This window comes from Terrapene carolina, unplaced genomic scaffold (genome assembly GCF_002925995.2).
Source record: "Terrapene carolina triunguis isolate 2854851 unplaced genomic scaffold, T_m_triunguis-2.0 Scaffold62, whole genome shotgun sequence".
In the NCBI taxonomy this organism is placed as follows: Eukaryota; Metazoa; Chordata; order Testudines; family Emydidae; genus Terrapene; species Terrapene triunguis.
Window position 1 is genome coordinate 25,743,799 of NW_020664413.1, and position 72,089 is coordinate 25,815,887.

A 72,089-nucleotide genomic window follows, 5' to 3' on the forward strand; every position below is an offset into this window, starting at 1 on the left:
GTTCTTATATTTTTATGTAACAGTTACATAAGGAGATACTGGCAGATCTACAAAGAAAGGATCATGTCAATCCATCTCCAGGAACACACACAATAGTGCTTAAAATAATCAGTGATTGTACCAAGCAAGGATTAACGTTTCTTTAGAGGAAAATAAGATCTGGTCTGAAGTATGATTTTGAAATTCTCCTTTCTTCTTTACTAGGATATTAGCACTACAGTTTTCTTATAAAATATTAGTCTTACCCACAGTCTGGATCTCAGATTCTATTCTCCATGTGAAATGCATGCAGATCAAACACTGGGGAGCCAATTTGTGAATAAGAGATGCACAGGTCAGATGGGAGAGGAGAATTTTGCCCTAATTTTCACTGCTGGTCACAGTTTCTCAAAATTTTATCTTGTGCATGAATATACATGTCAATATTGTGGCTTTCAAAACCACATGCACAGGTTGTAACACAGTTACAGAAGTGCACAGCCCCAGCGTCAGATCCCAAACATATTCTGGCTGCAGTGGCAGGAGACCTTCAGGCTCATATGGGGAATGGACTATCGGCAGGTAATTACTACAGCCTTTAAATTAAGTGGGTATGGACAAGGCTGGGACTGGGGCTAGGGCTATGCCATATCATGTTCCCTTTAGGGTGCCTCGTGCTGTTGGAAGCTATAACATGCCTCCAACCTTGACCTCAGGAATCAATAAGCACCAGGTTGTGGTTATCTCCTGCATGGGTGTGCAGAAGAAGGATTCCTGTGCTGTTTCTCCCCTTCACTCCACCCCAAGAAGCCAAAATGTGACCAGCAGCAGAGACCAACCTGAACTGTGTCAAACTTGTTGATTTCATTTTGCAAGGTTCCAGCAAGCCTGTCCTTTGGTATCAGCACTTGTGGATCCATGCCCCAAACTTTCACTGTGAATTCAACACAAACCAGAACCTTAAAATGGAAATCGGCCTCAGTCAGGTTTCCTCTGGTTCCATAATCATGAGTTCTGCATGGCATCATGAGAAATCACAAACCAACCAGATTAATTCAAAACCCAGCCCAGGTTCAGAGTGTTCAGCAATTCTCAGGATCAGACGCAGTGTATGTAAAAACACTCTGCAGTAGACAAGTTTTAAATTACTTTGGATAGCTTTGCAAACATTCCACATTGCTCTACTAGATCAATAGAGGGATAAATACAACTGTGCACTGAAGTCATTCCCCACCGTAAATTACTAGGGAGAAATATGCTTTTGCCTTCAGCTGAGTTTACCCTAATTAGTCGTGTTTTTGCAGTCATTTGAGGCATCTCTTCTGCCTTCCAAGTGAACATGTAACTCACATTGACATTACTGAGAGTTATTTATGTCCATCAAAGAGGGCATGAGGAAATAAACCAATCTTTGTAAGTCAACTTTAGACCTTATGCTCCCAACCCTTTTACAGAAGGCTAGTTTTTTCCTTCACAAACTTCAAATGGACTAGAAATGAAGATGTTGAGTTTGAATTAGAGAATTATCATCAATATATAGTTCAACTGTGGAGGAAGGGAAGTGCTACTTGTCTTCTCTATAACATCCAGTTTTTCCATGTTTCCTACATATTCATGTATGGTTCCTTCAAAAAGATCTCACTAGGCAGCACAGTGCCACTTGTCCATTCGCTTTCTTAGCTGCTTTGCTTCTGCTAGATGCAAGACTAGTTCCAGTAGCAACAAGGTGGCTGAAAAGATGATAAGGTGGCTGAAAAAGTGTGTGTATGTGGGGGAGACACATTTAAGAAGCACGCCTTGAAGGAATCATCTGGGAGAAACATGAGAATTTGCAGGAACATGAGATAAATATTTAAGATAAGGCTTAATGCTAGTTGGCCATGACCGCAGTTGTCTGACTGAGACTTCCTATCAGCTACTCAATATCCAATTCACTTGTCTCTAACCTGCTTAGTCCTAGGGGTGACAGCCAACCAATTGGTATTAAAGGACACAGCTTTATTAACAATAACCATTAAATGCAACATCCTCCAACAATAATAATTTAACAGTACATGACTGAACTTAGTTGGATTTCTCTCTACAGTTAGCCAAGATTTGTAGCTAGCATGTTATCAGCACAAAGCTTATTTTCAGGGCACCTGGCTGAATGCCTTTACAACCTACATAGCCCAACCAAACCTTGCAATGCACAATTGGATGAAAATGCAGATCCTTCTGGAATTGTCTGCAGGCAATTGACAGAGAAATTGCCTTCCTTAAAAACTACTATATACAAGTCTTGTCTATATTTCCACTCATTCCAAACCCATTTTTAGACATTTATAGAACTCTGCTCTTTAAATTATATTGATTGTAAACGGTACACTAAACTAGTTGCCAACTTAAAAAGCCAGCATGGGGGAAACACTGTAACATGCTCGGTACTTCTCAGATATTTTAATGTAATTCTGGAAATAGGATATTATTTCTAGGTGCAGTAGTCTTAAGATTTTGAGACTACTAGCTAGTTATTAAGATGTCAATAAAGTGTAGAAATAGCTCCCAATGACAGAGTGCTCTATGAGAGGCCATCGGCAACAATAGTTACCCAGAGTTACTATTCTGTAATATCTGAGTAGCAGCATTAGTCAACCATGAATGATCTCTGATGGCTCTAACTGCTAAACTCTTTGGTGGCTCTGGATACTTAGCAATACACCCACTCCACATTGCTAAAATTAGTAAGATCAGGTTTCATTATAATAGGGAATGTAGCATTCACAAGAGAACTACATCTCCCAGCATGCGTCATAAATTTTATTTCTGTTAGCTCTGATACTCTAGCTAAACACTAAGGCTTGGTCTACACTTACCCCCCAAGTCGAAGTAAGGTACGCAAATTCAGCTACGTGAATAACGTAGCTGAATTCGACATACCTTACTTCGAACTTACCGCGGTTCAGACGCGGTCCACACGCGGCAGGCAGGCTCCCCGTCGACTCCGCGGTACTCCTCTCGTTGAGCTGGAGTACCGCAGTCGACGGCGAGCACTTCCTGGTTTGATTTATCGCGTCCAGACCAGACGCGATAAATCGAACCAGGAAGTTCGATCCCCAGCCGCCAAACTAGCGCGGTAGTGTAGACCTGGCCTAAGAGCCAATCCATACCTGTTGTAAATCAGTATAGCCTAAGGGCTAACTTCTCTGCTAAGCTTCTGACATTCACACCAAAGAGACATTGATTTAAATGGGAGTTTTGCCTGAATGGTTTAATCTAAAGTATCTGGCAAACCAACATAAGTAAGAGGTAGAGCAGACACGGTTAGACTTAATTTATTTTCTTCACTCTTTTCTTGCTGCACACTGTATTTCACAAAACTGCAAATGTAATCCCTTAACTTGGGTCTCAAGTACAAGTAAATTACTCTGCTTCCTCTTGCTTCCATGACAATACAGATCAGGCTGCCCTCTAATTGCCCCCATGTCCTTCCTTTCTCACACACACAAAGATGAGACTGCAAATCTTCCAGTCTCACACTGTACAAAGTAAGTTACTGATCTTTCAGTGTCTCTTCTTTTATCTGTCAAAGATATCTCCAGTCAGTTCATGTATTATATATATGAAAAGCATGCGAGGCCTTTGCAGGGGGAATTGCAACTATGCTCACTGGATTGCTTTCATTTGACTGAATCCAGCAATCTTTCAGTTCATTTCCTTGAAAATTATTACTTGGGAGGCTAAACTGCAGATTACTTCATGGTCTTTATTTAAAACACCGTTATGATAGTGGATGGGCAGAGACAGCTGCAGAATTTCCCTGCCTCTGGAAAAGATAGCATCAGCACTCTGTCCCTTCAATAAGCCAACCTCCATCATGCTTGGCTGTCTGCTGTTTTATACATAGCAGCAACAAAATGCACGTTCGGTTACTGGTGTAGCATGCAGAAAGGAAGCACCGTCGCCACGTAGCAAATGGTTACTTTCAATTAAGAAGAAAGCTCATCTTAGAAACTGGGAATCTTTTCATTAGTGATGAGTGATAAACCTCATTGTTTCCTACTACTCTTCAGTCCACAATCAGCATATTTAAATGTTTAGTAAGAAATGATCTGATTTAACAATTGATTATTTTGGAATTTTAATGGAAAATTAAACTTAACCTAATGATGTGACGCTGACATGAGTTTCACGGAGTTAAACAACAGTGTTATATTATATCATGTTTTGTTTTAGTAATTTGACTCCAGGTCAGCCGACACAATGAGTGAAAGTCTGATCGCAGACCAGTGCAAATCTGGAGTAACTCCAATGACATCAATCAGTTATTCCAGTTACATCAGTTCTGAAATCAGAATTTGGCCAAAGTTTATGGAATCAGTTAACTTCATGTAAATATATGTAGGGAGCATCAGTAGAGTGCTTTTAGATGCTGGGATCGAATATATTATGGGACAGATCATAGAGCCTAGCTATACTCTGAGGAGGCCCTCAGGGCATGGATTTCATCCCTCAGCCAGCTCCGAGATAATATTTCCTCCCTACCTCCTTTCTTTGGGCCCCCGAGCAAGTCCACAGTGGGATCAGGATCTGTGCCAGGAATAGTGGGCAGGTCAATGTTGGATGGGGACATGCTGGGCAGGGATATTCATATAATGAATCCCCTGTAAAAGTCACACAGTACAAATACTACAGTAATACTTATCTACGGATCAAACACGCTGTATCAAAGCTCTCAAAGCACATGACAAAGGAAGGCAAGAATTACTATCCCCATGTTACAGCTGGGAAGCTGAGGCACAGAGAGATGAAGTTATTTGTCCACAGATAATCAGTGGCAGTACCAGAACACGGGTTTCCTGACTCCAGGCCAAAAGCGAATGTCTTGACTGTTCATAAAGGGACAATTGTCAACTGAAAAAATCATATACAGCTAAGGTTCTTTTTTTACCTGTGCTACTAACACCACCTTAGACTAGTAGTTTTCAACTTTTTTTAATGTGCATACTCCTAAAGAATTTCAAATGGAGGTGTGGATCCCTTTGGAAATCTTAGACACAATCCCACCATTCAGTGCTTGTTTCACGAGCCCCAAAATGACAGTCTACCCTATGCACCTGTTCTGTGAATGCCAAAAGCAATCTAAAGTTGCTCCTATCCAAATCATGCAGAATGTTGGGCGCCTGCGAGTCTTCTTCAGTTAGGAACTTCACAATTAACTGTACTGCTATCCACGAGGTCTTCATGACAGTTAACAGAGCATAGGAGAGCAGTGTGGGATCCATTCCTTCTCACAAAGATGCCAGGGTGCACAGCAAAGAAGGCCATTGAAAAAATGCTGCGAAAGAAAGCCGGAAACCCATGGAGTGCTGTGACAGAAAGCAATGCATCACGGCACATCTAGCCAGGACCCAAGATGCACCGCAATTCGCTCCGTCATCCCACAACACCTAGCAACAGAAGCACTGTAGGATAGGTACCCACAGTGCATTGTTCACAGTGAATGATGGTGCCCCCACTGTGGACGTGATCTGCCAACAGAGGGAGCAAGTGTGAACACAATATCGTGATTTTTAACACGTCAACTTTTCGGTATCGACATCACTTTTGTCAACACAAATTTGTAGCGTAGACATGGCCTGAGTGAGCAATAACCATTAAACTGCTGCAACTCAAGTGATTTAAAAACATCAGACAGTGAAGCACAGGCTGTATAAGAAAGATGTGCTGATCCAGTGCTTTTTCATATTGCTTACGGAATGTTTAGTGGAATTTTAAACAAGAACATTTTTAATATCTGATGGGATCACTGGAAACCAGAGAGGTAACTGTGCTAATAAAAGACCGTTACATTATAGTTGTTGAGAGTTGTGTGGTATGCTTACAAATTAGTGCCACAACAGTGGTTATTTTTGCTGGGGCTTAAGGGGTGAGGGGGGAAGGAGTGCTACAACTCTTCAAAACTTACTTACTTACCCCTTCTGTACATGGAGTGTACATTTGGGAGACACATTAAACTCAATCTTCTGAAAGCAGACAGATCATTACAAATACTGTCTCCCTTTTGCAATATAGAACAATCAATTTAACTTCTGTTTCTAGTTGTATCTCATATCAAATCATATGAGAACAGGCCTTCTGAAATCAATTCCTTCTGTTGCTTGGGCCTTTGGCATGCTGACATTCTGACTGTTCTTCCTAATTCCTATGCTTCATTCTATACCCCTGGATCCTGCTTATTGATGCAAAGTCCTGACATCTTACTCCCACTTACACCAGCTTTAAATAAATAAATAAATAAAGGGAAAAGATGATGCGCTTCAAGTGGGGTTTTTTGTACTTTTATAGTGACTGAGGAAAGTCTGAGAAGCTCCGATTGACCTTTTCTATGTAGACACCCAAAGTACACAATGAGAATTCCTACAATTTACCTGAATAATGTCCACGGGATCCTAAGGTACATACAAACTATATGTAAATCCCTTTTCCCCACCGTGGAAACTGCAGCAGTGTTATGTAAACTTAGGACAGAAAGTGAAAACTGCACTATAGTCACTTAATGATGGGGAAATTTAGGGAGGCAGAATTTTATTACCTGTATTGGAATTTAGCCAGGACACTGGCGTTAAGGACACTATTCATGTTAAAAATGCCCAAAATAACCCTTAATGTCTACAATGGGTTAGGACTTTGATTTAATGAAAGACAACTCTAACAGGAAGTATCCCCTAGCACCAGCATTAGGCATTTTTTTCAGAGCTGACTCAGAAGGTAACGTATCAGAGGGGGAGCCGTGTTAGTCTGGATCTGTAAAAAGCAACAGAGAGTCCTGTGGCACCTTTAAGACTAACAGATGTATTGGAGCATAAGCTTTCGTGGGTGAATGCCCACATCCGACGAAGTGGGCATTCACCCACGAAAGCTTATGCTCCTATACATCTGTTAGTCAGAAGGTAAAGTTTCACTTATTTAATTTGCAATGTCCTTAATTCACCTTATTTTATAGCTCATGGCAACATAGTGCATAGATCCTGGATTCTTGTGGTCTGTGGGGGACTTGTACCTCCTAGAATGTTGTTGTCAGAAATCCTGCATTGTTATAGCATTTGGCTATCTGTAGCCCTTTAAGTGTATGCTCTCTTTTTATAGAACCATAGAAATGTAGAACTGGAAGAAGCTTCTAAAAGGTCAAGTTCAGCTCCCTGTGCTAAGGCAGGACCAAGTAAACCTAGCACATCTCTGAAGGGTTTTTATCCAACCGGTTCTTAAAATACCTCCAGCGATGGGGATTCCAAAACCTCCCTTTGGAAGCCTATTTCAGAGCCTAACTACCTTTACAGTTGGAAAGGTTTTCCTAATATCTAACCTATATTTCCCTTGCTACAGATTAAGCCCATTACTTCTTGTCCTACCTTCCATGGACATGGAGAACAATTGATCACTGTCCTCTTATGACAACCCAAGACTATTATTGGGTCCCACATCAATGGTCTTTTCTCAAGACTAAACATGTCCAGTTTTTTAACCTTTAAAATACATCCCAGAGCCACTGCACCACATTGTAGAGTCAGTCAATTTGATCCACTATATCCCCAAAATTCTTTTTGGCAGCACTACTGCTTAGCCAATTATTCTGTTGGTTAGAATCAGGTCTAAAATGGCTGTCCCCCAGGTACTTCCTCAACTGAAACAAAAAGTTGTCCACAGTACATTCCAAGAATATACTGGAAATTTTGTGTTTTGACATATTTTTCCAAAAGATATCTGGGTGGATAAAGTCCCCCACTACTATCAGGTCTTGCGGTTTGGAGATTTCTGTTAATTGTTCTAGAAATGCCTCACCCACTTCCTCTTCCTCATTTGGTAGTTTACAGAAGATCTCTACCATGATCTTACTCCTATTTTTCCTCCTATTATCTTTACCCAGAGACTTTCAACTGGTCTGCCTCTCACCTTCTTCTGGACCTCAGAGTAAGTCTATATATTATTGATGTATGATGTAACACCTCCTCCCTTTTTTCTTGCCTGTCCTTCCTGAACAAGCTGTACCCACTATACCAATATTCTAGTCATGAGATTTATCTCACCAAGTCTCTGTGATACCAATTAAGTCTTAATTTAGCTTGTGTTCTAATATTTCCAGTTCTTCCTGTTTATTCCTCATACTCCTTCCATTTGTGTACAGACATCTAAGATGTTGAGCAGAGTCCTCCAATGATTTCCCTCCAATGATTTCCCTCTGTTGTAATTTTCCATGTCCTCCCCAAAAATCTATCCCTCTGTTAAAGTCACCTTTTTATGATTATCTGTGGCATTTTGTCACCTGCCTCCTTTGAACCCAGTTTAAAGTCCTCCTCAATAGGCAAGCTGGTGTGCAAAGATGCTCTTCCCATTCTTGGTCAGGTGGACCCCTTCTCTTCCCAGCAGTCCTCCTTCCCAGAACAGCATCCCACAGTTGACAAAGCCCTCCTGTTGACACCATCTGCACAGCCATGCATTCATATCTCCTCCTGGGCCCTTACCTCAATTGGGAGGTAGACAAGGACTTCTTCACCCTTGTTCCCAGAGCCCTGCAGTCACTGCTGATCTGCTCATGGTCACACCTGGCAGTATCATTACTGTCCACATAGACGAGCAGCATGGGGGACAGATAAGCCTCAGCAACCTTTCCTTTTACAGAGTTAAAAAAAAAATATAGAGAGAGAGAGAGATGGGGACAGGCAGCGTATTATAGTACGAATCCTAACATGTCAAGGAAAAGAAGTGACTTTTTAGAGAACACAATTTTCAAAATAATGAACTAGCATTAGCTGCAAACGTCATATCGTTCTCAAGCTACTGAGAGCCACTTTCTTGGACAGAACTTTGAATTGAGGACTGGTGCATGGATTAGTTATTTGGGTTGCAAATATATTGCCAGAATGGTTTCCCCAGAAAGGGGAGAGTGAGTGCTCTCTTCAAGCCCTGCTGTCACATATTACAGCAAGGAACATTATCTATTTAGACCAGCCTTTGTCTAGGTATGTCTTAGTATTTACCTGACATAGAACTGGAGTTTTCCCACACAGTAGTACCAGGCTCTATGAGACAACCACAGTATGTCCAGAGTAGTAAGATACAAAATGAGAATAAAGCCTGCATTACTAAGGGCTTGTCTTCTTGAATAAATAAACCAGAACAGCTGTGGAGAAATAGCTCCCCACGTGGACACTCTTAGTTTAGAATAAAAGTGCCTCTTTCAGTTTAGCTTAATTCACTTCCAAAATTCACACTCTGCTTTAATCTGAACTAACATTCAAGTGTAGACAAGCTCTTGCATGACAATATATGCTTGATACTATGCAGCACTAACTACACTTGATATAGTGACAGCTACATACTAGGACTTCAGTTGGTAAATACCATAGGGTGGCATAGAATGCTAACTATTATGCAAAGACCCAGTCCTTACAAACACTTCAAATCTGCTGGGATCAGGATCTGAAGCATAGCTCCCCACTGCCCAAGTGGCTATGCAGAACTAGCTACTAGGAAGGGCTAAGAACTGGAACTCTGTCCCCTACATAGCAATATAAGAGTCTAGCCACTAGGCCATCAGCCAGTCCCCATAGCTCTTCCATCCAGGTGAGTGTATGTGATGGAAATGAAATGAAACCGTTGGCACCTTACAGCTTACAATATCCAGAGCCCCTGGGGCTAGTCTCACATTCATGATTGGGATGCTATAGAAAATTTCTAACTTACATTGGAATTAATGGTAGCTCCTTATGTAAACCTTCCCACACACTGATAGGAAAAGTAGGCCTCTAACTCAGGACATAATTAATTCTTACATTTTATCCTGTACATTAAGAAGAATATCTGGTAACACTGGAATACTGGGTTGGCTACCAAATACGAGATAAAACTTAAAAAAAAAAAAAACACAGATACATCTTTAACCTGTCAGTTTTCAATATTTTTAAACACACAAATGATTTATTTCCTGAATTACAGTCACTTTTAATCTACTAACGATTCAGTTGCCACAATATTAAATTCCAGGAGACACAATCTAGAAAACACCACAGAAACTTCCTATAATACCATTCTAGACTTTGTCAAAAACAAACATACTGAATCATAGAAATTAGAGATGAAAAAGTCCTATGAGATTATCTAGCCTAATGCAGGATACTTCCCCAAAATTCATTCTCTAGTGCATTGCGCAGTTCAGTTTTAAAGGACACAATAATGAGTTTGCCTCATCTCCTATGGGACTGGACTGGAATTCAGAAGTCCTCAGTTCAATTTCTGGCCCTGCCATAGACCTCCTGTGTGACCTTGGGCTAGTCCCGTAACCCCTCTGTGCCTCAGTTATACCATCCGTAAAAAGAAACTCGCTCTTTAAAAAGTACTTTGAAATCTATGAATGACAAATGTTAAACTATTCATTAAAAATTAAATATTGTTGTTAGTCCCCTCAGACTGAATATCTGTGTTTCCTATTGGTTTTCTTCAAAGGTAACAGCATGCTTCCCCCAGGGCCGGCTCCAGGCACCAGCCCACCAAGCATGTGCTTGGGGCGGCGCCTGGAGGGGGGCGGCGAGGCGGGGCGCTCCGGCCCGAGAGCGGAGCCACAGCGGGCTCGCCGCCCTCCCCCAGCGCACTGGCCGGTCAGGGAGAGTGGGGCCCCGGCCGGGCTCGCCACTCTCCCCCCGGCGCTCCGGCCGGTCGGGGATTGCGGGCCTCGGCCGGGCTCGGCGCCCTCCCCTGCCACAATGCGGGGGGGGTGGCCGGTGGCTTTTTTGCCTAGGGCGGCAAAAAAGCCAGAGCCGGCCCTGGTTTCCCCCCACCCCCACCCCCGCCCCCGCCCAGGTGAAAAGCCTTTCAGCTCTTTCTTGCCAATACAGTTCCTCTGGTCTCTCTCTGTTCTTTTGTACTATATCTGTCCTCACTGGTATTTGCAACACCTTCTGATTTGATAACAACTGTGAATTTGATTAATGGTCTAGTATATCCCCTGTTCCTTTATTGAATAAGACCTAGCACTGATCTCTTGTTTTTCAATCCATGTGAGGAGGCTTAAAATCCATTCAAATTAGCCTGGATAGAAGTAAGATTTTGAGAGAGATATCTTGTGTTCTCCTAAAGTATCACTTAAGTTTTTCTTTTGCATTATGCTGCCAATTATACAATCAAAATAAATTATTTATGGTGCAAGAGTCATTCAGAACATAAGACAACAGATGCAGCAATCTATCACAAAAGGTTTCCATGTTCAACAACAAGAAGGCAGCTGCTATATTATCCATTACACAGCATACATGTTTTATTGCATGAGCTCATCTCACATTTAACAGAGAATGTAACCCCCCGAGTCCAGTCCTGAAGCTAACAGCTTGTATAAATACCTGGAATAAAAAATTTCATATTACAACATAGTAAAACCAGAAATTATTCTCGTTCCATTTGCTGTCATCTTTCTATCTAGCATTTAGCAGTAGTCTGAGTAGTCAGAGGTAACTAGAAAGCAAATCCCCTGAACAAGATTTCTAACATAGTAGTGCAAGGCAGTAGCCACTGTGTAGCAAAGACTGGATGCTGTTAACCCTTAGGATACTAGCTCAACCCTGGGAACTAGCCAGTTCCTAAGGGTTTTGCAGAACCACAAGGAAGATTGAAAGAGAGTGGTTTCTGGCAGCTGAGTACTGACTGACCTGGGCTTCTCTCTGCTAGGAATGCCCCCATTTCCCTGGCCTCTCCCAATGCAGTTCAGTTCCTCCTACTGCTAGGAGGAACCATGCCCTCATAGGTGGAACTAGTAGCAGGGAAGCAGCATGTATGCAAAAAACACACCAGGTGCGGAGTACAGTTGGAGATATTCTGTGCAAGGAGGCAGTTGGCCAGGAGGCATGCTGGGGGGAAAGGAAGGGGGGGGGGTCACAAGAGAGTACTTTGTGGCAGGCTAGGGAAGTTGGAAGTAAACCCAAGAGAATGGCAGTGGAGCTCCTGCTAGTGTGTAACGTGGAAGTGAAGGCAGAGAGAGACTTGGCTTAGGTCAAATGCTTTATTGAGATTCCCATCTTTTAAAGGTTCTGAGTCCTCATGATGAGTGACTGAATCACACTTTTGGTAGAACATCTGTAGCGTGCATTTTAACTGAGGAACAGGTGATGATGGACCAGGCTACCTTAGGCTTTCCCTCTGACGTACTATGGCACTTGCAACTAGCTGAGGTGCTTGAGCTGTTGGGCCTTTGGTGTAAATGGAGGGGGCTGGCAGCAGGGAGAAGGCACCTCAGTCTCAGTGCATTGATCTTTGGCTCTGACAAAGTCTGGATTGCTGCCCTGCTGTGAAGCAGGGCCTCTCATTTCTCATGCTCCCGCCAAGCTGGGCTGGTTGAGGTAGCAGAGGGCTTAAAAAGACAGACTGTATTTAGGTCAGTTTGCAAATACAGTAGTTATTGCAACGACACTAACCCATTCAGAATTTAACTCCTGCCTGAAGATCCTCCTCCAAACAAACACCTACAGGGAACAGCCATCAGGGATGGATTAAGGCAGGGGTAGGCAACCTATGGCACGCGTGCCGAAAGCGGCATGCGAGCTGATTTTCAGTGGCACTCATACTGCCCGGGTCCTGGCCACCGGTCCGCGGGGGCTCTGCATTTTAATTTAATTTTAAATGAAGCTTCTTAAACATTTTGAAACCTTATTTATTTTACATACAACAATAGTTTAGTTATATATTATAGAGACCTTCTAAAAAGGTTAAAATATATTACTGGCACGCGAAACCTTAAATTAGAGGGAATAAATGAAGACTCGGCACACCACTTCTGAAAAGTTGCCAACCCCTGGATTAAGGCATTCCAGAGACCCTAGACAATCCATGCCATGCCTTGCCTCTGCTCCCCCAAGGCTCCAGCTACCAATCCCACCCGGAGAGGCAGGGCCAGCAGGATGGAGGCCCTCTTCTCCCTTCTGGGAGTGGCAGCAGGTCCCCCTCCTAGGGTTTACTTTAGCATCTGGGGACATACCTGCTTGAGTTGGTGGGCTGGGCCCACTGATTCCTCTCTTCCTGCCACATGCAGCAGGGCTCTCAGGCACAGCAGACTGTGCAGTGACCAACAGCACCACTAAGATGCATGGGGCAATTCCCTGCAGCAATAACTTTGAAAGGTGTGTTTTTGCCAACTCACTCATCACTGCACAGGTTACAATTGGGTCAGGTTTGCAAGCTTTTCCTCACAGCCATGAGGGCTGCAGACATTCATTAAAAAAAAAAAAAAATAATGAAACTGAGAAGACACTGATGTATCCATGTGATTCCAGGAACTGGGACCTTAGTTATGGGTCTATGCCGCCTACACCTTAATCCAACTCTGTATGGCACTTCTAATAACAAGGGTGAAGGGCTTTTAGAGCTATTATATTATTTAATAAAAGCAGGTGGGAGGGAGGAAATTATTTACTGAGACATAGCCATTCACCTTCCTGACCCCACTAATGGTATTTCATACCCCTTTGTGCTACCCTTTTTGTTTATCGGTCTGTTCTAGATTGCAAGTTGTTTGTGACAGGGGACTAAGGGCTTTCCCACATGGAACAGCAATGCTCACTAGAAGGGTTTAATTTTTAACACACACCAAACAGTACTACATTAACGTGCACTAGAGAACTTTTACTTCATGCCAGCCGTGACTACACAGGCCGTTAGCATGCAAACCGGTGGTGCACTTTAGAAATCATACCCTTCTAGTGTGCATTGCTGCTCCATGTAGAAAAGTCTTTATATTTGCACAGCATCAACCACCAGAAACACATAATAATGCATAATATATAGCACAACAACCCCCCCCCCTGCATTTTTGGCCAGACTCAGCCCTGATGTAACTGCAATGGGAGTGACATCTATAGACCTACGCCCAGTAAGGTTGAATTTGATACAATTTGATATACCACAGACAGTGAATTCACTATTTTGCCTATTTAGTGTGTCGCTGATTTTTTCCCCCTTTGAAGTTACCAAGGAAACAATAGCATTTGGCTGAACAAGGCTTAGTAACGTAAGTGCAGAAAAAAAATTTATATATGCCACGCTTTGCTTTATTTCTCAATCTGTATGATGCTGCTCCTCCTGCCCATGCAGATGGTACAACTAAAATATGCATTTTTCTTTTGAACTGATCCCCTTTTTCCATTCTCTGCTGGGTAACAGAAAAAGATGAAACAGTGGAAGCTGCTCAGAGACTATGGATACAAGGCAACAGAATGAAAATCCTAACAATGTGCAAAGTTCAGTTCTGGTGATATGTCCAGTGGAAGTGTTTGGGGGTGAAAATAATTATTTCACTATGGCCCAACCAGCAGCAGACCAATCATAGTTAATCTACATGACAGGATCAGGATCCATACCACATATGGACTGTGGAGCAGGGCTTTATATGAGCTCCCTCCGACATAGCATGCAGATGGTTTTGAGAGACAAAAGCAGTGGTTCTTTTGGTCACTCCAACAGGGGGATGTGATGGCTGCAAGATGAACTACTGGAGCCTTCAGAGGCAGTAGTAGCCATGGAGCAGCACTGCTGCCACTCGATAGCTTTGGGGAGGATTGTGTCCCTACTGTCAAGCCCATTTAGTCAGCCTTGGACCAAAGCAGAGGATTTTGCTGTAAGATGCACCCCCAAAGTAACATTTTTGTAACAGCTTATCATAAGAAATCAAGATACTGAAGACACAGTTGCTTTAGATGAAGTGATTCCAATTTAAACTCCACCTTGTTGTTGCTCTCTAATTGCAATCTTTTTTCCTAACACCAAAACATCACAGGAGAGCAGATTCAGAAGGACAACTCAGACACTTAGGAGAATTTTAGCATTTTAAAAACAAACAAAACAAAAAAACCCAAACAAACAAGACCGGCATCATACGATAATGCAACAGGGTTTCTAACTACTGACACATGTATCAACATGGCTTGTCGTGGAACAAGATCCTGCCCCCGTTAACATCAGTGGCCCAGTAATTCCCATCGACTTCAGTGGCACCAGGATTTCACTCCAGGTCCTTTTAACTGGTACCAGAGGTTTATCCTCCCAACAATGATAAACTCTGCTAGTCCCCAGTTCACCAGAGCTGCCTCTTCAACTGTTCACACTTTAACTCACACTGGAGTGTAGCTACTCTGAGTGTGTGCTGGGGTTTAGAGCAGGACAAGATGTAGGCCTAGGCAAGGTCTAAGTCTGCTGAACTGGGACAGTTACCTAAGAAAGTTGGGCTCCATTGTTCTAAGGAGAGCCTGGGGAATGGTATTTACCTTTCACTTTAAAGGAGTTCAAGATATATGCATGAAAAACCCTATTTTAAGTTTGAAGTATTAAAAAAAAAAAGAGGGGGGGGGAAATAAGTGCTACCCCTCCCCGCACAGAAATTAACAAGGATGTCAGCCTGCTTAGGAAAGCCTTCATGATAGTCTAGAAGCATCATAATCTATTAACACAGCATACAAATGGAGCACATCCCCATACACCTTTCTCTCCTACTACACACACACACACACACACACACACGTGTGATGTTGGCAGTGTGGTATTAAGGTTTTATAGGCATGAATTGAGACTGTCACATTCCTGAAGGGTGGAAAGCTACATGAGTTATGCAGGCAAAGCTAATAACACTTTATACTACATTGCATACTTTGATTTTTATTTTATTTTAAAACATTTTAAAGGGACATTTGTACTTTTCCCCTATCCCTCCTCCTGTAAAGCTAGGCACTCTTAGTTTCATTGAATCCAGATATAAGTGGAACAATTGGAATCTTATGAAATGTCTAAAAAAAGCTTATATGTAAAATTAATGTTGCAATTTCAAAGTCTGATCTCTCATGGTTTGCCAAAGCTCGTCTATTTCCTGTTACAGGGGCTGGGACAGGTGATGAGAAGCGAAACCCCAGTTTTCCAATGGTATAAATAACCATTTTTATTCCAGATGCATTAAAGTCAGCAGGGACTGATGAAAATTTACAGTGGGGTACTTAAGGAACTAGCTAACGCAATCTTGAAACCATTTGTGATGATATTTGAGAACTCATGGAGGAAGGGTCAGGTCCCAGAAGACTGGGCAAACAGTCTGGTCATTCCTCAGCATGGCGGGGGGGGGGGGGGAATGGATTAGATAATCTCTCCAGCTCCTTCCCATGAATCTGTCATGTTATACCTATACAATAGCAAACAAATTCATAACAGCACTCACCTTCTGGTGTTCCTAGTCCTCTACTGTTATGCACTATTACAAAATGATTTTCTAACTCAAAACCATAGAGACCACAAAATCTATAAGATATGTCTCCCTACTTGATACAAGGATGGCTCATCCCTGGTGAGACTAAGAGGTGCAAGTCATTAATTATCCCATAGATAAGGCCCTACTTGAATTGTGGGATGATTTGTCACATAATTGTAGCTGAATTGCTGACAAGACATGGAAAATCATGGAAAAGTAATAATGGATCTTTATTAATGGCAGTAATTTGGAAAAGCCACAGAAGACCTATGTAAGAAAATTTTGCTGAAACAATATAAACACTCAAGTATTACGTTGTGCCTGGTAAATTTTTGATAACCAGACATTTTGCTGCACCTATATTACTGTCATTAATGCGTGGGGCTGACAGCCCGAGCCCCAGCTGCTATCAGCTCTGATAAATGGGGTTCTACTGTACTAATGAGAAAAAGATTGTGTTGCAAATCCCCAAATCGTGAGCTGTACAAAGTAAGCTAATTAAAATAAAAATTGCAGTGGAAGCCTAATATTGAGGAATCTACAATTTCTGCAATATCGCAAATTAAGTAGGGCCTTACCCATAGAGAAGTAATTTTGGGTGACATCCTGGCCTCATTAAACTCCATGAGGAAACTCCCATTGACTTCAATGGGGCCAGAATTTCAGGATTTGAGTTTATTACTCTTCCCAAGTGGATTTCTGTCCACTGATTGTTTTAACCGTCCCCACCTTTTATACAAAAGAGTAGATATTAGAACCTATGTCCTCTGGTCCTGGTCTGAATATTGCTCATCGTGTCCTCAGACCAATGCAATTTTAATGGGGGAACAGGGACAGGAGACACACCTGGGGACATTTTTGTGAAATCATTCTGGAGAAAACTAAAGGCAGCTGTCTGAAGCTACTCAGGGCTTTGGAATGCTGTCAATAGCTCTCACGTGCGATGGATTAGTGGGCAGGGTGCAGGTGAGACAGTAAAAGGAGCAATATAAATGCAAGTTATCATGTGGATTTCCATCATCAACATACACCATACTCTCCTTATGGGAAGATGAAAGAAGATATGTGGATCTGCACAGCAATCATGAGTAATACCTGAAATCAGTGTGCCCCACTATGACACTATTGTGACAGCACTTACACTTCTTTTAAAAGTTGTTCTTTTTGCTACAGTAGTAGCTATCTTGCAGATTCATAGTTTAAGGCCAGAAGGAATCAGCAGATCTAGTCTGACCTCCTGTATAGCACAGGCCATTAAATTACACCCAATATCTTTATATTGAACTCAATAACTTGAGTTAAGACTAAAGCATTTCAGTCCTCAGGAGACTAAACTGTTCTCTGCCTGTGGCACACAACAGAAGAGACTGAGATGCCACCCATGCCTGATGCCTCTGCAGTGGCAGGGAACTGATTAGGTGAGACATGCCCAGATGATAACAGGTGACCCACACCTTATACTGCAGAAGGTGCCAATCCGATTTGAGGAAAATTCCGTTATGACCCCCAGTCTGGTGAGCCATATGACTCCTGAGCATGGAAGCAAGACATACCAGCCAAACATCTTGAAAGAGGATTCTCTGTACTACCCCAGAGCACTGGTCCACCCCATTTAGTGACCCATCTCCAGCTGTGGCCAATCTCTGAAGCATCAGAAGAAGGTGACAAACAGAATACACCTAGCCAATTGTGCACCAAGGAAAACAGCTCCTACAGGTGACTGGCTGAAGCCCTGAAGCTTTTGATTTGATTACAGACATTATCTTAATGCAGAGCTGCAAGTGCTATGAACATGTTGAGGGCAATGCAGGCAATCCTGTTCTCCACATATCCTACGAACGAAGGGAATGAAGAGAGGGATTCACAAATTCCAAGGCCGGAAAGGAGCACCACAACCATTCAGCCAGACCCTTCCTCCCGCCCCAGGCTGTAGAATTTCTTCCAGAAGCTGGAGTCTCATAATTACATGAAAAATCCTGCGCTAGGGTATTTGTAAAATCACTTATTTTCTGTTACATGGAGGAAAAATCCCCTTTGAAAGTAACACATCATATTTGGAGTGCTATAATGTATGAAACAGTATTCCCAACACCAGTCCTCCTTACAAAATGGTAATAGTAAGTTGCAGGTCATTTTAACATGGTTTAATTTTTTTCATTAACCACATAACATTGAAAAGCCACCACATCATGTAGGATAACATAAAGTCATAGCTATTGGTGCGGTTATAAATAAACCCTTATGGCTCATTTTTCCAGTTATGTTACACAAAACAATAGGATTGAGAAATGTTAAAAGTTTTTATATTGAACATTTTCATTAATGCATAATGAAATGCTGAAATTCTATTCCAAATAATGTCTAAATGGAACTTGTATCCACACAAAATTGTCTTCAGTCCACTACCTCACCTATCAAAACTTCTATTCTGAGCTTACATGACAGAAGAAAGCTAGGGCAGTATATTTAAAAGGGAACTGTGAAGAAAAAACAAGCAGGTTGTGCTTTTTTCTTATGTGTAAAAGATGGGCCTGGCAAATTTGCATTAATTCCTCCTTCTACCTCTCCCCCTGCTGGTTATTTTACATTAGTAATACAGCTATTGTCTACTCTGAAAGACGATGGATGATTTGAGACAGTAGATTTAACTTCCTTTTTCAGTTTTAGTTAGACTGTTCAAAACTCTCTTTTAGCTAACATAATTGTGGAAAAATGCTGTGTGTTAAGGAGGCAGTATACCATCTCATTTCAATTATGGGCTAAGAAAGTTACCAATCTACATTTCTGAATCATCCAATGATTCCTCCAACAAAAATGGAGACAATAAGAATTGATATTCCTAAAATGCATAAAAAAAAACCATTAAGAACTTTTCAGACCTCCTTTATACATCATGAAGTAGCAGAAGAGGGCTCATATCCATTTTTTCCCCTTTACGGTTCACCTTTAAAAAAGTAGTTCACATCATTTGTTTAAGTGGTGTTTGGTAACTACAACACTTTATCAGCAGACAGTAGGTTCTTCTCATGGGATGTTTACAGAGCTATTTGCATTATGATTCACCATCCACAATTGGATTTTGTTTAACCCTGCCAAAAAGTTTAAAAATAGTCCTCATAAACAGCTTAAATTTACATATCAGAACATTAATAGTTATGGAGATATACCTATCTCATAGAACTGGAAGGGACCCCAAAAGGTCATCAAGTCCAGCCCCCTGCCTTCACTAGCCAGACCAAGTACTGATTTTTTGCCCCAGATCCCTAGAGCTATCCACACCATCTTCATATTTCACATATATTAGAAGGTCTTCAACTTGAGAGTTTCCTTCTGTATCGATTTGGTACTTCTAAAGTGAGCCCTAAGTTTATTATAAATGAAAACTTACAAAACATTTTCACACAGCCAATCTCCGGAGGTTGGGTTGTTGTTGTTTTTTAAAACCACATTGGCCACTTGCACTAGCAGCATACCTTTAGTCTTATGCTCAGATTCCATGGCAAGAGGTACAGTATAAGCACCTGAATGGAAAGGATAGGAGTGCACACACAAGCTCTTCCCCAGACCCTACTAGTAGGTGCTTACTGGTAACAGCAGCAGCAGCAAATTTGAAGCTGAAGAGGCAGCGGAGTACCAGGGAGGAGACATTAGCACAAGCATGTTTGTTGCTACTAAGATCCTTATAAACATCAATATGATGCACAAAAACCTGTATTTTTTTTTAAAGGAATTTAAAAAGGCAGGATTTACTTTGGGAGAACTGGGACATTTAGATTAGTCAGTTTCAGAAAGTTCAAATTGAGTTTCTTTTAATTAACTCATGGTACACCTGTGAGGTGGTATCATACTTTTACAGATGTGGACACTAAGGCCAGGTCTACCCTAGGAAATTAGGTTGCTATAACTACATCACTCAGGAGAGTGAATCCACACCCCTGAGAAATACAGTTAAACCAACCTAACTCCTAATGTAGACAATGCTAGGTTGACAGGAGAATTCTCCCGATGACCTACCTACCGCCTCTCTGTGAGGTAGTGTCTTCACTGAAGTGCTACAGTGGTGCAGCTGCAGCAATGCCACTGTTGCAGTTTACGTGTAGACATACCATTAGGCAGAGATCTCACAAAAGACTAATGAGCAGCTTGCTTTTAAGCAAGGGGAGCCCAGCTGCCCTTTCTCTGATAAAACATAAGGGAGACCACCTGCCTCCTCTCCCAGGCTTGGTGGAGCAGCATTTGCCAAAACTCCCTTTCACCTTTGGAACTGGAGGGGGAACTCTCACTGCATCTACTTTGAACACGGTAACTGCTTGGAGCTCAGGAGTTCCTCCGTTTGCTTTTGAGAACAGCAAGATTTAGCAAAATAACTCCTGCACAGATGGATATGATTTGATTATGCATCCACATCTCCTCTCTTTTCATCAGATTACATATAGTTATGCCCAAGAGTTTGCATCAAAATTCATAAGGAAGCCCATCCCTATGGAAAGATTTTAATAAAAATGAAAGTATCAAGTTGTAACTAGTTGCAGCTTTGATATTTTAGATAATTAAAAAAACATTTGTTCAAAAAATTCACTTCCTGGCTCTGTCCTCTTATCGAACACCTTTACTGCACTGTTATAAAATGCCTTCATTTTTTTAAAACCAAAAATGATTTATGGATTTTATCATCTATGCTGTAGTTCAGCATTTCTCAACCTTTGCAGGTTGGTGACCCCTTATTCAAAGTCAAAATTTTCATGATCCCAGCTTATGTTTACTATAAGAGTTAGTGTCTCAGTGATAAAAATTATAAGCCTATAATGTATTTGTTTCAGAAGTTGATAGAGAATCCTTGACCTTGATGGGTAAAGGGTGTGGGGGGAATTGGGGAGTGATATTTTCTTTGCTTTAGATAATAAAATGTTTAGTGCCTGGTGGCCTCCTTGATTGCCTTTCATAACACACACATGTCCCAGGTGTTGCAATCCATTGGCTAAGAAACACTACTTTAGCTAATAACTTAGGAATTGCTATACCATATCAAATTTCAGACTACTAGTTTCAGTTTCCTATCTCAAACAGTAGCAAGTACTTTATGCATCTGAGCAAGGTACCTCAATCCCATATTAGACAACTATAGCATAATCTGCCCCTGCAGGAATTTTCTTCCTGGCCCTATCAATTAGTGGTTTGTTTATGCACTGAAGCATGAGGGCTCTTTAAAAGTTCTCTCTATTGTAGCTATTGATGTTATCCATATATTTAATCCTAGCTGAAGTCTAAGCTGTTTGCCTCAATGATATTATGTGGCTATAACTCCAAAGGGTTAATACACTGCACAAGAGTGGATTCCTTTTGATCAATTTTAAAGCTGCTACCTTCAGGCAGTTGCTGTACCTTTCACATAGTTTACTTTTTTATACCATTTGTTATCTTCTATCATGTCCCTTCTTATTTACCTACTCTCTAAATTAAACAGCCCTAATTTTACAACTCTTCTCTCTCAGTGTAGAAGTCTTTCCAGGCCACTAATCATTTTTATCAACCATCTTGTATTTTTACTTTTTCTTTTTAAAATGGGGGTTGCCAAATTCAGAGGCAGAGTTGAGGGAATAGTATTGATTTAAGAGATGGTAAATATATTTCCACTCTACTTTCCCATTCTTTCTGCATCTTAACATTTTATTTGGGGTTTGGTTGTTTTTTTGGACCATTGCTATGAACAGTGGATTTTGATGAGTATCTACAGTAATACACAGGTGTTTTTCCTGAGGGTTGTTGGGTTCTAACTTAACTAATGTGTATGACTAGTTCAGATTGTTACTTGTAATGTTCATTACCTTGTGCTTGTCAACACTGAATTTCATCAGCATTGAGGGCTTATAACAAGTAACTCTTCTAAAACAGCAGAGTCATGTAAATACAATATAAACCAGTGGGAAAGTAAATTTTATGGGTAAAATCCCCACCCTGGACTCTTTATGCCAGGTTAAAGAGTTCTAAAAGCCTTATATGGCACAGGAATCCCCCAGCACAGGAGGCAGCTGTGTCTGTCCTCCAAGGACTCTCTCACAAGCCCTGGGCTAGGGGCCACACCACAAGTGAGGCTGAAAGGGTGTGTGTCGAGGACAGGGCCACAGCACTGTGAAGATATTGCAGAATACTGAGGTGCCTAATACAGCCAAAGGAGGCTGTAACAACTCAGGGCCTGTCCACATGGTGGGGTAACGTGCTCTACAGGGGTGTGATTTCTAAAGCACACCAACACACTGCACATTAATTGGTCTGTGTAGACAATGCTGATAAAGCACATTAGGGAACTTTTTGTGCTTAGCAGGGTACCGTTTCAAGCACCACCACATTAAAGTGCACAACACATTAGTGTAGTTCAGAAATCACACCCCCATAGCATGCATTTAGCCCACTGTACAAGAGGCCTTAAGCAGGCCTCCAGGGATCAAAGGTGGCCTAAAGCCATCTTAACCACCCCCATGCCTGCAAGTTGTGTGCTGTGCCTCTTAAAAGCACAGCCCTGTAGAACCTGGGAAGTTCACAGTAATGGAGCATATTTTCATATAACTTAGATGAAATACTTACAATATATACTGTTTAATTTTGAGTTTTCCCATGTATTTAAACAGACTGATAAGGAAATTAACTTTAAAAAAAAAACATCACAACCAAATGAGGTGGAGAAAAAACTACATTATGAAATCTGTGGCCAAAAGCAGATAAGCATATACGCCAACAATGGAACAAATGGGTTCTTCTATTCAGAGAAAACAGAAAATAATTGTCACATTCATAGAATATCAGGGTTGGAAGGGCCCTCAGAAGGTTATCTAGTCCAACCCCCTGCTCAGAGCCCGGGGGAGCAGGGTCTGGAGATCTGGGGGCTGCCCAGCAAACCATGAAGCCGCTGGGGCAACTTGGCTCTTCAGCTACAGAGCTGAGGTGTCTGGGGGGAGCAGCAGCAGCCACTGCCACAGGGGAATCTGCCTGCAGCTCGCAGCCTGCCAGAGCCAAGGTAAGCAGGGGACTGGGGGAGGAAGTATTTTCCCAGACATGTTCGGCTTTTTGGCAATTCCCCCTGGATGGGGATTTGAGCACCAAAAAGCCGGCCGTGTCTGGGGAAAACTGGACATATGGTAACCCTACTCAAACCACTGAGCTATCCCTCTAGTCCAGAACCTATTCAGTGAGCAGCTGAAGTCTGCTCCAATAGACTCCTCGCTGCCTCCCAGGATTTCTCCCTACCTTGGCCTTTCTTCAGACACTTTCTTACAGCCCCTCCCTGGGCTTACTTGACATCTGCTTCTCTCAGGGCCTTCCTGATACTCTCTAGTGACCAGAGGGATGGCAGAGTTCTTCCTTTCTCTCTCTCTACAGTCCCCTCTTCATCTGGGCTTCTTTCCCCAACTGGGCTTTATCTAGAGTTGAGCCTAGCTAACCCACCAGCTGCAACCAAGTACCTTAATTGAGCTCTCCTGCACCAGCTTACCTTTTAGTGCCAGTGTGAGGTTTAATCTTGTCACACTCTCACATCAAATCACATTCTAACAGTGAGGGGACTACTTCAGTGCCTTATTTAACTTACCCTTTAAAAGAAGTTTAACTCACATGTTCAAGTAAACTTTATTTTACTACAAAGAACACTGAAGTTTTGCATTTTGCCAGCCTCGTACAAAAACTTTCAAATATACAATAGAGAGACAAAAAGAACGAGGAGTACTTGTGGCACCTTAGAGACTAACAAATTTATTTGAGCACAAGGTTTAGTCTCTAAGGTGCCACAAGTACTACTCATTCTTTTTGCTGATACAGACTAACACGGCTACCATTCTGAAACCAGTAAAGAGACAGTACTTGTAAGCCAGCAGCCCTATTCCTCTAGGCATAAGTACTTCTTTTAATCAGGGGATATGGGGCTCTGTGTATTTGCAAAAATAAAACAGACTGTACTTAATGAGTCTGCAAGTCTGAAGTTTATGTAAATAGCTACTATCTCAGAGAAAGTCTGGCTCAATGCAGTACCAAAACAGCCCTTTGGATTAATAAAAGCTAACTGCCATCCTAAACAAAACCAAAACAAACAGCTAGGAGGAGTGCCTATTTTAGAGGATGGGACCCTTCACTGAACTCACAAAAAAAAGAGATCAGTTTTGATCTAATTGTTAAAACGTTTATTTTGAGATCATGTGCTACCCGTAGCTGTCTGCCCCTTGGATAAAGGTAGGAAGACACTCCTTCCACTTAACTCATGAGTTGTACCTTGTTCTTCAGGTGTTTGCATTGAAATCAATAGTTCTACCAGATGCTAGAGAGAGGCAGAATCAAAGCAATAGGAAGTTATCTCAATATGAGAGGCAGCACTTACTGCAGAAGTTCTACTCTTCCCAAAACTGTCATGAAGGGGGTAAGCAGGTGAAGAGAATGACATGTATGTATGCCACACCTCTGAGATCCAAACAGATCCTGTAGGAAGGGGGATGCATTCTTAAGGAAAGTTGCATGCTGCTCTTCAGTCAAAAATTCTCTATCCCCTTCCAAATGCCCCAATATGCACAACTGCCATTGCTTCCTCATAGACATGTTGGAAGGGGAGAAAAACTTCACTCCTACGAGAGATTAGGGAGCAATAGATCAGAGTGAAAGGAAAGATTCTAAGCCTCAGCCCCGTTTGACTACAATTCCAACAGCAGCTCAAGACCTTGTGCTTTACCTAAACCGAGGCTAGCTGATGGTCTCCAAGTGGCCTGACTTATCCCAGAAACCCTGTAGTGCTTCTGGGAGCTTGAAATTTTTTCTTCTGCAGTAAATACTACCTAATTAATAACACAATAAAAACCACTAGCCATATTTAAAGGCAACCCATCTGCTGGTACATTCTGAATTCAATAGTGTTATACATACTGGATTTGAATTGCTGTAACAAAGCTGTACAAAGATGATAGTGGGGGGGAAAATCATAACTGAATAGTTATATGCAGTACATTTGAACTGTACAAATGAATATTAAAAATGTGTGATATACATGAAATGGGTACAGGAGGTAGGATATAAGCATTAAAGTGACAATTTATTGACATGTTTACCAAAGTAGCAAAATAGTTATGGGTTAATGTCTATTTCATATGCATACATAGTATACCTATGCAAAACCTGCTATGAATGAAACAAAATTCAAAGTTAAAGAAGCTTTAAGACTTTAGAAATGACAAAAAACACTTAAGACTTAGTAGACACTCAAAAATATACCACAAAAGAAAAAATAATTAGGTTTTTTGTAAAGGTTTGTCATGATCAGTTAAACAAAACCTGGAATCTTTTAAAGTCTCCAAAAATCCCTTCAGATTTCCTCTTGTATAAGTTCTACAGTACTTTGTACAACTTGATGCAAAAAAGTGACCCTCACAGTCGGTCAGCTAAACTTTGATATAACATACTGTTATATTGTATCCACTTTCAACATCAGCAACTTTTACTATTATGTGATTCACACATCAATTAATAGTTGATCATATGCATGATACAGTATTTATGAAACCTTCAGAAAACCAAAAGCAATTCACAGCCTGTAAAGAGACTAACATTTTTAGTTCTTTCCATACATTATACCGAACTGAATATTTTCCAAAGCACCAGAAACTCCACACTAAAAGAGTATGATGGTTACCAAGTCAGTTTTCTTATTTGTAAAATGACAACACATACAATGATCCACTTGCATTTCATTTTTTTTATTTTGTTGAAGTATTGTTGAAAATGAGCTCCAAACCAGTCCATCACTTTTTAAAAGTCAGCATCTCTCCCATTGACTGACCATAATTTAACAGCACAAAGCTAACCACTGAAGTGTAGTTGTAACCATTTTGATCCCAGGATATTCGACACACAAGCTGGACCAACTTCTGTAGCTGTACATATCTTTCAAATCACCATTAACAGTTTGGTTAGAAAGTGTTCATGTAGTACTACTTTGCCAATGCATTTCCTACGGATCTAAAATTCTTATTACTGTACCATCTAAAAACAAAACATCTTTATTTGAAAAGAACAACATTAAAATAATTTGTATTGGAAATTGAAAATTAAGGTTTTCATCACCTCCTACACTACAGATATGGAAATTTCCAATGTTGCTGCTTCAAGCTGAGAAGACAAACATCAAATCCATATTAAAATGCCAAACTCCTTTGTTTGAGTATCAGATATATATTTAGGGCAATTTTCACCCGGAATGTAGAGTACCAGTGCAGACCCACTGTACCATTTAGGAGTTCCTAATGGAGGCACTTTGCCATCGGTACATTTACCTGTATGAGGGTCAATATTTAGGGTGAAAAAGCAACGTTTCACATTTATATATTTATTGCAAGCTTGTTTTCAGTAGAATCAGAAGTATGCCAGGGATATGGTCTCTGTTACATTATTTAATGTTCTAATAGACTATCAGATGACAAAACTGATAGAGGCCAAAGTCGGAGGCTTGAAAGTTAAAGATTCATGACAGATGCATAGGGAGGAAGGTTGGGTGGAGCATCTCTCTGTCTGTCTCTCTCGCTCTCCTCCTTCCCCAATCTGCTCTCCCCTCTTATACTCTGTATGTGCTTTGAGCAGCTCCAGGTTCTTAAAGCCCAAATACTGGTTCAGAGCCAGAGCTTCTCTACTGAAGTATAAGCAAGAAACAGACTTCTACGTATAGCATATAGGGTACATAGAGTCTACCCACCTTAAACCCTGCTACCGCCCTCCACCAGATGGCACAAAAGGCCAGGAAGAAGGCAAGGGGGCCCAATTACTTGCATTTATGCAGATCCCCTGGCCCCACGCAACTAGCTAGAAGTTGCCATTCACCCAACGGACCCCTTTCTGGATTTCATGTCCCCTAGCCTCGCCACACTCCACCTGCATAGAGAACTGGTAACTCCAGCTTTGTGCAGGTGGAGTGAATTTTGCCCTTAGTACCTAATTGTACTAAAAAGAAGAAATTAGGCTAAATGGAAGAAATAAATGTGGCTTCGTTTTTGGTAAAGTGTAGAGAAAGCAACAAGCTAACCCCACTTGGCTCCATTTTGGAGTTAGGGGAACAATAATGCAAGTAGGTATTCCAGAAACAGCTGAGCCAGGGTGGAGTGCAGAACACAGAATGTCTTATGGACAAAACTAGTATAATTACTCTGAGAGCCAGACATGGCATACATGAGGCATAGCAGAGTCTGCCCACCGTCCAACTGGCTGTCTTGATCATTTCAACTATCTAGGAAGCATTTGATACAAAAAGGAAAACAAAATTTTAGCTAAAGGAGACTGAATTAACCACAATTTTTAAAAATTACCACAAAGCAAAAAAGGTTCATTAGTTTAAGTATATATGTATTCCCCAAACTTCCAATTTGTAACAAGGCATGTACATATTATTTCTGTCAATTTAGACAGAATTTTGAAGACAATTTAGGTAGTAGACAACCAAAGGCATGTTTAAACACTTTTAAAAGGCATTTTTAAAAAAACATACTAGAGTTTAAAATGGCTCAGATAGTTATTAGTCCATCATACACAACAGCATCTTAAAATTTATTGACCATAAACAGTTCAAGCAGTGGTTCTCCCACTTTTTCCTTCTGTGAACGCCTTTGTAGGAGAATAGTCTGCTCCTTCACCTTCTCTTCCAACCGCTCTACTTCATCAGTGTTTTGTTCGGGAAGTGTTTCAACAAGAGTAGCATGAACCACTGGCTTAGAAAAATCATTTACAGTCTATTGAGTGAAACAGCCTTTTCAAGTTAATTCAGTACAAATTATATCTTCAAATTTAAAATCATAAAGGACACTCAAAAAACATGTGTACCTGCACAAAAAGTTGTCTTATAATGCACAACAAAACCCAAGAGTCATTTAGATGGCACTATTAAACTTTCTTCAAATAAAAAAATAGCATTTGCATGCATATAAGAACATTCTATACACTAGATATATTAATAACAATAATCAACTGGTAAACCCCAATAAGGCAAGGACACAATTCTTTTCTAATGACTTTTTTCTTGCAACTTTTTTTGCTTCTTTACAACCATTTTTTTCAGATCTGTACATTAAATGCATTTTCTCACCTCAATAATTATATACAATATTATGATTTGCAATATTGTATACCTCGTTACAATATGCAGAGACTATCTTCAGTCTCTTTCATTATATCCTGTCTTTATGCAGTACTATACCATACTTAACTTATAACATTGAAGGATGGACTATTTAAAGGCTTGGTATTACATTCATTTGAATGGAATCTCTGAAAAACTGCTTTCCACACATACAATTGGTTTGACAGAAGCAAAGTTATTGCCATTTTTTTAAAAGTAGCCAATTAAAAAAAATTCCACTTAAATGTTTTTATATTTAACACTTGCAGGGCATGAGTCTTCTCTTACCATAATTTCCTTCCTTTCTGGGTTTAAGTCATATACTTAAATGTTATCGGAACTCAGTTTCCTATACTCTGGAGCTGATGTGTTAAGAGAGTAAGTTACCCTCCCTCCCACAAAATAAGCTTTACATCTACACAACAACTGATAATTGTGGGAAACTGAAATGTTTGGAATGTATGGGTATAGAAGGTTCTGAATATTGTTAACATTTTTGTTACAATTAGCCATCAAGTATAGGTTAAACCGGGAAGGAGGAAGGGACAACATCACTTGTGTTCACACAGCTAGATGTGTGTATATAACATGGTATACACCAGTGGTCCCCAACACAGCGCCCGCGGGCGCCATGGCGCCCGCCGGGGCATTTATGTGCACCTGCCTAGTGCCCAGCAGGGGAGAGAAGCTGCGGCCCAGCACTGCCGGGGTCAGAGAACTACAGGGCTGCAGGCTGCGGGCACCGGTGTTCTCTGTCCCTGGCAGGCATGAGGCTGTGGCTTCTCTGGGGGTGTAGGCTGCGGGCGCTGGTGTTCTCTGTCCTTGCAGCTTCTCTCAGGCTTCTCTCTGCACTGCCCAGAACTGCCGCCAAAAACAAGACAAAACAAAACTGCTCTGCCTCTGCAGAATGGACCGAATGTTTACGATATTTATTTTGTAAAAACTCCTTAATTTCTCTTACAGGTAGATAAAAAAAGAGCAAATTGACATGGTAAGGTGAAAGAGTAATTGCCGAATAATTTAATTAATACCTTTTACATGTAAAATTACCTTTTTTATCTTATGGATTCATACATTATGTAATATTAAATATGATGTTTTTCATATTATTTAATGTACAAATACAAAATAAGCCTTGAAAAATTGTTGGCGCCCGCCATAGTCTTCTGAAAACATGAATGTGCTACTGGCCACAAAAAGGTTGGGGACCACTGGTATACACAAAACTAACTAGAAGAGGTAGTACATGGAAGAAGGAAAAATACAATTAGGAATATTTTTTCAGCATAATGCATATGAATTTAGCTACCATGTCTCCCTGCAGCACAATGAAAATTATGAGGCTAGATGTCTGCATGTATTGCTGATCTATTCTCCAAAATTCTACATGCTAAGTCTCCTAGTAACTTTTTTTTTTTTTAAATAATTAATCTACATGCAGTTATTTATTTTTCAAGATACTAGTGGCAATTAGACCATATCACAAATTATTCATCAAGTGTACCTTTCAGTTTTCCATGGATGGATATTCACAACTCAAACACAAACCTTTGAATATTAAGGTCATTTTGAGGTATACATGAACTTTAAAAATAAGAAAACGGGGGGTGGGGGGAAAAAATCATTCCCAAGCTGTATACCAAAGACCATACACTGCCCTCAGTTGGCATTGATCTCAGTGGGAGTTATGTATAGGACTCTACGTTTCAACTAGGAGTTAAGCTTATAGAAAAGAAATTTGTATAAAAGCCAAGAACAATAGGGAGAAGATGGAACTGCAGACCATTACTAAGAGCAGCACAAATGAAGTTCTGTCACTTACTATTTAATGTAATTGTTCAGAATTGGAGTGGCTTTAGAAAGTTAATGAAATTAGGCAAAGAGAATTTCTTCTATGTACAGAATTAAGCCTTAACATATCTAAATTAAGTTTATAATTAACATATCTCCATGCATAACAAGGAGCTACATATTAAGATGGAGAGCAAAGAGGGGTCTGCAGTGGGATAAAACCCAACAAGCATGAACTGCATACAGATGCTTACACATTCTGTGTAAAAGTTCACGTTACAATAATTTGGAAGAAATGCTCAAATTCTCTTAACACCCCTTCAGGCAGACAGAATCTTATTACATACTTTTCTGCTAAGGCCATCATTGTAATATCTGGGTGCAAAATTTCTATTTTGTATAGTGCCTTAAATCTGAGCACTTGATACACTTTAATGAAGCCTCACAACCCCCGCAGTGAGGCAGATATGGCAACTATCCCATCCCCATCTTAGATACGGGAATGGAGACAAAAGAAAGATTAATGAATCACTCAAGGTCACCAGGATTAAAACCCAAATCTCCTATCCCTGGTTCTGTACTCTAAACTACTAGACAATACTACCTGCTTACATCTTCAAGATTATCTCATTTTCCCCTGAAAAAAAATTCCACATTCTAAAAGGTGCAATGAATATCATAAGCAAGAGATATTAATCAGCTGATTATAACTTTTACTTAAGAATAAACACAAGATTCATATCAGTTTCATACATATCCCCTCTTGATTACCAGTTTAGAAATCAACAATTCTCCAAACATACAATGCTGGTAAAGTTACATGCAGGTAACAGGTTCTGACTAGAGGAGAAAGGCAACCTCGCTTTCTCTTTTCTGTTTAAATGGGATCAACATTAGTTTTAAAAGTAAGTTTAAACCTAAACCACACATATGCAACATTAAAGGTAGCAGGAAGAAGTGGGTGGATTACCTAGTTTACCCTTAGTTAAGGCTCCACTACTGTTCAAAGCCCAAAGTTGTATATGGTTGGTTAGATTATAAACACTTTGGGCCTGGAACAATTTATTGAGTGTGAATGCTGTTCCCTGTGCATGCAATAAGATATCGACCCCTGATGGGGACCTCTTGCCACTACTTCAACACAAATAATAAAATCACATGGATATCTGGCTACCGCATTAAGATAGAAATGGAAATGGATGGTTTCCCTGTCACCTGGAAGAGGGAAGATAGTTCACATGCATTAGAAGGTCTCCAAACCCTGTTTGTGACATAAAAGTCATGCTTTTAGAAAAATATTTATAGATTCCCTTCAGCCATGCTATTTATTAGGCAAACATTTTAAGCCATAAAAACTTGAAGAGGGTAAGAACAGCAAATTCCAACAAAATATTTTAAAAAATTGTACATGAATATGGTTTTGTATTTCATATTCTGTTAATAAGAGTAATTTTTATCTTATAAAAAAACTTTACAATTTAAAAGGAACAGCGATTCAGACAAAAGAATATAGCACTTCAAGCATGAAAAAAATCTAGAAAAAGAGTAGTCGCGGTACTTGAAGATGAACATTATGAATGTAGTTAAGTTCAGCATTTTATTTTTTGTTAGAGTAGGAAAACTAAAATTATTCATTTCCGTGTTCTAAGGATGCAAATTTTGTTTCTTGAAAATACCTGCAGATAAAACTAAAAAACAGTCTTTGCATTGTTATTTTTTCCTTAAAACATTTACACATTATGCAATACACCAGTTAGTTAATAACACTGATCTCTGTGCATGCTTTTTATGTAAATAAATGCATGTATGAATTTAAAAAATGGACATAGCCGAACCTCCATCAGCCAATTAGCAAAAGAGATTTCATGACTATATCAGAAAGTTATACTTCATACTTGGGACAACTCAGCTGTTAAATACACACTTTTCAAGTGGTCTTCATTATTGTCCCCCATGAATACTATGTCAACATTTTAATCAATATAATGCAGTACACAAATAAACTAAACTAAATTAAATGGAAACTGGATGTGTTTCACAATCTCATCTAAAGATGAGTTCATAACTGCCTTAAAAATTAAACCGGGTTTAAAATGGTCTTGTCCTTAAACTTTTTTTTGTCTAGTTTTACAATATTACTTAAATATACACATGTACAGAATAAGACAGAAAATCTTTGATTATGATTATGCACACATTTCATGATACCAATAACATTTCACACCACCCAAGTGTCATTCTCATGAAGATCCAAAATCCTTTACACCAGTGGTTCTCAACTATTTCTATATTAGGACCCCCACACTCCTCCCATTTACCAATATAGGAAGGACAGGATAGTCATGATTCCCATAATTCTTCGCATATTCCCTATGAATCATGACCATTCAGTTGGGGCCTCAGCATTATGATACTGAAGCATCATTTACATACATCATTTAATTCTGAGTTTTCACATGGACTTCTATAGGAGCAGAATCAAGCATCAGTTACAGTGGAATAGTGTATCCTTTCCAGGGCCAGCTCCAGCGTTTTTGCCACCCCAAGCAGCCAAAAAAAAAAAAAAAAAAAAAAAACCAAAAACGAGCCGTGATCGGCGACACTTCGGCGGCAGGTCCTTCCCTCCGAGAAGGACTGAGGGACCCGCTGCTGAATTGCCGCTGAAGAGCCGGACGTGCCGCCCCTCTCCGTTGGCCACCCCAAGCACCTGCTTGCGACGTTGGTGCCAGGAGCCGGCCCTGATCCTTTCCTCTCCCCCATGTCAGTCTCTTATACACAGATACAAATAGTTACTTCAGCAATTTTGGATTATCACCAGTCAGTATCCTCTTTCTCTGAAAAGATATTAATACAAAATAGACTGTTCTGTAAGATTTCTGGTGAGAACATTATGGCACACTTTTTTGGTCATTTCTTTGCATAAGGAAAACTAAGACACATTTCCCCTTTATTAACGGTGAAGATTTACCCCCTAGATAGGAATCTATCATAAATACTCAACATGATGGCATAAAGCAGAGCACAACACGGGCATTTTTTGGAATGGTCTTATCCAACAAAATGAGAATGCTAACTTTTTGGATTCTTTACCTTTTAGCAAAGAATTGCAGTTAGTTGCCAATACTGAACAAAGTATAAAATCCACATTCAGACACACTATCCCTTTTTGTGATCATTCTTAATTGCAGAGTATATATATGACAAGCATAAAAACCAATAGTCTTAAGAGATTTCACTTTATAAAGAAATGGTGCACCAATTATTTGGTGAAGGTTAGAGCAGTACAGAGAACAAAGGAAAAGCAGTTGTGACATGTCAACAATCTCAACATTAGTACTATTCTCAGTACACTGAGATGCAGTGTTATTCACTTTTTCTTGGAACAGATTTCAGTTAACCTACACTTGAGGTATAAATATACACAAATATGTACAGTACACAGAGGAAAATATTTTTGTATCTGTAGCACATTTGAACAAGTTTTTAAAATACTGGAAAGTCAATACCTATGCCACTGATTTGCTTGCTAATTTACTGGAATAATGAGGCCAACACCTTCAACTAGGAGGGTTATATTGGAATATAAAATGTAAAGTTAAAAATTCCTTCCTCTCACTTCATACTCACCACACATAGTCCTGAGTGGCTTTATCTTGAGAAGAATGTCAACCACAGTTTTTAAACCTATCTTCAGAGTAAACTAATGGGAAAATAAACTAGAGCCTTCATCTTCATCCGTTTTCAAAGAGGTGGTCTTAATATATGTGTGTAGAAAATAAAGTTGAAATCAGTTTATTATAAATACATCTAACCCATTAATTTTGCAGGTTACCATAGGTACAGGTAACCAAGGTATCCATAGGTACAGCACTTTTGTATGCAATGTCGGTGCAAAGAGGTCATTAAAAATCATCTGATTTTAAGTCTTGACATCATCCATTCAAGTCCTTGGCACAATCTGTAAATAAAAATTAAAATATGTATTTTTGCATAAAAAAACCCTATAAATATTCTGTCATGGTAACTTTAGTCAGAACTCAGAGAGCATGTGCTTGTGAAAGTCCTGCAACCTTATTTCAATCTACACAACAGTAAAAGTAAGATTGTAAACTTCTAACAACCCCTTAACAATGTGTCTAGGCTTCGAAGGATTAGATTTTTAAATTGGTAAATGTTGGCAAACGATTTCACCACACATACACAAACCAATGAAAAAGATTATCAATAATAAACATTTATGGATATTCTGCGTTTCATTGTAACCTGCCACATAACTGCCACTGCTGTGTGCTTTAACAAAGACTAGTGAGGTGAGTTACAACTTTTAAGATGCTAAACAACCCATACACGTAACGAACAGTATCGCTTCACAGTACACGACAGTTATTTCCCAGTGGTACTACATCTTTGGGGCAGGTCTTTGTTTTTCCTTGAATGTTCTATATGGTGCTGAATTTAATACAGGGCCCAAGAAGAATTCATGTTTAAAAGGATATCATTTTCAATGTGCCTTGAGAGTCAGGTCTCAGAATGCATAGGTGTGCTAGGGGATGTACGTCAAATAACAGCCTATGTATACCACGATACAGGTACCAAAATTATTCAGAAAGTATTCCCAAGAAGAATTCTTACCCCTCGCCAGTTAGAGCACAGCATGCTTGGATATGCCACTGGTGATCTTTAACTGAAGTTAGTTTCAGAAACTGGGATATTTCAGCTATCGTCATGCACTCTTTAACATCTTGTTTGTTAGCAAAAATAAGCAAACCTGCTTTCTTTAAATCCTACAGAGGAAGAGACAGAAAAATGTTTAGAGGTTTAATTATTTTTCTATTAGGATTTCAAGATTTTTCAGAGTCAAATTAGGTTTCTGATTTGGAAGTGTCTTTATGATATTGAAAACATTTGTGCATGCATCTTTCACTTAAGTGCCAACACACATTCTGCTTTTAGAATTTTGAAAGGCTTCAAAATCCAGAATGAAAACATATTGCCTGTGTTTCTAAGTATAACTGAAACTTACAAAATATGAGAGCAACTGCTAGTCTAACAGTTTCTGATTGGCAATGGAAACATTTGTCATTTTGTTTAGAGAGTTTTTTCCATCTTTAAAATCTATTATGGATCCACAGTGGATCAACAGTTCATTCAAGGGCTCGTGGACAAGGTGCATTAATCTGCACTAGCATTTCACACACAGAGATTATGTCTACACAGCATTTTGGAGTGAGCCTCCCACCCAGGGTCAGACTCAGACTAGCAAGGTTCACACTAGGGCTCAAAAAAAACAGCGGTAGACAGCATTTTGAAGTTGCAGTTCAGGCTGGAGCTTGGGCTCTCAAGACCATACCACTCCCGAGGCTTCAGAGCCCAAGCTCCAGCCCACGCAGATAGGGGCCACATCCTGAAAGAAATTTTTCCTGTATCACCTCATCTGGACTTCAAAACAACCTTCCAACTTCATCATCCTAAGCAAGCCCCCCCATAGACTCACAACTCAAAGCAGCACCAGACCCTTCCATAACAGATAAGTGTTAACTACTTATGCTAAACAATCTGTTCCACCTTGTATTTAGCTGAGACAGTGAGTACCTTTTCCAGACTTGAAGTAAGACCTATGTAAGCTTAAAAGCTTGTCTCGGTCACCAACAGAATGTTGGCTCAATAAAAGCTATTGCTTCACCCACCTTGTTTCTCAAATATCCTGGAACCAACACAGCTACAACAACACTGCAAACAGATGTTAATTATGTCAGACCTTGAGTTAACAAAGTCATACAGTCACTACTGGATTGATGCTCCTAAAGCAAAAAAATTGTCTGATAATTGTGACAAACCAATGAAGCTGATGTTGTTTAAAGTTCTAGTTTTCCCTCATTTCCCTCAAATTTGTACAAGCAATACTAAAGCTTCGTTATTTAACTACAAATTAAACATTATATAACCACTACATATTCTAAATGCAACAGACTAGATACTGCAGAAGTTGCCGATTGTAGCATGCAATTTCATCATGGTATATAACTGATATAGTGCATTTTGGATCAAGCAGCCACTGAACCTCAAGACAACTGTTTCATTGATGCTGCATTTAAACTCAAATAGCAAGCTAATATGGAGCAAGGAGCACTGGCCCCATTAATAAATTCTACCATATGTCATGAGACATCTGACTTCTTCCTTCTTATAGTGAAATCGTCTCTCCCACTCCTCCTCCCTTAAGTAAAAATCTTAAGTGAATCCACATGTTCCACAGAATCTCTATGGATAGAAATTTCATGCTCTAATAAGAATATAACATTAGGGATCTATTATAGACCACCTGACCAGGACAGTGATAGTGATGATGAAATGCTAAGGGAAATTAGAGAGGCTATCAAAATTAAGAATCCAATAATAGTGGGGGATTTCAATTATCCCCATATTGACTGGGAACATTTCACTTCAGGACGAAATGCAGAGATAAAATTTCTCGATACCTTAAATGACTGCTTCATGGAGCAGCTGGTACGGGAACCCACAAGGGGAGAGGCAACTTTAGATTTAGTCCTGAGTGGAGCGCAGGAGCTGGTCCAAGAGGTAACTATAACAGGACCCCTTGGAAATAGTGACCATAATACAATAGCACTGAACATCCCTGTGGTGGGAAGAACATCTCAACAGCCCAACACTGTGGCATTTAATTTCAAAAGGGGGAACTATGCAAAAATGAGGGGGTTAGTTAAACCGAAGTTAAAAAGTACAGTGACTAAAGTGAAATCCCTGCAAGCTGCATGGGCGCTTTTAAAGACACCATAATAGAGGCCCAACTTCAATGTATACCCCAAATTAAGAAACACAGTAAAAGAACTAAAAAAGAGCCACCGTGGCTTAACAACCATGTAAAAAAAGCAGTGAGAGATAAAAAGACTTCCTTTAAAAAGTGGAAGTCAAATCCTAGTGAGGCAAATAGAAAGGAGCATAAACGCTGCCAAATTAAGTGCAAGAATTTAATAAGAAAAGCCAAAGAGGAGTCTGAAGAACGGCTAGCCAAAAACTCCAAAGGTAATAACAAAATGTTTTTTAAGTATATCAGACGCAGGAAGCCTGCTAAACAACCAGTGGGGCCCCTTGATGATCGAGATACAAAAGGAGCGCTTAAAGATGATAAAGGTGATAAATCTGAGGAACTGTCACAGATTGAAGTGTCACTAGAGGAGGTTTTGGAATTAATTGATAAACTTAACATTAACAAGTCACCAGGACCAGATGGCATTCACCCAAGAGTTCTGAAAGAACTCAAATGTGAAGTTGCGGAACTATTAACTAAGGTTTGTAACCTGTCCTTTAAATCGGCTTCCGTACCCAATGACTGGAAGTTAGCTAATTTAACGCCAATATTTAAAAAGGGCTCTAGAGGTGATCCCGGCAATTACAGACCGGTAAGTCTAACGTCGGTACTGGGCAAATTAGTTGAAACAATAGTTAAGAATAAAATTGTCAGACACATAGAAAAACAAACTGTTGAGCAATACTCAACATGGTTTCTGTAAAGGGAAATCGTGTCTTACTAATCTATTAGAGTTCTTTGAAGGGGTCAACAAACATGTGGATAAGGGGGATCCAGTGGACATAGTGTACTTAGATTTCCAGAAAGCCTTTGACAAGGTCACTCACCAAAGGCTCTTACGTAAATTAAGTTGTCATGGGATAAAAGGGAAGGTCCTTTCATGGATTGAGAACTGGTTAAAAGACCGGGAACAAAGGGTAGGAATTAATGGTAAATTCTCAGAATGGAGAGGGGTAACTAGTGGTGTTCCCCAAGGGTCAGTCCTCGGACCAATCCTATTCAACTTATTTCTAAATGATCTGGAGAAAGGGGTAAACAGTGAGGTGGCAAAGTTTGCAGATGATACTAAACTGCTCAAGATAGTTAAGACCAAAGCAGACTGTGATGAACTTCAAAAAGATCTCACAAAACTAAGTGATTGGGCAACAAAATGGCAAATGAAATTTAATGTGGATAAATGTAAAGTAATGCACATTGGAAAAAATAACCCCAACTATACAGACAATATGATGGGGGCTAATTTAGCTACAACAAGTCAGGAAAAAGATCTTGGGAGTCATCGTGGATAGTTCTCTGAAGATGTCCGCGCAGTGTGCAGTGGCGGTCAAAAAAGCAAACAGGATGTTAGGGATCATTAAAAAGGGGATAGAGAATAAGACTGAGAATATATTATTGCCCTTATATAAATCGATGGTAAGCCCACATCTCGAATACTGCGTACAGATGTGGTCTCCTCATCTAAAAAAAAAAAAAAAAAAAAAAAAGAAAAATTGGCACTAGAAAAGGTTCAGAAAAGGGCAACTAAAATGATTAGGGGTTTGGAACGGGTCCCATATGAGGAGAGATTAAAGAGGCTAGGACTCTTCGGCTTGGAAAACAGGAGACTAAGGGGGGATATGATAGAGGTATATAAAATCATGAGTGATGTGGAGAAAGTGGATAAGGAAAAGTTATTTACTTATTCCCATAATACAAGAACTAGGGGTCACCAAATGAAATTAATAGGCAGCAGGTTTAAAACAAACACAAGGAAGTTCTTCTTCATGCAGCGCACAGTCAACTCGTGGAACTCCTTACCTGTGGAGGTTGTGAAGGCTAGGACTATAACAGCGTTTAAGAGAGAACTGGATAAATTCATGGTGGTTAAGTCCATTAATGGCTATTAGCCAGGATGGGTAAGGAATGGTGTCCCTAGCCTCTGTTTGTCAGAGGGTGGAGATGGATGGCAGGAGAGAGATCACTTGATCATTGCCTGTTGGTACACTCCCTCTGGGGCAGCTGGCATTGGCCACTGTCAGTAGACAGGATACTGGGCTAGATGGACCTTTGGTCTGACCCGGTATGGCCGTTCTTATGTTCTCCCCCAATTTCCTTTTTGAAGTCATATTCTTGCCTAAAAGTATTGCATGAAAACCAGTTAGTAAACATCTGATGCAATAGCAAAACTTCTGAGTTTTGCCTTGCATATGATAGGCACTTAATATTACATTTAGTTCTTCTCAAAGAACTAAGTTACCTCTCTTCTGGCTTTCACCCACAACCACACCATCTGTCATAAACAAATAAATGATAGATTAATCTGTCAGAGTTAAATACTGAAATCTCATATGTGGACTACAAAATGGAGGTCAAAGTTAAAGGAAGAACTGCTCTTGTTTGCTCTTAAACATTTCTATAGAATACCATGATCACTTATAACGATATTCAGGTTTTTGGATGAAATATTTTCCCCTCCCCTCTCTACTAACAGTGGACATTTAGTTATAAAAATATCAGAGTGCTGATCTTCAGCTTGGCCTATATTGTGCCACCTGATTACTTTGTACACAGGTCTGCATTTTATGTGGCTGTATTTCATCTTATTACTCCACATTAATGCCAGTTTTACATTTAGTAAACCTAAAACCTTAAATATAATCAGAAATTTAAATTTATTAAATTAAAATTTTCAACACATCAAATTGGAACCACTTACAAGAGAAAACAGGTAAATGAACCTCAGTTATACCCAGCTAAGTAACTACATATCCTTAGTAAAAACTAAGGCTGCCATCCTGTAGTGTGTGGGCAGACTGCTGCGTCACTGCAGAGCCTCAAATGGTACTTCATGCAGGTGCAGTTGTCTACCAATCTGCTACGCAATGAGGGATCGTGGCCTAATACTCTTTATTAGCTTATCACACAACAAAAGACCACTTTGTCACTAACATGTAGTGCCTGGGAAGATTCAACTTTTTAAGAAACATTCATCTTTTATAAATTCCATGAGGTGTGAGGCAAGAGGGTACCATGGGGAGAATGAAAGCCTTTAACTTGAATATTAAAGTTTTAATAGAACATGACATATACAGTACAATTTCAGGCCTGAAAATAACTGTTTTTAAAGGGACATTGTCAATTTGCAAGTCACATTTCCACCTGAAGTGTTTGTATCTATTAATTCTACAAGTAATCACTAAAGTTACTACTATACATGAAAGATTAGAGGAAAATTTTGTTTTATTCTTAGTTTTTTTTTTTTTTTAAAACTTTGTGCATTTATCAATGATGTGAGTATAGATAGGCAGTGCATTAGGAACTTTCTTAAGCCCTAAAAGGTTTTTGATCCATTTCACCTCTTCTGCTATTACTGGAAAGCAACTGAGTACACTGACTGAAAGGGGAAGCAGAGGTTCTAAACATGTTTGGTGTTGCTACTCTCAGTCTGCCCAAAAGCAGGGCCGGCTCCAGCATTTCTGCCACCCCAAGCAAAAAAAAAAAAAAAAAAAACCCGCGATCGGCGGCGGCAGTTCAGCAGCAGGTCCTTTGCTCCTCAAGGGAGTGAGGGAACTGCCGCCCCCAAATTGCCTCAGGTGCCACCCCCCTCCCTTGGCCGCCCCAAGCACCTGCTTGTTAAGCTGGTGCCTGGAGCCGGCCCTGCCCAAAAGACTCTCCTAAACAGAGTTGTTTATTCTGCTAACATTAAGCATTTATGGATTTTTACTATCCGAGTGCTAGATAAGAAAGTATATATTTTAGTTGATTAAATTACAACAAAATCCAATGGACAGTATTCCCTTAAGCAAGCCTTGCATTTCATTAACAGCTGTACACAGGAGGCAGGTAGCAGTACAGTAGAACCTCAGAGCTACAAACACCAGAGTTACAAACTGACCGGTCAACCACACCCCTCATTTGGAACCGGAAGTTCACAATCAGGCAGCAGAGATGGGAAAAAAAGCAAATATAATACAGTACTGTGTTAAATGTAAACTACTAACAAAATAAAGGGACAGTTTAAAAAAAATTTTTTTGATAAGGTAAGGAAACTTTCCATGGTTGTTTCATTTAATTTAAGACGGTTAAAAGCAGCATTTTTCTTCTGCACAGTGAAGTTTCAAAGCTGTAGTAAGTCAACATTCAGTTGCAAACATTTGAAAGAACCATAATGTTTTGTTCAGTTATGAACATTTCAGAGTTATGAACAACCTCCATTCCCAAGGTGTTCATATCTGAGGTTCTACCGTACTTCAAGAAAGTCAGTATGTTCCTGAAACTTATGACCTATATGTGACCCCGAGCAAGTTACTTCACTTTCCCCATCTGTAAATTGAGAATGATGAAACTTATCACTAGAATTTGTGTATTTTTTTTAATGTTCATATGTAATCTGCTATGATCCCCTGAGGTTGGTGGGTATTACCACCATTTGTCATATAGGGAAAAGAGAAGTGAAACAGCTTGACTAAGGCCAAACGTGACTCAGTGGCAGGATTAGTATTCAGGAACTTCTTGCGCCAAACCTTCTGCTCCTTCCTTTAGCCCACCCAGACAAGTTCTTTACTGGCAGTAAGAGGACATGTTCCCTTCTCCTGAAGAACGTACAGTACAAATAACTGAGAACAAAGTTGGGTCCTATATCCGGTCAACTAAATCATCAATGGATATTAGATGTAACCAGAACAAAAAGTGTCTTTATAATTATGACTGGCATCTGTAAATCATTACCCTAAGTGCTAATCATGAACTTCTTTTTGGGTAGGAAAATAAACAAAATTAATTTAATGGTAGGCACAAATGCAAGTCTCTTAAATACCCAGTGTCATACAATTGATATACTAACTAAAATATTAACTACAACAGCCTCCTTGTAAAGCATTTCTCATTTATACTGGCGATCTTCCCTTCCCTCCAACATGGGTATTTTCTGCTATCTAAAAAGAAAAAGCTGGTTTGCAAGAGGCATCTGAATCATTTATGGTATTTTCATTTAGAAATACTATATTGGTCTCATTCGTCTCCTTTATCAAAGTTTTCTTCTGTGGTTTCACTAGAGAGAGAGAAAGATACTGTGTTCTCGTTTAGTCAATTATCACATATGAATTATTTAATTATCTTTCTAGGGCTTCAATATTTACCCACAGCCTTGTAAGTTGTTTTAATGTTTTCTGGTCAATTTTATTCTTTTAATTCAGTTTCAATACTCAAAATATTCCCAATATTTTTAGAAAGAATCAGATGTACTCAACTTTATTTTTTGAGTCAGCTCACAGAAGACCTCTCCAAGCCTAAGTATCAGCTTGCTTTTGGTTTTGTTAAGTAAAACTACAAGATTAAGCTATTTGTTGCACAGAAAGAAGCTTGAGTTATTCAACAAGGACAATAATTCTGACCCCATTCAAAAAAGAAAAAAGGTGGGCGGGAATGGGGAAGGAACTGAGTAATGGAAACCTTTTCTGTTTCTCTACCCTCACCTGCTTGCAGCAGCCAAGAGCTTCTGGAGTGATAGATCAGTGTTCTGGCTGTTCTCGTTCGTGTTTTTTTTTTTTTTTTTTTCTTTCTTTTTGGAGAGAGAGAGAGAGAGAGATACACACATAGATATAAAAAGATGGAACCCCTAATCAAGGTCTGGGGACAGCACCCTGGTACTTCCCAGCAGCCATGGATGGGTTCATATAAGTGCTGCCCTTGGACTTTGGGCTACCCTCCGCCCTGCTCTTTATCTACCTCCAAACAGCAGGTTTAGTCATCCAACTAATAGTTATGTGCTTTCCAAGTCAGGCATTCAGAATTATGTCATATACACTACAGACAGCTACACTTTCTTGAATTTACTTTACTGTATAGAAGAGAGTCACTAATTTTTTAAGATCACAACATTGTGCAGAAAGATTTCTTAAAATAGTTATGTTTTCTTATCAAGATCTTTTTCAGTCAAACTTGTACATATCTCAGAAATTAAACCTTTTGTTCCAGCTTACTCCTGGGACAATTCCTCTAATGTAGTTAAAGGTCTAGATAAGCCATCCTGTATCCATATTTCACAATAAAATGCTGACTTATAAAAACTGAAAACCACAGTTTATACTATCTTTATACTATTTATATTATTACATATTTCTTGATAGAATTTCAAGTCAGGACCCAGGAACAGCTGTCTAAAGCTGAGTAATCTCAGCTCTTACCCACAACAAATAATCACTTATATTTCCTAGGGATAAATTCCTGATTATTAATGAAAGTAGCTAAGGGAAAGGACATCGGTGTCAGGAATTAATGAAGTTGGTCCAAAGCAAGATTTGAACAAAGAAATTGATCTGGAAGAGTGGGTCTCTATATGGGAAAGAGGATATACATCTTCATTTTGTGTAGTTAAAAAAAAATTGTTATACAATATAGATGGATCTTAACTGCAGTCAGATGCCATCATATCTTTGCTAGTAAGGAGATGCTCTGTTAGAGAGGTTGCAGGGAAAGGGTAACATATTTGCACATGTGGTGGTTGAATTAGACAGTTTTGGGAGGACATCATTAAAGAGATTCATCTATGACAAAATATCAGCTTCCTAGAGAACCCTAGTGCTCTGGCAGAAGATACACATTTCAAACAGAATGACAAATTAATTTATTTTTTACTGTTAGCAGGAAGAATTAGTATTGCACATTATTGGAAAAATATGACTTCTCTTATGGAATTGTGGTACAGTAAAATATGGACTGTCCTTGTAAAGGAAAAAACTTTCATAACAAGTATGTACACAAGAGAAGGGCTAAAAAGAGGATAGGTATTTTGAAATCTCAGCACCCTTTTTAGCATATTCAGAAGAGGAGGGCTTCCCAACCGGCGTGCCACAAACTTTTTAAAATATTATTTTTTTAATATTAACTTGATCCTGAATAAGCAATGTATGATGTAGCATGTTAATGTTTTATTGTAACTTTGCCTTAATAAAAAGTTTTTTAAAAAAAGTTATGTTGTAGTAGGGAAACGAGAGGAAAAAAGAAAAAAAAAAAAGAGTCAAACTTGTTTTTTGTAAATATATTTACAAATAGCCAAGTGTGTTAGGTAAATAATACATTCACATGCTATTTATTTGTGAGAAAAACAGTTGTAAATATTCACCAAAAATGTAAAAACACTACTCACCTCATGTGCTAACATTTTATAAAGTTCTTCTTTAGTTACAGAAATTCTCTCTCTGTCTGTGCTGTCTACAACAACGATGACAAACTTTAAAGGGTAAAAAATGATCAGTAAACAAATACATAGTGTGCATACTCTTGAACAAGTTTAATAGATGTGCACCCTGGGTCATAACAAAGTGTTAACTTCCTCCCTCATAGGTAGGGCCCTACTAAATTCACGGCCATGAAAAACACGTCATGGACCATGAAATCTGGTCTTTGCATGCTTTTACCCTATACTATACAGATTTCAAGGGGGAGACCAGAGTTTCTCAAACTGGGGGTCCTGACCCAAAAGGGAGTTGCAGGAGGTCAAGGTTATTTTAGGGAGGTTTCAGTATTGCCACCCTCAATTCTACGCTGCCTTCAGAGCTGTGTGGCTGGAGAGCAGTGGCTGTTGGCTGGGCATCCAGCTCTGAAAGCAGCACCCCACCAGCAGCAGCGCAGAAGTAAGGGTGGCAATACCATACCACGCCATCCTCACTTCTGAGCTGCTGCCTTCAGAGCTAGGCGGCCGGAGAGTTGCGGCTGCTAACAAAAGGCACAGCTCTGCAAGCAGCAGTGAGAAGTAAGGGTGACAATACTTCTGTGCTGCTGCTGGTGGCGGCCCTGCCTTCAGAGCTGGGCTCCTGGTGAGCAGCCTCTGCTGTTCAGGTGCCCAGCTCTGAAGGCAGCGCCGCCGTCTGCAGAAGCGCAGAAGTAAGGGTAGCAATACCACAACCCCCGTACAATAACCTTGCGACCCCCCACAATTCCTTTTTGGGTCAGGACTCCTACAATTACAACACCGTGAAATTTCAGATTTAATTAGCTGAAATCATGAAATTTGCTATTTAAAAATCCTAGGACTGTGAAATTGACCAAAATGGACTGTGAATTTGGTAGAGCCTTACTCATAGGCATATTACAGTTTTGTCCACAAATCAATGGTTCGTTGATAATTCTAGTATTAAAATATTTGTAATTTATGTTTAAGTTTGTATACTAATAAATTTGGCATGCAAAATTATTTATTATTTTATTTAAGTCCTCTTTAAATAGAAATAAACAATAATTCAGGAAGCCTGCTCTGTTATCATGGCTTTGGATTTCACTTTTGCCCATTTTAACTGAACAATTGTTTCTTAAGTTTCTGTAAGCATTTAGGGTGAAATCCTGGTCCCACTGACTTCAAATGAGGTCAGGATTTCATCCTTAATCAACTACAATTTTAGGGGTAGATTTTCAATGGCACAGAGACACCCAATTCCCATTGACTGTAATTGATATGCTCTTACAAGAAGAGCAGCACACCAACTCGCCGAATTCCTTCCCCCACCTGCCCTGCTATTTTGCAATGAAATGACTAGCAATTATTTTAAAAGGGAGAGTGGGTAGCCTGTGCTAGGGTCACACACATGCCCTCCCCAACCCCCATGTCAAGTAAAAGCATGCAGCTGGAAGACAGGAAATCTAGAGTTACATGCACATCTGAGTCACTTGAAAATGGCCAAACAGTTACAGTTTTTATGATGATTAAATCATTTTTCAGAAGCTAAGTTTCTTCGTTATTTGATCCAGGGGCAGAGTACAGAACATTTAGCACTGAAGGAAAAACATGTTGGGAGGAACTGACAACCTTGACAATGCAGCAAAAGTTCCAATTTAACTACACAGAGTTTCTGATATCACCAATTATGTACTTTTCTTAGTTAAAGATGCATGAATATTGGTGATGTATATGTTGAAAGAGTTCAGTGTGGGTTTTGTGCCTGATTAAGGTTGTCTGTGAAAAGCATAAGGGGAATTTTCACATGTGATTATTCTCATTTTTAAAAAGGGTACCTTACATGGAAAAGTTCTTACTTTTTTTGATGGTTAGTTTCTGGTTCTTTTAAATTATACTGTTTTGTTATGTAGCTTATGGGATATATAGGTGTGAACTGGAACAGCATGCTAAGAAGATGACATACAAATTGAAATACAAGCATCCAGAATGTCTACAAGTGCTACAGTAATATTTGAAATGGAGTAAGATATAAACTTTAGTTAACCAAACTCTCTCTTGGATTATTCATAAAGAGGTTATTTTAATTCCTTATAAGAACATATCTTCCAATAGGGAATAAACTCTTACCTCTGTGTTTGTATAATAAGTATTCCATGAAGATCGAAGAGATTCTTGCCCTCCAATATCCCACATTAGAAAACGTGTGTTATTAACCACTATCTCTTCTACATTGCTGCCTATTGTAGGAGAAGTATGCACCACTTCATTCATAGAACTACAAAAGGAAAAGAATGACTGATCAAAAACTGCATACGCAATATTGACAAAAGTCAACTGTATTTGGAGATGCACGGTCACACATACTAGACCACAAAATTGGCCCATTTTTTTAAAAACTAAAATGGACAGTTGTCTCAGACTGGAAGGCTCATCTGCAGAATTGTGGTAGGCATTCCTTGACGCAACAGAAGGGGTGGGGTGAAGAAAAGAAACAGCAGATGAATGATTTACTGTTTGACTTCCAGTGAACAAATCTGCACAATCAGTAACTATAAAACTGAGGGCTTGTCTACACTACCTGCCGGACTGGACCTGTCTACACTACCTGCCACTGAGCGCTCTCCCGTCGACTCCGGTACTCCACCAGAACGAGAAGCACAAGTGGAGTCGATGGAAGAGCGTCAGCTGTCAACTTACCACAGTGAAGACACCACGGTAAGTAGATCTAAGTACGCCGACTTCACGTAGCTGAAGTTGCATATCTTAAATTGATCCCGCGTGGTAGTGTAGACAAGCCCTCAGAGAGCACTTCTTTTTTACTCTGTTTTAAGGGCTTCCACTGCTTAAGAGTGGATAGAAAAACGTCAATTCCCCCACCACGATGAAACTTGGCACATTGTAGCTCAGTCTGGGAGAGAATGATTATTCTTCTCCAACTCTGAAATAAAAAGAATGGTGCTAAACAACTTGATTTATAGGATTGCTGAAAAATAATAATAAATAATAATAAAAGAAAACCAAGACAACCCCATCCCAATACAGTGTATCAGTTCTCCTCCTCCCTTTGCCTAAACCCACCCCCATAAGTCAAAAACCACAAGTTAAAGAAGAAAATGTTTTGAGGAAAAACCAAGATATTTTAAAATACTGTTTTAAATCGACTCAGTACATCAACTGATGGACTTAGTTGCCAAGACAACCAAAGTAACACATTAGCAGTATCCATGAATATCCAATGCAGGGATTCAAAGTAAATGAAATGTATTGCAGTACTGCCCACACAAAAACATTTTCAAGGAAAATGAAGCATTTTCAAGAACTTGCTTATGATTACTATTGTTTCCATAAACTGACCAGTGCTCTTGACAAAAATAAAAAGACTGTCTAAAGTTTTCCAATTTCTTCAAAGTCTTCAGTTGCGCGGAGAGAGATTTGAGTCTTGAAACACTGTTAGAACATTATTTGAACAGAATCCAGCAGTAGTATTCTGGGAACGAATCCCCACTGCCCAGTGGTATATGAGCATGTAATAAGTGATTTCATCATAACATACATTTGTAAGGAAGATGAAATAAGGGCAGGGTCGGAACAGGAGGATTAGAAGGAGTAGAGCAAGAGGTAGAAGGGAATAATGAAAATGACAGAGCAAGACACCTTTGGTTGAATTTTATTTTTCTGGCTTTTATTGTGCTAATGTACTCTGAGGCCAGGTCTACACTACCGCGGTAGTTCGACGGCTGGCAATCAAACTTCCGGGTTCGATTTATCGCGTCTGGTCTGGACGCGATAAGTCGAACCAGGAAGTGCTCGCCGTCGACTGCGGTACTCCACCTCAGCGAGAGGAGTACCGCGGAGTCGACGGGGGAGCCTGCCTGCCGCGTGTGGACCGCGTCTGAACCGCGGTAAATTCGAACTAAGGTATGTCGACTTCAGCTACGTTATTCACGTAGCTGAAGTTGCGTACCTTAGATCGAATTGGGGTGTTAGTGTAGACCAGGCCTGAGGTTGCAAATACTGCATGGGCTTTGAGTTTCAAACAAAACATTAAAAGAGTTATAAATACATCTATTTTGAACAAAATCCAAAACATAAGCTTATGGTGTAACCTAGATGACAATAGCCCTTTAAACACTCCTTGAACAGTTTTGGGGATTGAGTCAAAAGAGTTTTCATAGAATATCAGGGTGGGAAGGGACCTCAGGAGGTCATCTTGTCCAACCCTCCTGCTCAAAGCAAGATCAATCCCCAACTAAATCAGTTTTCAAAATACTGAAGTGCTTACTGTGAAAAAGATACGACTCCATATTAAAAAAAAACCCTGTAACATGGATTGGTTGACCAAACCACCTCTAATCTTCAACACAAACAGCTTTTACTAACATGGATCTTACCCCAGGGCCTCATTCCTGGCTGACTTTTAGGCACTAGATAGTAACAACACTTCCACAAAATGTATGAATCTCAGTAACTTTGTGCATACTGGTGGTCCCTGACATAATAGTGGCTATATATTATAAATGCCATTAAGATCCTGAATTCTGACCAGCAAATAGCCATAGCTTGTTATGGTGCATTGATATTTATGACACCGTTCATTAAATATAAGTAGCTCCAAACCCTGCTGATGGGCCAGAATCAGTTGCTTTCTAACCAGTCAGACAACAGGATTTCCCAATGCCATTTTTATGTATGAAACGATCACCACCTATGCTCAGTGTGCTGCTCTTAAACTGACGTGAGGAAACAAAGGGGGTTAATGAAAAGTCAGAGCAAGATGCAGAGTGGATTTCTCAAAAATACATTAATATTTTTTGCCAGCGAATTCATAGTATGTACTTACAACTGGTAAAGGATGGTTGTTTTTCCTGCATTATCCAGACCAACAATGATTACTTTGTGCTCTGAAATAAAAATTTAAATGGTAAGTCACAGTTACCATTGTAGCTAATAACACTTTAGCGCTTTTCAGCAAAGAGTTCACACTGGTGCTTGTTTTAAATTAAAAAAAAAAAAAAAAAAAGCGCACGCATCAAAGCACGTTGTATACATAGATAGAGACACATGGTAACATGAACTATCACTGCTTTTGCTGTCTTCCCTCTATTTTTTGTAACACCTAGTTGTTCAGTGTTCTCTTAACTAAATTAAGTCCTTCAGACAGGGACGGTCTTACTATACATTTGTATAGCACACAGCACAATTGGGCCTTGATCATTTTTTTGGAGCCTCTTATAAGCAAATTCATTTTGAAACCAAATGCCATCCTCAACCAAGTATTTATATTCATTCAGCATCTCTTATTTCCTATTTACCAAAATGTAAATTGAAGAAGAAGTGGTATTGTTGGGAGCTACTCACCGTGGGCTAAAGTACACAGCTTTACTCAGTTTTATTCACTTCAAAGAAAATGTACATGTGAGTAAGGGCTCATCAATGTGAGCAAGGGTATTCTTTTGCCCAAATGGTCTACAGACATGCTAAAAATCAAGCCATTGAAGTATACCCAAACCTCAACTACAGCAGTAATTCCTCCCATTACGGCTGCAATTGTTCTAAAACAGGGGGTCACGTAAGTGCCTTTTTGCTTTTAATCAATATTGTGTGGTTTTGAAGAGCTGTTTTATAGCCCAGAGGGTATAAATTCAAGTTTGAATAACTTGGCATAACTGCACAATATTTTAAAAAAAATGGCTGATTACCTGACCCCCTGTAAGTAGGCGCTTTTGTTTCAGGTGTGATGTCACCAGCATACTGGATGCTAGGAAATCACCTGGAGCAGAAGACCTGCAGTGGAGCTGGATATTGCAAGACCTTAAAAGACAAAAAAGTGGGGTTTAAAAGTTTTTGTGCTGAATGGATAATGCTCTGACTATGGGGGCCATTCAGCATGTATGTATAAAGTTGTATAAATTCATTCGAAAAGCAACTTTAAAGGAGCTTACAAATTCTACTTACAGAAAAGTTAACATGCATTTTATGTGATATTAGAGATCTTTCAGAAGAAAGTGGCATTAGGAACAAAATATATTCTTTCTAAAATAAGCAGTTTTCATGACAGCTATTAAGACTTACTGACTGTCACTAATAAAACACACATTAAGCAACAAGACCCGACAGAGCATACTCAGCAGTATGGTATGATTGTATGTATATTATTACAATTATAATATTGATGTTAAAAATAAGTTTTATAAATTTGGGGATGAGCGAAATATTTATGAGATACCTTTTTGGCTCCACCCAATGCTGCTCAGAATCTCAGTTACATCTTAGTCATGACTACAGGTGGCACTAATGCTCCCTACTTAGTCAAGCTAGCTTTTTTTTTTTAAACACACAAATCGAAAGACAAATTGCAGATAGCTTAATACCGTGAATAAGGTTAAAAAATAAAACACTAGCCATGAAAGAGGCTGCTAATTAACAGAAAACTAATGTGGAACACAAGATATTCAGATATTCTAACTGTTACATCTAGTTAAAAAAATTAGACAATGCAAAAAAATTACATAAGAAACTTTCATTACTACCTGATAAGGCAAAATTCAAACTCAAAAGGAAAAAAACAAAACAAAAAAAACTACTTTGGTTTGTAGAGTTTGTATCGATTATGGTTACAAGTAACCTAAGATTATTTTAAACTACAAGAAGTAATTTTTTTAAAGCAACTTATTCACTTTTTGCATTTGACAGCAGTTTGCTTAGTCAGTTTTATTTTTTCCCTTGTGCAGGTTAGTCACTTCCTTTTCTCCTGAAAAAAAACACTAAATACAGCAGAGAAGCAGAAAAACTCGCAAACACGTTAACTAAAAGTTTTCTGAAGTATTTTGCAGTTTGCCTTATTCTGACCACAGAATGCATATCTGAGCAGTGTACTGTGATAAGTGTCACCCTGTCTCATTTAAGAAATTTATCAAACTAGGATGTGTGTTATGCTCACTACTTATTTATTACTTGACCCAGTGTAAAAATTGTGATTTGGACCCTTTTCATAATTCCTGAAACATCTCCATGTCTGTAGCACTTTCATGAAGCAGTATGTCATATTTGCCATTAAAGGAGTGCTGTTTTGAGTATATGTTTTCTCCATCTGCACTTCTCTGCCTAATTTCTACAAATCACTTCTGTACCTTTATTCTCTTCTGCCAACTCTTGTCTCATCCCTTTCTAATGTGTTTAAAGGCAAACTATTAAGTAATGTTCAGCAAATAAAACTTAATATGTGGAGTTCATTTGTAAAGATTACTAGCCAACTTTTCTGTTAAAACTCACGAGCAATTGGACTAGTTATTCCATGGACTAGGGAATATTGGATGAGAGTAACATGGCAGGAATTGTTCTGAATCTAATCTACTGAAGGAAGGAAACGTTATGTGGCACCATAAGAAGTTGTATTTGGTTCATACTTAAATAATTCATCTCTTAGCCTTCAAGTACTCTGTGATCTTCACAGAGCATTTTTTCCTAAACATAAAAACTAAACTAGGTTTTGTAGACTCATTAAGGCAAAAGTCACTACTATAGAGATGCAGAGAAACAAGTTTACTAATACAATCAGAGAACGCTTGATACAAAGAAGTTAATGATACAGCTTATTTCTTGAGCCGGTGCTTGCCTTTTAGGAAAAAATAACCATCAAACGTAATATGAGCAGAAAAGGAACGTGGTGTATTTTAGCCAAAAACGGAGCGACCCAGTGCTGCTTTCTGACCCTTCTCGCTCCTTTGTGGATGTCAGAGTCCAGCTGCAGTATGAGGAGAGACCCCATCTGCTCCCCACAAGCGCTTCTGAGTCACAGCTCGGACACGAGAGCGCCTCCTGCTCGCTCTTTAGCCCTGCACGCCTCAGCACTTCGACGGGGAACCTGGACTCGGGTCTGCCCGGCGCAGCCTGCTCCGCTCCCGCTGCGGGCGGTGCATCGCTGATGCCGCAGGAGCGCTGGGTTCCACGGAGCACCTGCCCTGGGTGCGGGCGGCGAGCGTGACACGTAAACGGAGCGAGCCCGAGCACAGAGCCGGCCTGCCGGGATCACTGCTCCCGGCACAGCCACAGCGGACCCCCGGGACGCCTCCACCGGGCCCCGCTTCCTCCCCCAGGGCCAGGAGAGCCCCCGCCCCCCAGCCGAGCTAGCGGCCCCGGACCGAGCCCCTCACCCTGGTGGTTGAACAGCCTCCAGATCCTGGTGAAGAGGATTCCCATCCTCGGGCGGCCCCGACCCCGCGGCAGCTCCCGTCTCCTCTGGGCTCCGCGGCTGCTCTCCCTGCTGGGCCCAGGGCGGCTCAGTCCCGGCCCCTGTCCCGCGCTACCCGAGGAGGTGGCAGGCTGAGGCCGCGCCGGGCCCGCTGGGGCTGCGCACTCCTGGCCGTGCAGCCCCCGCTCACGGACATCGCCACTAGCCCAGCTCCCTTTTCCGATTCGCCTTCCCGACCACGGCTTCCAGGGGGGGAATAAAATACAACGAGTCGCTCCTCCGGGCCACCGTCCACCCGAAGGGCCGAGCGAACGAGAGAGAGGCGTGACGCTATTAAAGAGTCATTTGCATACCACGGCCCGCCCCCTAGTAGGCGAGTTCCGCGAATGGGCAGAGACGTTCACGTGACTCATTTTAACCTTAGCGGCCCCAGGGTACTGACAGGTTTACGAGCCGTCGCGCGCGCTCCACCTGCAGCCCGGGCAGCCTCGGTGGAGGCTGGGCCCTTGCGTGCGGGGCCGATCCAGGGCAATGGGCGTGTGGCCTCCGCCAGCCATAGGGCCTGCCCCTTACAGCACCCACACCCCGCCCCCCCAGCGCCCTGCCCACCCAGCAGCGCCACTGGGGCCGCCGTCCCCCATGCCGACCGCCTGCCGCCCTGGCAACCGCCATAACCGCCCCCTTCTAACTTCTGTAACTGCCCCATGTCCCCTCCCAACCGCCCCGACTGCCCCTCCTCATCCCTGCCAACCCACCGCTGCACTTGCCCATTGCTCCCTGCCACCTCGCTGCGCTTGCCCCAGACCACTGCCAGGACTGCCCCTCACTCACTCGCCCCCTACTAGCTGCTGCTGTGTCTACCCCTTGCTCCCTGCCAACCACCACCATGCCATGAGTGCCCAGAACCACCCGTGCCACGCTGCAGAAAACACCACGGGTGACTGTGGACAAGAGAAAGGCAGCGTTGCCAACTCTTGATTGAATCAAGTCTCACAGTGTTGGGGTGTTTTTCTTAAAGCCCAACTTTCTGGAGCCAGGTGATTACATGAGAATCTCAGTTTTCATTTTAAAGAAAATAAGTTTCATAGCCCTCATGGTTGTGGAAAGAATCTTGAAAATATGAACCCTAAGGGCTGGAAAAACGGAAGGCATACAAAAAGAGTGCCAAATGCATGATCTTGAAAATCTCATGATTTTTTAAGCCAATCTGAAGATATTTAGGGGCCTGACTAATGATTTTTGGATGTGTGCGGTTGGAAGTACGAGCTCTGTTTCTTGCTCTGAGTTACCAGGGAACAACTGAAGAGTAAAATTCTAAGGGCTGGATTCTGACCAGGGTAGGGATAGAAATGAAACCCACTTGCTGCACTTATATGCTTTAAAAGTAATGATAATGTTTGTAAGTATTATGGCCAGCAGCAATCTGCACTGACTGTTTGTGTAGGTATCTCACATAAACATGTGACCATACCATTTGCCCCTAGGCTGTGACTTAGAATGCCTTTCTGCAGTTTCTGTCGCAGAAGGTGCAACAGTAATTCACTGTAAAACTGGAAGGAAATAGCAAATGGGGTACTGCAGGTGTCTAGCCTGGGTCCACTACTATTCAATATTTTCATTAACGACTTGGATGATGGAATAGACAAAATACATAAAATTTGCAAATGAAATCAAGCTGGGAGGAGTTACAAGCATTTGGGAGGACAGGAGCAGCATTCAAGATAGTCTTGATAAATTTGGGAAATTGGTCTGAAATCAATAAGATGAAATTCAATAAAGACAAGTGCAAAGTAGTACAATTAGGAAGGAAAAATCAATGCAAAACTGGAAATAATTGGCAAGGGAGCAGTACTGCAGAAAAGGATATGGGGATGATGGATAACAAATGGAATATGAGTCAACAACATGATGCTGTTGCAAAAAAGGCAAATGTCATTCTGTAAGTGTCACGTATACTCTGCTCAGCAGTGGTGAGGCCTCAGCTGGAGTACTGTACTATGTCCAGTTCTGGGCACCACACTTCAAGAAAGATGTGGACAAACTGGAGACTGTCCAGAGGACAGCAACAGATATCAAAGGTTTAGAAAACCTGACCTATGAGGAAAGGTTGAAAGAATTGAGCATGTTAGTTTAGAGAAAAGAAGACTAAAGAGGTGGGAGGAGCAGTTATGACAATAGTTTTTAAATACATAAAAGGTTGTTTTAAAGAGGATGGTGATCAATTTGTTCTCCATGTCCACCAAGCATAGAATAAGAAGTAATGGGTTTAGTCTGCACCAAAGGAGATTTAGGGTCCAAGCACTGGCCCTAAGCACTGAAACAGGGAAGTCATGGAAGCCCTGTCATTGGTGATCTTTAAGAACAGGTTAGATAAACATCTGGTAGGGATGGTCTATGTATACTTAATCATTCCTCAGGGTGTAGTGAATGGGCTAGATAAACATCTGGTAGGGATGGTCTATGTATACTTAATCATTCCTCAGGGTGTAGTGAATGGGCTTGATAATCTCTGGAAGTCCCTTCAACCCATACATTTCTATAATCCTATGAAGTTGTCTGCATGGGTTATAGAGAGAGATAGAATATGCATAGACAACTTCCATCCTGTTCTTCCCATGTTGGCTGTGAGTTGCCTAGCAGCTCCAATGCATAAAACCTGCTAGAATTTGGCCCCCAAACTCTAATCCTGTTACACACATGCGTGATTTTACACTTATCAGTAGTCGTTGTTTACTTCAGTGGGATTACTGACTGTAATTATAAACATACATGTGTTTTTGACATTAGGGCCCAAATTTGTAAGACCACTCTGCAGTACTTGCATTGCATTCAGTTTAAGTAATTCTCATCTGTAAGTAGGTTTACATTTATAAAGTTACTAGGTATCGTAAACTATGAACATACCATGAGTTCTCTGAAAAGGTCAGGATTTTTGTAAATTTACCATTACTAACTTACTGGAAGATATGAATAGATGGGCAACATGAAAATCAAAAGTGGCACACAGTTTGTTTTTTAACTTCAGAAAGCATCTTTGCAATTCTCATTTGAAATAGAACCTCAAACTTTGATATCAGCTGGATGTTTAAACCATCTTACTGTAACTTTTGAGGTCGATCAAATGTTTATTTTACCAATCTTGAGCATGTATTTAAACCCTACTTATCTAGAGTTTAAAGTGGTCACCATGATGTAAAGGTAAAGACCCTCATTCAAGCTGCCTTTGCATCATTTTTGCAATGTTTTTCTGATCCCCTAAATATTTTTTAGTGCTATAACAGATTTTTATTATAAGTGACTTGGAAATGGATGTCTTCATTACCGGCCAGATCGGTGGGCAGCGATCGATCAAGCAGGGATCGATTTATCGCGTCTAATCTAGACACGTTAAATCGATCCCCGAGTGCTCTCCCGTGGACTCCTGTACTCCAGCTCGGCGAGAGGCGCAGGCAGAGTCAACGGGGAAGTGGCAGTAGTCGACTCACCACAGTGAAGACACCATGGTAAGTCGATCTAAGTACGTCTACTTGAGCTACGTTATTCACGTAGCTGAAGTTGCATAACTTAGATCGATTCCCCCCCCCCCCCCCCAGCAGCATAGACTAGGCCAAAGAACTTTAGAATCATTTGAATGCCACAAAGAAACAGAGGGTACCATAGTGCATGTGTCAAGTTTTACATGACAAATGTGCCAATTGTCCCTCTTACTCTGGCTGTATTGGTTATTTAACAATTCTAAAATATATTCCAGACCACCTTCAACAAATAAAAAAAATTGCTGCACTTGTGTGATACAAGAGCAATTGCACTGGTTTCCTCAAGACCACTGAAAAGCACACACATCCAGTTGCTTTGCATGAAGCAATTTTTGTGCCTGCTAACATTGACCAACAATGATGGAGACTCTTTAACATGGCATATATTTTCATTTCAGAGAAATGAAAGTTTTTCAAGATCAATAGTCTCATTAAAATAAACTTTTTTTGTGAGTGATTTTTAATGGATACAGAGCACTAAATGTGTGATACAGCATGATGATTTGACATTGTCCATCTCTAATGAGACACTAAAAACAGAAAACAATTTTATAAGTCATCTAAGGCAGGGGATTCTCAAACATTTTTACATCCTAGTAGGATTTGTCTCACGGACTGCTGCCCAACCCAGTCTTCCAGTTACAATCCTGTTGGTATTGACACAAATTCCTTGTGGCAACTAGAAATATTGCTTACACGGAAGAGTAATAATAGGAAAACATCTAGGTACTTCAGCTATCTCTAATAAGTGTTGTGTCATTTTTGAAAACCCTAATCATAGTCTTCTTTTGCTTTGCATTTCCTCCTCCCATCTGTTCTGTTCCTAAGCACATGCTTCTCTATCATTCGCTCCCTTTCTCACCTACTCTGCTGCCTGGTACTCCTCTCCCCCTGCAGATGCTGCCTGGTCCCCCTCGATTGCCTCTCAATGGCTTTCCTGCTGCTTGATCTCCTTCTTCCTTGTATGCCTCTATCTTCCTTCCAGTCCACTGCTGATGTGAACATTCCTTTCTCACTGGATGGAGGCTTTGGTCCAGATGATGGCTTCTGGTTCCTTTTTGAGGCTTCTGTTCCTGGGAGTGACTTCTGTTTTTCTCCTTCTCTTCTGATGCAGTGATCACCCACTACTGGAAGCAGCTTGGCTAAGAGCTCCTTCTTTTTTCCATCTTCTACAGGCTTCCAGGATTTTCAAAGCAATGAAGGGGAAGAAGCCTGAACTGGCAGAGGGGATGGCTTAACTGGCTTAATAAATCTTTCCCATCTCTAGCATCTATTCTAGGATAATATGAAGAAATATAAACTAATACTTATATAATTTTGCACTTTACATCCCATTTCATAGCAGAATCTCACAGCACTTTATTAATAAACAAGCTCAGAGCACAACTCACATGTGTTTGCCTCTGGATCATGACTCATTTGTGCCACTTAGTCAAACTGATTGAATTCAAATGTTTAAAAAAAAAAAAAAGAAAGAAACTGCATGTGCAGTAAGAACTTAAAAGTCAAAGTTAAATCAGATGCAAGTAACGTGGCTTATCTGATACTGTATATTGTCCTCAACAGGCAGAGGGCTCATAACAAAAACATTGACAGACTATAGTTGTGTTACCGGTGATGATTATGGAATCACACTGCTAGGAAGCTGGACTGGTCCACCAGATGCCATAGCTAGTGCAAAGGCAGAGTGTCTCTGTACAGATGACCACTGCCCACGTGGATCCTTGAGGATCTCCCAGGTTTGGCGGTGAGCCCCAGTGACACAGATGTGCCCAGACACATCAGGCTGGTATATCCTCCCACGGTTTCTCTGAAGGAGGTTGTTTGTGGTCTGTGACGAAAGCTATGAACTAGCTGATTGTCATGGTTATTGCGCAATGTTGGTTTGGGAAATATTTTAAGAGATATGTAGAATATTATGTTCTGAAACTGTTGGAAATGAAGCATGTGACCTGAGGTGGACTTGGGTCTCAGCTAACTCAGTCTAGACTGAGAACAATCAACATATTTCAGCCCAACGAGCCCTGTGTTTACAGGCTGGACCAGATGCAGGCCTGAGTATTTACAAAGACAAAAGACCCCAAAAAGAGGATCTGAATAGGGGGCCCTCAGGACTGAGCTGGAGTTAATAAAACACCCTGATTATGAAAAATGACAAAGCCTGGGACTATATAAGAGAAAAAGAAGAAAGAGCATAAGATATGATCCATTACAGAGGAGATACTGTGGCAGCATGAGTGTCTCATGAAAAGTGGATCCCAGCTCTCTGGATTGGACAAGCACTGTATGGACTGAATTTTGGATGAGAAATACCTTATTAGACAGGAAAGTAACTTGTTAATAAACATAGACTATAGAGTGCGTGTTATGTTTTTTGTTTACCTGTAACCTTGTTTCCAAACCCTGTTACTTGCTTTTATTGGAATGTTTAATCAAGCTTTGTTAAATAAATTTCAATTTGGTTTTACTAGAGACTTGTCTCAGTGCCTTGTGCTAAGGAGAGTGTTGAACTGAGCTGAAGCCAGTTAACAGGGGAAGGAGGAGCCAGTTAACATGGAGGCATTGGATCGGTGTACATTGTGGGTGTCCAGAAGACGAGGGACTGGGCACTGTAATGAAACAAGATGGGGGCATGTAAATTGCTACCCTGCAATTTACAGGGCTTGTGGTAGGATACTGGGCTGAGTGGGGTGTACACAGTGCTTGTGTTGCCTGCAGTTGGTAGTTATAGGCGAACATCCGCCAGTGGGCACAGATGAGATTACTTCACACTTTAAGTGGTAGTGATTTACTCTGAACATTTTGGTTAGCCTCGGAAAGTCAGCCCCACAGTCTATTCTGTGGAGAAAGAAATCTTGCTCCCCAATGGACCAATAGGGGAAGAACTCCACAAGGAGTTCTCACAGAGATTTCAGGGGTAGCATAAACAGTATTTTGGCTTTGCTCCGACTCCTCCCCACAGTCCTTCATACCACACATACTTTTCTGTAATTTGCTAATCTTGTGTATTGGACTAGCTTTGGGTTGTAAACTGATAGACCAGCATATCAAGGACTTAATCCAAAGGCCATTGCAGTCCATGGGAGTCTTTTCATTTACTTCAGTGGTCTTTGGATTAGGCCTTAAGTAGGAGTTTTTCACTAATGTATGGAATATAGAGACTGATTTTATAGTAAATTGCTGCACTTCTGGGTCGCAAGGATTGGGGGCCGTATGTTCCTGAACAGTGCATCATTCACTTTGTAGGCCCAAATGTACATCATTTCTCTCAATTTCATTGATTATTAACTGTACATTATTTATATCAGGCAGAATGTTGAATCTGAGGTTAATGAAATCTTCAAACACGTTTAATTCCCACATAATTTTGAATGTCTTCTGCTGTTGTTCTTCGTTGATCATTTTGAGCATTTGTCCAACCTTTTGAAGGCTTGTCTCCTACATTTAAAGTTTTTGAGAATTAGAGCTGGTGTGTACAGTTCAAGAACAGATGTCAAAGACTAAAAGTCTTTAAACACTATGTTTAGATAGTTTTTCATTTATTGTAGAAAATTTTTTTTAATGCAGTTCATTTTTATACATCTAAATTCCATAAAACAAATCCATAGAAATTAGGATATTGTACGCATGCGGTCTGCATTTTCTTTGTTAATGTTTCTGTTCACAAAAATAACACCACTTTTTTTTCCTTGAAAGCCACTAAAGCAGAGGGAGAGCAAAACATGCAACACTGTACACATTTGCATAGTATATTTTACCCAGCATGCCTTGTAGAATGCTACACATACAGTATCTATATAAGTAAAAATAGGAAGGGGCAAATCAGCAACAAAGAAAATATAAATTTGTACTCTTTTGGTTTAATAAAGGCAATAATTTTCTCTACCATAATTAGCCTGAGCTGGCCTCCATTGATGCAAGAGGGAAAGCTCCCTGCAATGTCAGTGGAAACAGGTTTGGCCAATAATCAGAGACTGACTGGGAGGTAAATAGCCCAAGGTCCATGGTTCAGAGTTTGGATGATTGTTTTCACCACGTTATTTTGCCATATCTATTTTTAGTGCACATACAGAATTTTATTTGGCTTGACTCTCCTCCTACACTGTTATTACACTAATGCAACACCATTGACTTCACCAGTGTACATGGGAGAAGAATCAGGCCTATTTCAAATGTATACATATTTTAGGCCTGAGCATGCATTCCTTGCATATATAAAACTCCCGGTGATTTCACTGGAAGTTTTAGGTGGGCTAGTATGGACCCTTTAGTAGCTTTTACATATTTCAACCCCTCTCCCGAATAGCATAATAGTATGCAATGGCAAAAATGCTTTTATAGCCCCAGGATGTCATTTTGTTTGAGATATTTTCATTTTCATTACAGACCTTGGACTACAAATATGATTAGTGGTATATTCTTCAGTCATTTATGCCAAAAAATTATAAATGAGCACTAATTAAGACCTTACTTATAGTCATATGATTTCAAAATTTGAGAGTAGAAATAGGAGAAATGAGTATAACAACTTTTCTAATTTTAAAAGACTGATTTTTTTTTACTGAGTTAACATTGAAGAGGGATAAAATTTCATGGAAAAATCAAATTACATATGCAAATTGCAAGGCTGTAAAATAAATTACTGGAGAAGTTTCAGGCAGCAAGTTAAAATGATGGAAAATGCAATAAATCCACTGAAACTGGATCAACAACGTACCTACTTTTTCAAAAATGCAATGGCAAATGTAACATGGATTTCTTGTAAATTTGTGCTATTACAAATGTGCTTTTTTTCCTTGCTCTATTTTTTATATTATTGGCAAAAAATATATATACTATAATTTTGTACTGTACAATATAATTTCTTGCTACATTACTTTATTTTCTAGTAGTAATACAGAGTAGAAGTAATAACAAAGGGTTATTTTAGCAATAGAATGCTCTCTTTTTAATAATGTCCCAGAAAATATTTGTAAGGCATATGATAAACAGTATGCAACACTGAAGGCCAGAACTTGCAAATGCTTATCACTAATAAGCCTTATGGTCAGCAGTAAGCATTTTCAGGATCCAGCCCTAGAAAGTACAAACAGTAGCTCATTGCTTAAAAATTGTAGTGGCAGTACCAAAAAGGCAAGTCTACTGTGAAGCAGCTCTAAGACCAAGCCAAAAGGTGTCAATGGTTGCTCTCACCTTGGCCACCATAATTTCAAAGGAAATAGCTACTAGATGTACCTAAAAAGAATTATAAACTCTTTAAGTTTATTATTATCATTAGTATTTCTATCTTCTCCCAAAACACTTCACTTGGATCACAGGAATTGAAGAAAGGAGGAAGTTTCTCTAGAAGTATACATAAGTATATTCCACAAATCAGAAAAGTATGTTTGCCTCCATTATTTATAACAAGCTTTTGATCCTAGGTAGAGTTTACAGCCCTTTGTCCAAATTCATTCATTTAGATATTTTCTATGATATTATCAAAATGTACCATTCTTTTTCTATATAGCGTATGTTGGGCTTAAATAATCATAGAACAAGACTAATATGGATGATTGCTCTTCAAAGGTTGCATTCCCTTTTGGCAATAAAGTATAGAGATAGCAGGAGATAGCTTTCACCAAATTTGGACTTGGCTAGGTAACTGTATTTTGTAGCCCCATTATTATCAGTTGAACTACTATTTAAAGGCATGAGAGATTACTGGGGCAAAATAGATGATAGCTGAATCCATTTATTCAAACTAATCATGCAAGTTGGGAAACAACCCAATTTTCAAACAACGGGTTTTTTTTAATGGATCAGAGGAGTTTGCATAAATCTGATTCTACTGTACACAATTTTGCATCCAATTTTTCATTCACCAGTCAGGATGTGTACTCTGCTTTTAAAAAATTCAAGAACAACATGGAGTCACGGCCAGGTTTCATGACTGCTGAATCCAGAAATCAATATATGAGCAAGGGATAAATTTAATTTATTCCTATATAAAGCAAATGGACTGATCAAATAGCCAACTGCCCTAGCTTACTCAAGTAACTATACAATAAGATATTGTGACTATTAAGTGTGTGCTTCTGAAAATGATACATAGGAACATTAGTGAGGGCTGTGAACCCCAGGGAAGTTCAAAGAATATGGAATTGAGACCAAGGTGAATTCTGAAGATTTGTCTGAAACTGAACTGAACTTGAAGTTATGGACCTGTGCACCCCTATGGAAACTACCATTATTTATAGAAGCAGGTAGCTTGTGGCACAGAAAAGAACTGCCATAAGCACTCACTTTCTAGTAGTTTCTTGTTCTTAAAATTACTTTCTTCCCTACTTGCAATCTTTATTCTCACAAACACTAGCTTAAAAAGCAAGGAGCAAAGAAAGGATGAAATACCCAAACATCAGTTGTAAAAGGAGCTTTAAAACCTGGGGGAAAATATGGGGTATGTCTACACTACAAACCTAAGTCGACCTATATTAGGTCAACTTACAGCCACCACAGTAATTACTGCTGTTGTGCATGTCCCCACTAACCTCCTTAGGTCGGTGGTGCATGTCCTCACCAGGAGCACTTCCACCAACCTAGAGGGGCAGTGTGGGGAGCTGAGAGCCCAGTCTCTCAGCTCAGTTAGCAGCTCCCTGCCAGAAGCTTGGCTGGCCCACAAGCTCCTGGGTTCTCCGCAGGCTCCCCTTTCCCTGCTCCTTGTTCCCCGCCGGGAGCAGGGGGAAGTCACCCATGTCTTCTTGCTGCCAGGGAGTAGAGTCCATCTGCTCTTCTTATCCCCCTGCTGCCCACTCCGCACTGGAAGCCAGGCAGGCTCCTCGCAGGGAGCGGGCGGGGGGATGCTTGGGCTTCTCACCCTGGCTCCCAGCTGGGAGCAGGGTCCAGCCGCCCAGCTCTCCAGGGGAGCAGGGGCTTTCTTGTCAGTTTCATGGCTCCTGCTGTGAAATTGACAAGACAGTGGATGTAGGGACACAATGTCTACACAGACAGGGCATCACCCTAATTACATGGACCTTATGCCTATGGTGGAGATGGAGTTATTATGTTGGTGTAGTAGGCCACATAGGCTGGGTCTACACTACAGCGGGGGTCCGACCTAAGATATGCAACTTCAGCTACGTGAATACCGTAGCTGAAGTTGCGTATTTTAGGTCGGCTTACCTGGCGGTGAGGACGCGGGAAAGTCGACCGCTGCCGCGCTGCCGCCGACTCCGCTGCCGCCTCTTGCCGAGGTGGATTTCCGGAGTCGATGGCAGAGCGATCAGGGATCGATTTTACTGAGTCTTCACTAGACGCGGTAAGTCGATCCCCGATAGACCGATTGCTACCCGCCGGATCGGCGGGTAGTGAAGACATGCCCTTACACTGAGGAGAGGAAGGCTGTAGTGTAGACACTGACATAAGGAGGTCAACATAAACTGCCTTATGTCAACCTAGCTGTGTAGTGTAGACCAGCCCATAGTCAAGTGTATTTCCACTTGCAGCAAAGCCAACACTAACATTCTGAGTATGATTTATTGGCGTGTTTACTGAAGACATTGGGAATTTTTCTAATCTCAGGTGCTCCTGATTTATATCTGGCTTTATCAGTATAAGTCAGAAATATGGGAGATCAGAATCAGGCTCAATGTTCTCTAGCAAAGAGGTAGCATAAATAGCAAAAGCTATTGCTACAAAAATTACTCTTGCTTTACTGAGCACAAAAATAAGTAGTCAGGGTGCAACTTCCACTGACTTCAATGGGAAACTAACTTCTGAGGGCAAAATCTAGGTCCTAGGGTCATAATGTACATGGATTTCTAAGCAGTGATCCACTAAACTCAACAGAAAGTTTTGTTTAGAAAATGTTGGCATGATATGGCCCAGAGTGTTTAAGTTAAAATTACTTCAAAACAGCTTTAGTTATCTTCTTTTTTTTAAACAATAATTTCCTAATATATTGTATCAGTCAGAAAATGTACCCAATTTACAACTGCCTGTCCCATGGGGAAAATGTTCAACTACATAAATAGCAAAAGAGATGAAAAAAATTCTGTAAAATTAAAAAATAATAATTCAAGATTGAGGGTAACAATTACAATTCTTATAAATATGCGCCATATTTTAAAATTAATTTGTTCTTCAATTATAGTCAGGCAAATGAATGCATTGAAGCATACTATCTTTAGATGATCATGTCACTGAGATTGTCATATCAGCATAGTCTATCAGTCCCTAAATTATCATTAACCCCAAAAGTCTTAAATAAAAACCTATAAAAATAACGAAGAACCTTCAACATTTTATAAACATTTCTAAATAAATACTTGTGTATATACTGGAGCGTAGCAGTAGAACCCCTGATCGTTACTATAATCAGGTTATAATCATGAGAAATTATAGCAGGATTGGAAAATTAGTCTTATTCCTACTCATTCAGGACTACATTAATTTCACATCTTCACATAAAGCCATTGCATAAAAAAACCACACAAGATGGCTGGCTAACATTGTAGAAGTTCTAATACATAGTTTATACTATGAATTTAAATGGCCTTAATCAGCATTGCAGCTCTTATTATTTTTCTTGTTTCTTAAAAAATATTTTTAAAAGAAAGATTCCCAATAGCATTTACTCACAATGAAATGTATTCCTGTCAGTATTTTATATAAATGTATACTTTCAGAATATATCTCCCTGCAAAACAAAAGCAAAACAAAACAAGTAAACTTTGATGATATTTAAGTATTAGAATGAGGGGGTATAACTCATACAAAAAAGGAAGGTAAACTTAAAATAAACCTGCAGAATTAAGGTAAACATTAAAAATTTTCCTTCAAGACATATACATGACTCCTTTCAACAGGTTATTTTCATAAGAATGTTAAACAAAAGTGGTTTTGGCACTTCAGACAATGCAGTAGGTGGATTTTGTGCATGTGTGTTCTGGGGATCTTTCCCTTTACTAGCATGACATGGAAGACTTTAAAACAAGGCTCCAAAAGGCTTTAAAAATAAATGACATTTTTGTCTCTGAAATGATAAAGCAATAATCTCATTTACTAGAAAATGTGGTGTTGCCGCTACCTGTCATAAAATGCAAATATCTTCAAGCAGTTAATGATCTGATTCCTAATCCTACTACAGAATAAAGATAAACAGCTGTCTAATCTAGGTTTATACATTTCAGTGCATTCTTTGCAATCAATACTTTAATGCACATAAAAAGAAACTGTCAAAGCTTATAGAAAAATGTTTTGCCTAATACCTTCTGTTTCATGCAGATGTGTGCTGTACATGTAACAAAGACTTGTAAATATTATTGGAGAATGTTCCACTGTGCTATAGCATAAAATATTAGAAATGGCAGCATATGCCCCCACTATGGGGGCTGATCCTGCATTAGTTCCTCAGGCCAAACTCCCACTGAGATCAATAGGAGTTTAACCTGAAAAAGGGCAGCAGGAACTGACCCTATATGTTAATTCTTAACTTTATTACTTCAGTGGATGCAAGTATTTTATGTTTTAGTTGTTGACAATTGGCCCAACTGAATCATCTAGTGACTGATCATTAAAGGCGTCTTTTATGCAGTAAACCTGTCCAAAAAGCCAGAGTTGCATCCACTATCTTTTGCTACTAGAGACATGTATTATTTTTGGTTGTACCAGATATGCAGTGAATTACATTTCTAGTTGTCATCACCAAGCAGATACCAAGGCTCACTAGTGGGGAAATATATCAAAAGCATCTTTGTTAATTGGTCCAGAAAGTAGAAGACATCATAATGTTCAGGAAATTTGTTTAGTGCTACATGCTTTTATAGCCTGCCTCTCAAGAGGCTTTGGGAAAGAAAGAGAAAAATATAAAAACTTAATTATTTTCATTTTCAAAAAATAGCTTTGACATGAACCAGCATAAAATGATATTTTACACATAGTTCTGTCAATTTTAGAAAATGCATGCAGTGTCTGGGGTGTTTTAGAAAGAGTCTATGCTTAAAGACACCAGTGTGTTGTATAAAATGATCAATTACAATAATTATTTCAATCATATTGGATCTAAGGCTTCAATGATAATGTAAGATATAAGGTCTAGCTACATAAATGTATCCATTAAAAAAAACTGAAGAGTCAGTAGGTGAAAAGCAGTGTTCATTAGAAGTAAGGCAGCAAAATCTCCAAAGACTTTATCATAGTTCTTTGAATTAAAAATGTCAGCTCTATAATTTTACCATGAGCAGACCTTCTCTGGTACTCTAGTCTGTTTTTATTGCAAGCTGTATCTTTCGGAACCTTTGTTTTATAATTTACTGGCGTGTTGAAAAAAAAGTCTGCTTTTATCAATAAAATTTAAATGATGTGGTTATGGAGGGTTCTTGTGCGATTCTGGAATTTTCAGACATTCAAAGAGGGAGACTGAAAAATGTAATGTGAAGGTACTCAATTGTGCGGGAATGTAAATACAGTACATGCTGTACATGTGTGGTTGGGAGAATGGATCAATTTCCATTTGACAAGGCAGAACATTGAGAATGGGAGAAAAAGTATCACATCTCTACTGTTTGATAGTGGATTTTGTGATGATGAACCAAAGAAAGAACAGACATGTATTCTCACACTCTTCATTCCTGCTTGGCTTGGATTTGTTCATACTCCTACTAGTCTCTTCCATGTTGCTGAAGTTCATATCATCATTGCTGACCACAAAAGTATCAGTACTGACTAAACAAAAGAAAAAAAATTGCTGCAATGTATGTATCAGGAGAAAAAATTAAAAAAAATTCAAACAGGAAAGTACTTTGTAACTGCTGCATTAATTTGTGATATTTGGCACTACAGATGGTTTACATTTGGTTAGTCTGAAAAAGCCATTCAGGAAAAGTGAATACACATTAAAATGTTTTTATTCTAACCTTGAGTGTAAATTTAGCTTCCAGCAAACAAATACTGTAGCTGATTTTTGGCTGATAGTGGTTAATTTTCTATTTCTTCATCTGCATTTTTTTTTCAATTGATTGCAACTTGTTCAAGTCAACTTTCCAGTCAGTTCACCCAAATTCCAACAAGAATTGGTTTATAAATTGGTTCCAACTGGAACTGGTCATTTGGAATTTCCAGCACAGGAAATTGTTTTATATGTGCCTTGATAAGTACCCTAAATTACAAACTGATGTGTTGAATATCTAACGAGGAGAAAAGGTACTGCTATAAATGCAAATGATGTACTAAAAAAAAATCCAATATGATTGGGCAAGCTAATTTCCTCCTAAACATCAGGGCATGGTGAATTTCTTCCCCTTCTCCCTTTTTTAAAGCATCAAATGACAGCAGCTTGTAACTACAGTAAAACCGTGTTACACCTGCTAAATTAAGATGATTTGTTTTTCCTAGCTATGTTATGGCAAGTTGTCAACTAATGAATACTATTTTCCCCCAGGTTCTTAAACTCAAAGCCTATGTCGTGAATCATGGCTATATCCTCCAGGCGATCCTCGGTTCCTATGGGGTTTGTAAGTGTCCTGGTAAGTGTCAGAGTACTCTTCTTCCACAAGTGGGTAATGATCTCGGCTGTGTTGGGAACTGGAAGACAAGCGGTTCCTGCTCTTCCGAGCCCTTTCATTGTGATAATTTTCATCAGAGGTCATTAGACTTCTTCGTTCAACTGGAGAGTTCTCAGTAGAGTGGTTGCTATGTCTCATACGCTGACTCTAAAAATGTAAAGAATGTAAGGATTAATACAGATACAATTTTATTTCACCTCTTGTAAGTTAGTTGTGAGCCTCAGTTTGAGGTCCTTCAGAATCTATCCACGTTTGTAATTCCTTTTTAATAGTAAAATTTATTTGCAATGGGAGATGGATGTGAGAATAGTCTGATTCCTGAAACTGATAGGAGACCAAACACAGCATAATACAATGTATTTTTATGATATTTTTATATGCAATCTTATAAAATTTTACAGAGCACTTTCAGTAAGAAGTGACTAGTAGATCGATTCAGAACACACTGCATTTATCAGTTCCTCTCCCCAATCATGATCATAACATTCATATTTCTATTTTGATTCCTTTTAGAAATTTGTGATGAATCAGTGTGTTTTGCAGAAACTTTCTGAAAAGGAGTTTTTGATTTTTCCAAAAGGTGCACCTCATTATGCATTATTTAAAGGTTTTTAAACTATGAGCTAATAGTGTATAACCAAATACTCTACAGGAAGGATAGCTGAAGTAGTTAGATGTTAAGTGACTTTTATAACTAAAACATAATAAATATTTCAAATAACTTGCACAGAAACTCCTTGACCAAACCATTTACCAAGTAGGGATTTGGCCTTTGTTGTCCTTATGTTTCCATAGTGATTGGTTAATATCTAACCATGTGTGGTCACAAGATCAAAATTAGTTCACATTATTGCCTCTAAACTGGTGCAATGAGGCAATAATCCATATTGAGAGAACAACATTCCATCCAATGTCATCAGACACGGTCCATTATTACCACTGTTATTCTCTCATGTCTCCGCACAACCATCTTTAACAGAAATTCAAAAGGTAGATCAAGCATCAACTTAGCTGACTCTTCTTTCTCTCACCATTTTGCACTCAATATCCTTTTTCTGATCCAAAGGCCAATAGTAAAATGCTACTAGTGCCGTATATACTCGATCATAAGCCGGTTCATTTATAAGCCGACCCCCCCCCCCCCCCAGGATGGATAAGTAAAAATGAAAAATTTTTATAACCCGTTCATAAGCCGACCCTGTAATTCAGGGGTCAGCAAACTTTGGCTCCCGGTCCATCAGGATAAGCCACTGGGGGGCCGAGATGGTTTGTTTACCTCGAGCGTCCGCAGGCACGGAGGTAAACCTAAGTAAACAAAGTGTCCCGGCGCACCAGCTGCTTACCCTGACAGGCCGGGACAGCAACTGGTGAGAAAATTTTTTGGTGGGGGAGAAGCTGGGAGTCAGGGGAGTAACCCCTGTGACCACCCCCCACATGACTCCACCCCTAGCCCAGGACCCCCACACCCTCCCCATGCCATCCCTTCCCACCTTATCTGGGGAGGGCCAGGGGAGGATGTCTCTGACCTGGCTGGAGCTGCTCCGGCAGGCTGGGCAGCACGGTCGCAGCCTGCTCTGACGGGCCAGACCGGGCAGAGCGGCCACAGCATGTTCCAGCGGGCTGGGCTGGGCGGCTTGGTCACAGCCTGCTCTGGGGGGTGGGGCTGAGCGGCACGGCTGCAGCCTGCCAGCCCCGGAGCTGCAGCTGCTTTGGAGGCTGGGGGGAGAGCAGCATGGCCAGAAGCGGAGAGACTCTGGCCCCGCCTCTTCCCTTCTGTGTCTGCTGGCTGTGCTGCCTCTCCTTGCTCCCTTTGTTGGGGGGAGGGGCTGTGTCCCACCTCTCCCTCTCTATACCCGTTCATAAGCCGACCCCGTCCTCTGGTGCTTCCTTTTTTACTAAAAAAATTCGGCTTATGAACAAGTAAATACGGTATGTTTGTATTCTTATGATCTGAGATTTGTATCCATACAGATTTTACTGTATGGTCCTCTCAACTCAGAATTTTTCTCTATTCTATGTAATCTTTCTGGTATAGTTCTACTTTTCACCTCTATGACCTAATCTGTTATAATTCTCTAATTCATAGCCAAGTATTATGTTATCCCAAAGATTTTTGTCATTCCATGTTGTTTCAAAATATCTATTATGGCAAGGTCCTCCTCCATTGTCAAGCTCATAGTTTTTATTTTTGGTTAATATGTCTTCTTATTTAACTCCTTGGTCTAATATCTACAACATCTCTGCAATTGATCTCTGTGAATGCAACTTGTCCCTCCCCCAGTTAATTTGTAATATATGCTCTTTCCTTTACTGCAGTGTTTCCCAAACTTGAGACGCCGCTTGTGTAGGGAAAGCCCCTGGCGGGCCGGGCTGGTTTGTTTACCTGTCCCGTCCGTAGGAGCCGCGATCGGCGGAACCTGCAGACGGGGCAGGTAAACTAACCGCCCGGCCTGCCAGGGGCTTTCCCTACACAAGTGGCGTCCCAAGTTTGGGAAACACTGCTTTACTGGATACAGAGATATCTATGTATTACTGGCTTGATTTTGTAGTTATTCTGATCTCAATCTCTTCACCTCTTCTGGGTGTGGAACATATTTAATGTGAGTTAATATTTGTAGGTGTTGTACAAAAGATACAGTCTTACATTATGAGATAAGAGGTTGTCATAACCCATATCTGGCCTCACTTGAACTGCTGGGTTCAAAACTGGGTCCTGCAGAGATAAAAACATTGAGCTTCCACCACTCAAGCCAAAGGGCTTCAGTCTATTAGCTGGAACTTGCAGACTTCAGCCTTGTATGTGGATCAGCCACTAGAGGGTGACAAATCTCAACGTGTGTTGCAACTGCATACGATTAATATGCTCAATTTGAATTTTACATATTTCTAAGTTGCATTGCATCTTGAATCTTGAGCTTCAGACTGGCACAGTTTATATATACCGGTATATAAAATATAAACAAGTACATTATTAAACTTGTGTGTGCGCACTCTTCACTTTTGTTTCTCCTGGACTTGAGTGCATAAATGTACACCTGTACTGCATTAACATAGGATTCTGGCTTTTTCTGCATTCGATTTCCTAGTAATTTAAAGGTAGTATAGCTGATAAAGAAAAGGAAAAAAAGTCATAAGGGCTTAAAGAACTGTAGTAAATACTTAATGTAGCACAAGCACCTATGCTGGTTTAATTCCTAAAGTCTGTATAAGTACTTCAATCACCTTATGGTGTCAAACACTTAAACTGATGTAATTATTCAGATGGCAAATGTCTTGAAAGTGGTGTAAGACATAAGCACTTAAGATATGTATGTCCTTAATGTGATACAACTATGTCAACCCAACTTTCTAAATGGTCTGAAACACTTAAGTGGCATTGTGAACCAAATCCGGCAATCTTTACTCAGCCATAATAAACTCAGTGGGTATTAAGGGACAATGCATAGACCTTCTGCTGGCCCCCTGCATAGGGGTAATTTTCATCTTCAGTGTAAGTTTTCCCTATGTAAGTGGAGCCACATGTCACAGTCACTATCAGTGCCTACTGACTAGGGGTAAACAAATAGTGGAAAAAAATGCGGTGGATAGCCATAATTCTTCAAATGGATTTGCTTTGGCTATGCCCACAGTCCTTTTGGGTTTGCTTAGGTGAACATTCAAGAGATGTCATTTTACTGATATGAATGGATGGCAAACTGAAATGTTACAGTTAAGTGAACATGGAAACAATATTTTACAATTGTTCATGTGATTACTAATGCCAGAAGTGCTAGTGCACTCATCCAATCAGGGAAAATAATACCACACAATTTATTGGGCCTAACAGAATCAAGCTACCTGGTGAAAAATATGATTACCAAAAACTATCTATCTGTAGTCAACTGTGCAATTAATTCACAGAGTAATTTTTATATATTTATTGAATAAATTTAAATAATCAATCAATTTGAATGTTGAATCACTTTATTCAGAAATTAGGATCTGCCTCCAAATATTCCATGAGCAGAACAGAGGTTAAATTTTTCAGGTGAATTATGCATTACAAATTATTTGCTCAGCTCTATTGCTGACACATATTAGCAAGTGCACATTCCTCAAAAGTCACACACACATGCAGAACTTTTTCTGAAACTTTCAGAAATAATGAAAAAAATGTTCACTGAATTCCCTCCCGGTCTTGCATCTTCAAACATTCATAACTGTTATTTCAAAAACATTTTTTTCAAACTTAGTAAAGCACGTACTTCTCATTAAGGACTATTTACATGCCACGTTTGAAGTTTCAAAGTTCGCCGTTTTTGAGCTATCCCTGTGAAAAAAAATGGTCAGAATTTTTTTTTCAATGGGAAAAAATGTATTTTATTCACACTCAATGAACTCAAACAGATGAAAGGGATTTTGCTGAAGCTTTACCTTGGGCCAAGCATGGAAAATTTTGGCCCAAAAGATGAATGTGATGAAAAGTTATGAGCATGTGAAAATGGAGTTATAACAGAATAAGATCTGCAGCCTTAACTATAGTATTTCTTACCAGCATAACTGCTATCATATTTTACATGCTTATTTTCAGTCTGAAAGACTCTTAATTCTAATGGCACTTTCTCACATAAAAAGATGCAATTTTGTTATATAGCTAAAATAGCTTTTGACAGAGTGCCATTTATCTCAGTTTATTCCTCATGCCAAAA

The 72,089-nt window shown here is 39.9% G+C and overlaps 2 protein-coding genes across 4 annotated transcripts in view; both read right to left on the reverse strand.

The window, feature by feature from the left end:
- Positions 1-32,865: 32,865 nt before the first annotated feature.
- On the reverse strand, positions 32,866-52,622 carry ARL5A (ADP ribosylation factor like GTPase 5A). Of its 2 annotated transcripts, XM_024209132.1 has the most exons (7): positions 52,285-52,622; positions 49,831-49,942; positions 48,972-49,032; positions 46,259-46,406; positions 44,105-44,188; positions 34,782-34,933; positions 32,866-34,107 (listed from the first exon to the last, which is right to left on the reverse strand). In XM_024209132.1, the coding sequence occupies exons 4-7, from the start codon at positions 46,400-46,402 to the stop codon at positions 34,059-34,061; spliced, it is 429 nt and encodes a 142-aa protein (XP_024064900.1). In that variant the 5' UTR covers positions 46,403-46,406; positions 48,972-49,032; positions 49,831-49,942; positions 52,285-52,622; the 3' UTR covers positions 32,866-34,058. The 2 variants fall into 2 exon arrangements, with proteins under 2 accessions (XP_024064900.1, XP_024064899.1); XM_024209131.1 differs by lacking the exon at positions 49,831-49,942.
- A 14,665-nt stretch (positions 52,623-67,287) lies between these two features.
- The window catches only part of CACNB4 (calcium voltage-gated channel auxiliary subunit beta 4), a 192,131-nt gene continuing 187,329 nt past the window's right edge, over positions 67,288-72,089 (reverse strand). Inside the window, exon 15 of one of the 2 annotated variants that reach the window (XM_024209120.1) lies at positions 67,288-67,548. In XM_024209120.1, coding sequence (XP_024064888.1) covers positions 67,288-67,548 — 261 coding nt within the window. Of the gene's footprint in view, positions 67,549-71,587; positions 71,711-72,089 lie in introns of those variants that run through there. The other variant, XM_024209121.1, reaches the window with a different exon arrangement.

What these genes read in the sequence shown, in the direction of transcription:
- ARL5A (XM_024209131.1), bottom strand. Translation starts at nt 52,330, where the DNA reads ATGGGAATCCTCTTCACCAGGATCTGGAGGCTGTTCAACCACCAGG. An exon ending in CTTATTATACAAACACAGAG is followed by an intron (nt 44,189 to 46,258) that starts GTAAGAGTTTAT and finishes TACCCTTTAAAG; the next exon opens with TTTGTCATCGTTGTTGTAGA. An exon ending in TGTGCTCTAACTGGCGAGGG is followed by an intron (nt 34,108 to 34,781) that starts GTAAGAATTCTT and finishes TTTTATTTACAG; the next exon opens with ATTGTGCCAAGGACTTGAAT.